Genomic DNA, 60,948 nt, shown 5'->3' on the forward strand with positions numbered 1-60,948 from the left:
ATGCAGACAGTAAAAAGATGAGTGGTTCCCAGGGCTTGGAGGTAGAAGGGATGAATTAGGTCACAGGAGATTTTTAGAGCGCTCAGCTTTCTTTATACTCCAACTCTCACATCCATACATGACCACTGGAAAAACCATAGCCTTGACTAGACGGACCTTTGTTGGCAAAGTTATGTCTCTGCTTTTTAATATGCTGTCTAGGTTGGTCATAACTTTCCTTCCAAGGAGTAAGTGTCTTTTAATTTCATGGCTGCAGTCACCATCTGCAGTGATTTTCGAGCCCAAAAAAATGAAGTCAGCCACTGTTTCCACTGTTTCCCCATCTATTTGCCATGAAGTGATGAGACCGGATGCCATGATCTTAGTTTTTTTGTAAGTGGAGTTTTAAGCCAGGTTTTTCACTCTCCTTTTTTTCATCAAGAGGCTCTTTAGTTCATCTTTGTTTTCTGCCCTTAGGGTGGTGTCGTCTGCATATCTGAGGTTATTGATATTTCTCCCTGCAACCTTGATTCCAGCTTGTGCTTCATCCAGCCCAGCATTTTGCATGATGTACTCTGGATATAAGTTAATTAAGCAGGATGACAATATACAGCCTTGATGTACTCCTTTCCCAATTTTTCCCTGGCAGCTCAGATGGTCAAGAATCTGCCTGCAATGCAGGAGACGTGGGTTTGATCCCTGGGTCAAGAAGATCCCCTGGAGAAGAGAATGGCAACCCACTACAGTGTTCTTGCCTAGAGAATTCCATGGACAGAGGAACCTGGCGGGCTACAGTCTATCTAGCAAAAAAAGACATACAGATGGGTAATAAAACACATGAAAAGATGTTCAACATTGCTCATTATTAGAGAAATGCAAATAAAAGTACAACAAGTATCACCTCAAACTGATCAGCATGACCATCATCAAAAAATCTACAAACAATAAATGTTGAAGAGAGTGTGGAGAAAAGGGAACCCTCTTGCACTGTTGGCGGTAATGTAAATTAATAGAGCCACTATGGAGATTCCTTAAAAATCTAGGAATAAAACTCCCAACAATTCCACTACTGGGCATATACTCTGAGAAAACCATAACTGAAAAAGATGCACATATCCCCAATGTTCATTTTGTCACTATTTCCAACAGCTAAAATATGGAAGCAAGCTGGATGTCCATCAACAGATGAATGGGTAAAGAAGCTGTGGTACATACACACAATGGAATATTACTCAGCCATAAAAAGGAACACACTTCAGTCATTTCTAAGGTGATGGATGAATCTAGAGCCTATTATACAGAGTGAAGTAAGTCAAAAATAGAAAAACAAATGTCATATATTAATTCATATATATGGAATCTAAAAGATGGTACTGATGAACTTGTAGCAAGGCAGCAGTGGAGACACAGACAGACATAGAGCTCAGACTTGTGGACACAGTTGGGTATGGAGAAGGTGGGACAAGTTGAGAGAGTAGCATGGAAACATGCGCGTTATCATATGTGAAATAGATAGCCAGGCAAAATTTGCTGACATGATTCAGGGAGCTCACACCAGCACTCTGTGACAACCCAGAGGGGTGATGGGATGCGAGGTGAGAGGGAACTTCAAGAGGGAGGAGACATATGCACACCTATGGCTGATCCATGTTGACGTATGGCAGAAACCAACACAGTATTATAAAGCAATTATCCTCCAATTAAAAATAAATAATTTTTTTTAAAAAGAAAGGATACCAAAACAAGTAGCTATATCTACCACAGTCACAAATGGCAAAACTTAATATTTTTGTTTTGTTTTGCTGGGGTTTTTTGTCTGGGCTGCATGGCTTGTGGGATCTTAGTTCTCTGACCAGGGATGGAACCCAGGCCCTCGGCAGTAAAAGCACCAAGTCTCAACCACTGAACCACCAGGGAATTCCTCAAAACTCAATATTTTGAATAAGTCAGTTCTCTCCAAATGTTTCAGACAAACAGTTTCAGACAAAACCCCAACAACTTTTTCCCCTGGAACTTGTCAAGTTCATTCTCAAAATATTAGCAAGTAACAAAAGGAATAGTACAGCTAAAAAAATTGAAGAAGGAGGAGGAAGAGCAGGAGATAGGGACTCACACTTCTGGATAATGTGACTTACTAAGAAGGCTGGAGCAGAGAAGGCAATGGCACCCCACTCCAGTACTCTTGCCTGGAAAATCCCATGGACAGAGGAGATTGGTAGGCTGCAGTCCATGGGATCGCAGATTCACTTTCACTTTTCACTTTCATGCCTTGGAGAAGGAAATGGCAACCCACTCCAGTATTCTTGCCTGGAGAATCCCAGGGACGGCGGAACCAGAATCCCTGGTGGACTGCCGTCTATGGGGTTGCACAGAGTTGGACATGACTGAAGTGACTTAGCAGCAGCCGCAGCAGCAAGAAGGCTGGAGACACTAACATAATGAGTGCCAGGTATTTATAAAATAACAAGCCCAGGTAGACAAATCAACTAAGGAACATATCCACGTGCATGTCCTTAAGTGAAAACTCCATTCACGGCAGAGGTGGTATTATAGTTTAGACCAGTGAATGTTGCTGGGACAACTGTCAATTGCTTTGGGGGAAAAAAATCACTTTTTTACGCACACACATACAAAATTATGGATGCTAAAGACCCGATGTGGAAAACAACATTTTAACACCTGTGGAAGAAAGTAAGAGCCATTGGAGTGACATTTTTTTTGACATTGGAGTAGGAAAGGAATTTCTTAAATAAGATATAAAAGCACAAACCTTGAAAGAAAAGCTAAATCTGACTATACGGAAGTGTAAAATATATGTAGAACAAAAGTCAACATACATGAAGTGAAAACAACATGCCATAGGCTGAGTGAAGAAAATTTCAGTATAAATACTTGACCACACCAACGGGCCTCCACCTCCTGCTTCCATTGGGTTTATCAGTGGAGACAGACGAGTGCTGCGAGGTCAGGGCACGCATCCTCCCTGTATCTGCGGATGCCCTGTGACTGACAGTGACCCCCGGCCAAAGACCATAGCTCCTGAAAGAGCCCTCTGCACAAAGCCTCCCCGTCCCCAGCTTCCTCCTCGCTACTGATGGGGGCACAAGTGCCCCGCTGTTGGTAGCCCCCATGGTTTCCCTAAGCCCTGTCCACACCTTATTTACACTCACTTCCAGTCGCCCAGGGTAAGTTTACCATCTGCTCTCTGCTGGGAGAACCGGTGTAAATGCTGCCGTTAACGTGGTGTAGCCCTGTTAGGTAAGTTACCTAACCTGTCTGACTCCAATTGCTTCATCCATAAATGGCGCAGCCATGGGAACTGATCAATATGATTTACATAAGCCCCTCAGCACAGCTTCCCGCACACAAGCAAACAGTAAACGGTCGCTACTGTTGCCGTGAGAGCGGTGGTTATTACTGACACCACTGCCAATGTTTCTTTGTTGCTGCCCAGTGATCTGAAAAGCACTTAACCATAAGAGGGCAAAAACACCAAAGCGGAACCCGAGGTAGGATTCCTAAAACATAATTTGCATCAGACTTAAAGAACGTTCCAGAGTTTTCCTGAGGTCACCATCATAATAAATGTGAACACTCCTTACAAGGCAGAATTTCAGAGAGTTTTCTTCTGTCCACTTAGGGTGAATGGGCCAGTTCACCTCTGGCAACAAACAAAAGCTTCATGATTTGCAAAGTCAGGCCCCACCACTCACTCATGTTGCCCCAACACATGCAGGCGTGTCAGTTGCAGCAGTCAGCAATGCACTTCAAATGTGAGTCTCCTTAAACATCAGCCAACACACACCGGCTGCAGGCCTCAAGGGTTAATTCAGCCAACCAGTGACCATGACATCAGTCCTTCCATACCCAATGACACTCATGTCCAGGCAGATTGTCCCCATTTAGCTTCAGTTTTATACAGGTGTTTGTTACATACCACACGTTACAACACAGAATAAAGGCTTTAATTGTTACGACATACGGAACTACTTGTTTTATGCAGTGGGAATTATGGGGACAAGATGTAGTAAACACTTGGTACCTTGCCGCCGGTAGAGGGAGGGGCATTCTAAACTGTAGGGACAGTTGAATGTAGTTGAATGTAGGAGGGACATTCAGATCATGTTTTCTGTAGGGTATTTATTCTACCCTAATTCTGTTAGAATGGTGCCTAAGATCTGTTGCAGTGGTAGGGCCTTAGAATGTGTGAAGGGTGAGGGAGGGGACCTGCCCGTGGTGATGGACAAGCTCTGTATCTTGACTGGGATGCTGGTAGTGCGGATCCATACATTTGTCAAAACTCATGGAACTGCACCTTGAAGACCTGGGCATTTATCTGTAGGCCTTAACTCAGTTGTAATTAAGGTCATAGGAATAGGTAGACGAACAGAAAAGTTAAAACACAAGTTCTAAAAGGATACCTGTGAAAGTGTATCCTACTGTACCAATGTCTTCATGTGACAGAATAAAACCTTGGAATAGTTAGCAAATCAACCTGAACTCCTCAGGAGTTTGCTAAATAATTGTTGGTGAGAGGAGTTGACACAGAGACCTTTGAGTGGCCAAAGGGAGTCAGTCAACCATTGGGGATTTGTGGGGAGTAAACCACCCACAAAATTACAGGGTCAGCGCTTCAGTTCTCTGTGCTTGTTAGAATGGCGTTGACCGGTAACACCCTATACTTTCTGGGAAAGGCTTCCGCCCCTCACGGATCTTTATTTTTCAGGAGTTTGTGCTCCAAATCGCTGTGATTACCCCCACAGGCCAAAGATGGATTCCTAGGTGGCTCAACAAGAAAATTGCGGATTATTGGCTGACAGCATATCCACCCAAATGGGTGTCTCGACGGTGTGCTTTGTCCGGAGCCCTGGATGAGAGTGTTGAAGAACTGCTTACCAGATGTTTAGAAGGCACACACGGGGCTGAGACCACCAGTAAGACAGGCTGTAGGCTCGCAATTCACATCACCTGCACAAGAATGATGCCTGGGCCCAAGCCAAAATGTTAAACTAGAATAAATGAAAAAACAAACTGCCGTCAGGTTGAAAAAGCCAACTGCCAAATGCAGGCTGTGACTGGGGAAACTGGACTTGAGAGACATAAGCCCTATGGTTTTCCTTAATCACACTCGCAGTTAGGAGCCCACGGTGGTACGGTTGGTTACAAACTGACGGCTTTGACAGACAAGCCCGCCAAACTCAACACTGGCTGCTGTCTTTGGTTCCAGGTGCTGATTTTACAAGCAACATTGACAAGCTGGAGAGTGTGCCAGAGAGGAGAGTCAGGATGCAGGGAGATGTAAACACCTCATTCTATTGCAAACATTTTAGGAAACACATTGCTTAGCCTGAAGAAGTGTAGACAGTTACAGGTTAAGGGATTAAACATGCTGATTTGCCCAGGTCTGAGATTTCCAGACAGAGCTTTCAGCTTTAAAACTGGGATAATCCCAGGCAAACCAGGACAAACTGTCAGTCTAGATCAAGGTAACAATGAGGGAAGAGGTACGAGGACATGTGACTACCGACTTCCAAATATTCGGAAGGGTTTATTCTCAGCTGCCCCTCGAGTGGACCAGATCACTGGTATGAGCTACCCAGAGTCAGAGCTGAGCTCAGGGTAAGGAAGGCCTTGAGGTTCCCAGGGGGCTTGCTCAGAGAAGGCCCTGCTGAGCGAGCGGTTTGTTTTCTCTCAGAAGAGGAAGTCTGGAGATCAGCAGCTGCAGGGAAGTCATCAAAGAGGCAGGTTCCTTCTCTCTTCCTGCTCCAGCTTCCTCAGGGTGCAGCTCTTGGAGCAAAGTGGCTGCTACAACTCCAAGCCTTGCATCTGCATTCTAGGAAGGAAAAAAAGGAAGAGGAAAAGGATAAGAGCACCCCAACTGAGCCAGACCCACTTAAAAAGCCATTCCCTGGAAGTCCCACACAGAAGCTGCTTGGATGTCATTGGTCAGTACTGGATCACACAGCTACTGTTGGCTGCAAGGGCATTGCTGTATTTAGGGGACACGTTGCCACCCCGAACAATCCTGGGGTCCAGTTAGTAAGGAAGAAAAGGACAACGGGTATTGGGTAGGCAGAGAGCAGGCCTGCCCAGCCACCTGCTCTGGGCATGTGCACTTGTGACCTCCCTGGCCGTCACCACTCCTTGGGGAACTAAAGCATCACCCTTCCTAATGGCAGGGCCGGAGTCTGCAGCCCAACCGGAGGGCAAGGATGTCAAGAAGAGAGTGAGTGTCGTGTCTTAGCAGGAAGTTCCATGATCCCCCAAAGCAGAACTGGTCACAGTTAACCCTGGGCCCAGGGAATCTTGTTTACGAAAATAGCACCCGTTGGAAATGGAAAAAGGTTTGGGTAAGTCTTTTTTTTTTTTTTTCCCCTCAAAACTGGTGGAATTGGCATAACTGTTACAAAGAATGTTCTACTAGAACCCTCTGTTCTAAAAACAAAAATAAAGTGACTGAAAAGTGAGCCAAGAGGAGGCAGGCCTGGTGCAGAGTGAGTAATAATAGTACATGGTTTATACAGAGACTAAGAATACAAAAGAGCTTGTCCTGGTCAGATGATTCGCAATTCTGACTCGCTTGCCTGCTCGTGCCTGGAAGGTGCCAGCTTGGGTACCTGAACGAGCCACACAGGCACCCAGATGAGGAAGCATGTGAAGATGGTGTTCACCATCCCAGCTGCAGATTTCTACACCAGCCTTCCTTGAAGTCTAGTCCCCGGACCTGGAACAGCACCACCTGGGCACTTGTTAGAAATGCAAACCCTCAGGCCCATCCCAGACCTCCTGGGATTCTGCTCTATGGGCAAGTTTGAGAATCACTAGCCTGGATCAATGGCTAATAGCAGGGAAATATTCAAAAACAGTTAACTGGTCTGTGATTTTCTACTGTATAGCTATCATGAGAGAATTACAGTAAAAAATTAAATCAGGACTTCCCTGGTAGTCCCGTGGTAAAGAATCCGCCTGCCAATGCAGAGGACACAGGTTCAATCCCTGGTCCAGGAAGATCCCACATGCTGTGAAGCAGCTAAGCCCGAGCACCATGACTGCTGAAGCCTGCGTGCCTAGAGCCCCTGCTCTGCAACAAGAGAAGCCACCGCAAGAAGCAGCCTGCGCACCGCAACTAGAGAGTAACCCATGGGCAGCAACAAAGATCCAGCACAGTCCAAAAAATAATAAAGGTACATTTAAAAAAAAAGGTATAGAACACTTTAAAAAATTAAATCAGTCTTCTGGACTCTGCACAATCTAAGTTCAGAAAAAATATAGGCTATGAGATGAATTAGGAAAGCTTTCTCTATAGGCCTGTCACTGAATTTACATTTCTTTAAACTTTTAAATCCTAATCACAGCATCTGTCTTAAAGGTCATAGCAAGTAATGACTTGTTTGCAGAAATTTATTTCATTAGAGTTTCAGCACCAAGTGTAGGAATAAGATGTACCCAAAAGTCTTGCTTCCCTGGTGGCTCAGTGGTAAAGAATCCGCCTGCCAATGCAGGAGACAGGGGTTCGATCCCTGTTCCGGGAAGATCCCACATGCCGCCCAGCCACTAAGCCTGTGCCCCAGGGCTGCTGAGTCTGTGCTCTAAAGCCCGAGAACCCAAAATACTGAGCCCCCATGCCACAACTACTGAAGTCCGTGTGCTCTAGAACCCACGCTCTGCAACGAGAGAAGCCCCTGCAGTGAGAAGCCCCTGCGCTGCAACAGAGAGCGGCCTCCGCTCACAGCAGTGACGACCCAGCACAGCCAAAAATAAAGAAAAGTTTTGCATGCTCCAAGTATTGTCATAGTCCCAATGCATGAGATAGGCCCCAGTTTTTACGTATCTGTTATGGGGTGAACTGTGCTCCCCCCAATAAATTCATATGTTTAAGTCCTAACTCCCAGACTTTAAAGAGGTAGTAAGGTAAAATGAAGTCATTGAGACTATATGACTGGTGTCCTTATAAGAAGAGGAGATTAGGACACAGACGTGCACAGACGGAAGACCACGTGAGGACAGTCATCCACAAACCAAGAAGAGAGGCATCAGAAGAAACCAGTGCTGCCAAACCTTGACCTCAGACTTCTAGCCTTCAGAAGTGGGAGAAAAAAATTTGTTGCTGTTTCATCCACCCAGCCTGTGGCACTTTGTTAGGGCAGCATAGCAGACTAATAACGTTACCAAAAGACTTGTGATCAAATTGGGCCACACCTGGCCCTTCTGTTGTGGCAGGCGTTTGTGCTGTTCCAAATACTTCAGGCTTCCCTGGTGGCTCAGATGGTAAAGAATCCACCTGCAATGCAGGATACCTGGGTTTGATCCCTGGGTTGGGAAGATCCCCTGGAGGAGGTGGGCATGGCGACCCTCTCCAGTATTCTTGCCTAGAGAATCCCCATGGACAGAGGAGCCTGGAGGGCTACAATCCATGGGGTTGCAAAGAGTCGGACACGACTGAGCGACAAAGCAGGCATGCAAATACTTCGAGCTCCCCACCTCCTGGGGAACATAATGGTATTGTACTTCCCACCCTCTGAAGAAGTTAGGCACAGTCATGGAATGTGCTTTGGCCCATACAAGGTGAGCAGAAGTGAATGTCACTTCCAGTAGGAACTTCAGGAGCCTGAGGACAGTTGTCCTTGCTCTCTTTCCCCCTCAGCCCCATCAAGGAGCCGGCGCCTGAGGAAGCAGATATGGCAGCCCACTCCTGAAACCAGTAACATGGGCCGGGCTCCCAGCTAACCAGTAATGGACTTATATAGTGGGAACAATAAATAAACCTTTGCTATTTTAAGCCCTGAGATTACAGCATATTCATTATTGCAGTGTATCCTAGCCTCTCCCGACTGCTACATCAGCTTACTGACCATTTCAAATCTGAGTCATCTCACCAAATTCCAAACATGCAATTGTTTTGTTTACTTCAGATGATAGCAGTAGCCATCAAATCATTGATTTGGGGGACATTTGGATTTTTTTAATACCTAAAATATGCATGCTAGTAAGAGGGCACGGAGCTTCTTGTAGAAGGTGGGGAGATGTCTCTGAGGTTACCCCTGGAAAGAGACAGTTGGCAAGTCTCCCCACACTGAGGGGGCACAGCCAGAGTACAGCCTCCTGTGTTCCAAACCGGCAGTCCCCTCTGACTGTCATCTCCCTCGTCCCACACCAGGCGTTTTACATAGAAGAGATTGAAGTCAGTCGGTGGTGGAGCTGCAACTAGACCTCCTCCCCCCTCCCTCTCAGACCAGAGCCCTGTGCACTAGACCGTACTTACTAGTCCTGTAAGAATGAAAAAATAAGAATCTCATGCTAGCCAGCAACAGGACCTCCTAATCCTAAAACCTGGTCATAGTTCTGTTACCAATGAAAACCATTTCTGAAGAACATCTGTTTCCAAAACAAATATCCATACGATCCAACTTGTATGCTTTTTTCAGCCTCGGTGTACAGAAGATCTGAGGAACCTCCAAGAACAAATCCATTTCCAGTCACCAGGTCTTCCAGCTGTTTGCTTTACCCCAGGTGGCCCTACTGCTGCCCCTCGTTTGCTGGCTCAGGCCTCCTCTTCTGCCTGGACAGCCTGCCCCTTGATGTTCTCCCAACCTGCCGACTCTTCTAAACCCACCATAGATCCAGCCTGTCTTGAATGGTTTCCTGCCTTGAAGATCCACAAACTGCTTCATCACATTCCAAAGAACACCAACCCCTGTATGTAGACAGACGGTCTAGGAGACTGTCCTCTATGTATTACTCTATTACACTATTACAAGGTGATTTACTTCTCGGCGCTTTGTTCTGTTAGACTCATGCCCTGTAATGAACCCATGGAAAGAATGGTAAGGAGGGAAAGAAAAGCAGAACGTGGGACTTCTAACACACTGTCCTGTTATCTAGACTGCCGTGGGTGGGCAGAGGCCTTCCTCCATGGTATGCAGAGTTGATTTCCCTGATAACATATTCTGTGCAAGTTTGATTGGTGAACAGTGGTGCCATAAACAGAGTTTCATAGGTCACTTGCTCCAGGAAGTTATGGTATACAAATATTAACAACAGCTGGGGATTTTTCTTGGAAAAACATAAAATTCCAAGTATTGCTACCAGGGGGAAAAAAAAAAAACCAACTTCTAAATCCTTTATTTCACTCTGTAATGAATACAGCATCATGTAAACTTTACAGTTTGAAGCTTTATATATTTTTTGCTTGGAACATCAAAGCAGTCACAATTCATAATTTATTTCACATCACAGTTTACAGATCACCAAAATAGAATTTTAATTCATTCTCAGAACGGCAGACATCCTGTTTTAAGTGAGTGATGGAAAAACAAAATGCCATGCCAAGTTCACCAGAATACATATAATTGGTCTACGATGATGCTGTTTTCTTAACTTGAGTGACATGCCAAAAATGACGGCTTACTTTGGAAAACTGCAACATCCAATACATGCAGTACTGACCATGTTCATTTCATTAAAAAAAAAATCCATCTTTTGTCAGTTACATGTCAAACTCTCTTGTCAAATCTTTGCAAGAGAAGTTTTTTTCTCAAAGCTATACAATCTAAATTACTTTTAGTTTCATGGTGGGATTTTTAAGGAATTGTTTCCTGCCCACAGGTGAGTGGGGCAGAGAGTTTCCTCACAGTTCTATTCATCTGCTGAAGCTTGGCAATAACTCCATATCAAGAGTGGTCCAGCAAAGAGGCTGTCCACGCTGTGTGCTTTTGCTAACATCACTTTTGAGATCTACAGATAACCTGAATACAGGCTTTTGCTTCAGAAGCCACCAGTTTCTGGTTAGTCTAAATGCTACTCACAGTGTCCCAAGGCTTGAGTTCCTCCTGGACCAGAGTTGGCCCATGGGGACCTGAAGTCCACTCAGGCTCACTGAGATGTGGAAAGAAGTGCCCCTGTTACAGAGGTAAGGCTTTAAAACCTTCTCCTATGTGCTCCCTGTAGCCAGAATTAACTGCCACTTTCAGTAGTGGTGAGAGAGGCAGCCTGTCATTCTCCTCCAAAAACTTAATCTTTTAATACTAAAGACTGATTGGTTCTTTCAGTATTCTTCTCTTAAGATAATCCCAACTTCCCTAACCACAAAGTTGTGTTTTCTGGCCTTAATTAGCTTTGTTGCTGTAAGATAACCCCCTCCAGTCCATCTTGAGTCTCTCTGGTTACAGAGCCTACAGGATGGTGCTTGGAGAAAGAATGGGCCAGGGTTGAATGCTTCCCTTGACCCCTCTAAGGATGCCACCTTGGGCCAGTCACCTCTTTCTGGCCCCCAGTTTATCCCTCTAAATAGTAGGGATTAAATGAGATAATTCTGTTACAGAAACCATCCACCATTATGTTTGAAATACAACTCTCAAAAATGCTACTTTCTTTCCCCAAATCATTACTGTAGTGAAAGTCAGTTGTCTATAACTATGTGTCTAAAGTGATCATCACCAGCCACCAGTGGCTATGCATATTTAAATGAATCAAAATTAAATATGCTTTAAAATTCAGTTCTTCAACTACACTAATCCCATTTCAAGCATTAAATAGTCACCTGTAGCTTGTGGCTACCATACTGGACTGTGTAAACATAGAACGTTTTCATCAGAAAATTCTATTGGATAGTGTCGGTTACCTTATTCATTTGGATTTCAAGGCTTCCAAACATCCACATCAGTCTTTACCTAAACTATGTCATGGGAAATCTTTCCTTTGGTAACAGGAATAAATGCAAACCCTTTGTTTCCTATCACATCTCTTTTAGAAGAAAACTAGTCTCCAGTTGTGTATCTCAAAGAACTCAGCCTCACTGGATTCAGGCTGGAAATGCCCTCTCCTTATCCTCAGAAATTCAGAAAACAATAATTAGCTGTCCCACCGTAGCCTAGACCTGTGTCTAGGGTCATGGGCACTGTAGCCTCTGCCTTGTCCTTGAGAGTCTGGTGGGGTGTGGGCACAACCTGGAAAGCTCCAACCCTGCTCTTGTTCCCAAAGCAAAGTGCCCTCTCTGGGGACTCACTGCAGCCAGTATGAACCTCAGGTAGCTTATGAGCGCCTGTGTAGGACATGGTGAGTCCCCCCACGAGTCCCTGGCACCCTCAAGGGAGAAATGAGGAAGCCACAAGTCTAGGACAGCAGATGGAGTGACCCAGGCCTCTTTTCTTTCCACCACCAGCAAAGCATCTCCCTCCAGGGGTCTCAAGAGAGACACTGTGGACCACCGACACAGCATGGAAAACGTGAAGGTTTGCAGGGTGAACCCAAACAGAAGTGAAGAGGTCACCTGGAGCATACAAGATGCGAACCCAAAGAACCAGGTAAACTGAATTTTAAGCATTCCTAGTTTCAGGGCTGCAGATAAGGAGCATCTCGGTCACACCTGAATTGAACTATGATGAAGCAGCTTTTCGTAGTCAAGGATTGATTACCCATATTCTTCTTCCAATTCCACCAGCATTCACTGATACCAGGGAGAAGAAGAAAAAAAGAATATAGACTCAATTCCTGACTTGCCAGTAGCTCCAATAAAAGATAAGAATAAGAAGGCTAAAAGTAATAGCTAAGATTTTATTTAATGACCCAGCAGTTTTTAGACCCTGCTATCTCTCTACATCATTTGTGAAAATTTCTCAGCTGATTGCATTAGTTTCAAGATTACACCTCAATTTTTAAAGTAAATAATAATCACAATCCTGGCCGTTACTGTGAAGTGCCTCACGTGTGTGTAGATATCAGTGCCCAGGAGCCTCACTGACAACCCTGTGAGGGAGATGGCACCCCCAAGGCCCGGGGCGGGGCTGAAACCACCGGCCTCAGCTCACGCTGGTGCAGCTACTCCTCACAGCGGGCAGCCTGGCACCAAGTCGGAGCTCGGAGCCTCTGTGCTGTCTGCAAATGGAATAGAAACAACCAAGGACGTACAGTTTGAATAAGCCCCTCTTCCCCCAGCTCCCTTCCACTATTAGCAGCTCCTGACTGTCCTTCTAGAGACGGTCTGGGCGAATGTCAGGATCCAGAAAGGAGCAGCTGGGGTTTTACCTCACGTGCGTGTGTGTGCTAAGTCGCTTCAGTCGTGTGCAACTCTTTGTGGCCCCATAGCTCCCCATAACCTGCCAGGCTCCTCAGTCCATGGGATTTCCTAGGCAAGAATACTGGAGTGGGTTGCCATTTCCTACTCCAGGGGATCTTCCCAACTCAGGGATCCAACCTGTGTATTTACATCTCCTGCATTGGCAGGCGGGTCACTCGTGTATAAACTGGGGGTTTTCATCTTTACTAATCCCTGACGTCAACTTTGCTCCCCAAGCCTCCACGGGGAAGAAAACATTGTCATTAAGGATACTCGAGATACTCCACCCGCCCCAGCAGTGCTCCCGTGGATGCTACTCTGAGCCACGGCCTGGATTCCAGTCTCTATCTTAGGGGTTCCTTCTCTTCCCCAGGGTCTTTCCTCCCTCCCATTCCTCCTGAGCCTGCTCTTCTTACAGAAGCGCCTGAGGCGGTGCAGCTGACTGCCATCCAGCCTGGGAACAGAAACTTCTCCTGCTGGCCCCCATGGCTGGAGAGGTAGGGAGCTGTTGGGGGCGGGGGGGGGGGTGGTCTCCCTTCACCACCTGGTTTAGCCCAGTGTTGGTGGAATCTGCCAATACTGTCTTCTCAGGTTGGAGGGAGCTGGGGTGTTCCCTGGCCCGGCATGAGCAGAACCCCACGGGGCAGCCTTAGAGCTCCTTGGTTCCTGCCAGTAGTACCTGCCTCAGCAGTCCGTTAGGAATTTTTCAGCTGGGACAGCAAAATCATGCTTCAGTTGGCTTAAACAATAAAGTTGACTCACTGGTTCCTGTAACTGAAAGGTCTGGATAGGGCAGGCCTCAGGAAGATCATGAGCCAGCAGGTCAGTAATGTCTCAAGGACCTGGCTTCTTTCTCTGTCTCCTCTCTGCCTTCATCCCGACACCCACTTTCCTGTGGACGGCAAGATGGTGCCAACAGCTTCCAGGGTCATGGCTTCCTCCCAAAGTCACAGCAAGAGAGGGAAGAACATGGTGTCTTAGAAGAGCTTAGGAGCTCCTCTCCAAGACCCTTGTCAGCAGCTCCTCACGATTGATTCACTCTCTGTGCAGTCAGTTCGTTCAAGATGGCTGCTCTCCTGCTCTCCGTCCATCCCCTGCTTGACCAGTACCTGCTTCTCTCACATCACTATCTGGTCCCCTTAATCATAAGGCCCAACCAAGAACTGCCTGCGTGCTTGCCCCCTGTCCCAGCTGCTGGTGTCCCTGGTAACTGATGAGCCAACTTGATGTTCACTCCCCATGTAAACGTCAACCTCTTTTTTTCCCTCTTCCCCATAGCAAAGACTGCAGCCGTGTCCTGTCTGCCTTACGGGGTAGGGGTTGTCTCTCCAGGGCCTTTGGCTTCAGACTTCTAAGCTCTGCTATTTGATAAACCCTGACGTCTTGCTCTCTGTATTTAGGCTCTTCCTTCCATCTGATGGCTGGGCAGCTCCAAGGCTTGCAGGTCTGTAGGGTGCAGCCCAGCACATGCCCAAATAGGTCCCCGGGTCTATGCCGAAGCCCCCACAATGCCCAGGGGTGTGAGAGTGGAGTGAAGTGTGTTCAGCAGCACTGGGGAGGGGCAGAAAATGATGAAGATCAGAGAAGCATCACCCAGAGGAAGAGCCGTCCCTGCTGGGAGACCCCAGCCTTTTTTGTCCTTTTGCTTTTCTTCGATAGAAAAGGCGCTTTCCTCCGTTTCATTTGATAACGCATGGTTATGTTTATATAGTTTTTTTTAAACAAACAGTAGCATACAATTTGCCCTACCCTACACCTTGCTGTCTGTTAACCTTATACTTTGGAGATGGCTCAGTATCTACACGCTTGGATCTCATTCCTTAATGGTGGTAGAGTATCCCACTAGATGAGGTACCATAATTATCCAGCCATGGGACTTAAGATTTTTCCAGCTTTTACTCTTCATTGTTTCCTGAAATTTGTACTGATGCCTATGGTATGCCAGACACTGTTCTGGGGTGGAGAGCAGAAAATGAGACACTTGTAAAATGAATTTACAACCTACATAAGAGAGAAACATTCTCATACATCTCTGTGTACAAGTGTGGATGTATCATTTCTATAAGCTATAGAAGTAGAATTGCTGGGTCAGTGGGTACATGAATTGATAATTTTGATAGACATTACAGATAGCCTGGAAAAATATTATATCAATTTTTCTTCTGAATCTTTTCACTCAAATATATCAAAGTACATATATAATGATTTATACCATTATATTCACAAACCAAATTCTCCATTTATAAAAATGCTCACAATCACCCGAGCAATGATTAAGGAACTAGAAGAAGGGAATAGCAACCCACTCCAATATTCTTGCCTGGAGAATTCCATGGACAGAGAAGCCTGGAGGGCTACCATCCTTGGGGTTGCAAAGAGTTGGCCACGAATGAGCTAACACACACACACAAACATGACATGCGGGACACTCTTGGCTGGGGCGGGGTGGGGGGGGGGGGCACAGTCCCGCTGGCTGAGACTTTCCTCCCTGCCTGCAGGGAACCCTCCCACAACGCCAGGGAGACCAGGGCGGGATCAGCCCTGTGTCACAAGTTCAGGCCCTTTGGCGCACACAGTGTGCAGTTAACAACATCACCCACGCACACGGCATCTGGCAAGAAGGAACACCACACACACAGTGTAGGAACTTAGCGGAAAAAATATTAGTGATTCTTGTGACAGATCTCGGCCTGCAAGTGAAAACTGCTCAATCGTGTCTGACTCTTTGCGATCCTGTGGACCGTAGCCCACCAGGCTCCTCTGTCCATGGAATTTTCTAGACAAGACTACTGGAGTGGGTAGCCATTCCCTTCTCCAGGAGATATTCCCAACCCAGGGGTCAAACCTGAGTCTCCTGCATTTCAAGCAGATTCTTTACCATCTGAGCCACCAGAAGCCCCATTCCGTAGTATTTAAAGAACTTCTATAAATCAATTAGAAATTCATCAATCTCACAGATAAATGGACAAAGGACAAACACACAGTTCTCAATCAAAGGAATCCTCTCCTGTTCCAGAAAATCTGTTAATAAAGTGAATGCTGTAATTAACTTTTGAAACGTGTATTCCTGACCAACAATCTGGCCCAGGTGTAGTTACTACCACTGTTATAAACAGCTGACCTGGGAAGAGTTCTCCGTACTCAGGCAGCTACGCCTGTTCCCTTGTGTGACTATTTCTTCTCAGGCAAGAATACTAGAGTGGGTTGCCGTTCCCTTCTCCAGGGGATCTTCCCAGTGCAGGGATCAAGCCTGGAGCTGTGTCTGGAGCTGTGACAGCCATTCTGTAATCATGGAGCTACAGGTGAGTCTATGGACAAAAAGCCAAACAGCTGAGGAGAGCTGTGCAGAAGGCTGGAGAAAGGCTGAATCCTTCAAACCATCTGGGAGACCTCCCACTCCACACCACTGCAGAGTCACAACGTTGATGAGTTTTCCTGTTACTGTGGTTGAAAGCCGCCCAGCACCCACGGGGGGTGAAGCACTGAAATAAAATAAGGAGAATTTAGTCTTTATAAAACCTAGAAGTGATAACTTCTCAAGAAACCTACCATGATAACCCCTTGGAGAAGAAGATGCCTGGGTTCTAGGAAGATAATTATTTGTGTTAGGCTGCCTCTGAAGGCAAGAAACAGAACCTCCAGCTTCAATGAACATTAGAAACGAGCTCCAGGATCAGCTGATTTGGGTGCTCAAGGTCATCAGGAAGCTGGGCTCCTCCTGTCTCCTCTGCTCAGCCATTCTTCAGATGGGCTTCATCGCGAGACCTGGCAAGATGGGGGCGCCCTTACACCGGGCACACCCAGACACAATACACATGCTCTGCCCGGCTCCCCACTGTCCTGCAGACTCGGCATCGCTGTCTTCTCCTTGTCCTCTCCCTCCAGCCGCACCTGCTCGCTCTTCTTCACACATGCCGGAGGACCCCTGCCTCGGGGCCTCGCTCCTGCGGTCCCCTCTTCCTGCAGTGCTCTGGACATGTCCACCTGGCTCCCTCATCTCTCCTTCGGGTCCTTACTTGAATATCACTTTCTCAGCGAGGTCTGCTTTGACTGCGCTATTTAAAATGATAACCAACTACCTTTCAGGTCTACTCTTCCTCCACAGCATGTAACTGCCTCCAACAAAGGGTTCATTCCCTCGCCTCTCGGTCCCCCCTGCCTAGAAGATGTGCTGCAGGAGCATGGAGAATTATCAGATTGCCCCCTCCTCACTTCCCGCAGGGCCTAGCAGGGTGAGTGTTCGATGAATACCTTGGAGAAAAGACGGGCACGAGATGGACAATATCCAAACAAAGGAGTGGGGGAGGGAAGATGTTTCTACCCCTAACCCCACCAGGCTTCCCCCACGCATATCTTATCCAGATTCGTTTTATGTGGGGCGTCAACCAGTAACCAGCAAGGAGAAGGGGCTTTCTTTGGCTCCTCGGTGGGGATGGGGTCAGCGAGTGTTGGGGAGGAGTAGACCCCTGAACAGGTGGGAAAAAGGATGCTGGGAGTGCCTCTAATTCCGAGTTCGTCTCCTGGGCTTTCTGTCTGGGCTTAAGAACAAGGGCCATCTCGTTCCTTCACTGCCACGTGTCTAAAAAGAGTCGTCAACCCTTGCTGCCGCCACAGGGCTACAGCCCAATCCATGCCTCACTTCCCGGACTCTGGTTTCCACGCCCACCTGCACTCCACCACGGTTATCAACGTTTCCAAGTCCAGTGGGGCCTCTAGGTTCTTATCAGCTTACCACCGCAGCCCCCTCTCTGGCCCCAATTCTCTGGGTATCTGGCTCACGTCAAAGGCATTGGGCTGTAAGGACCCCCATCAATGCCAGCGTCACGGCCTGTTCTCCACCCGTTTCCAATTTCTTCTTCTGGGAAATAAGCTCCAAACCTTGAACAACTGAAGCAGGTTTGCTCTGAAACCCTGAGGGCTTCGAAATCACAGCAACCGCAGCCAGGAACCAGGTCCCCGAGCTAGGTTGTGGGCGCGGAGTGGCGCCGACCTGGCCGCGCTCCCTGGAGAGATGCTCCTTGTCCCCCTGCCCGCGCGGCCCCGGCCAGACATCCCCGCCCCGCGCCGCGGAGGCGCCGCCGCGTCCGGGTACCGAGCCGGGGCAGCTGGGGCTCGGGCGGAGCGGGGCGGGGCGGAGGGGCCCAAGGGTTGCGGGAAACGCCGAGAGGGACCCGGACGCCCTCCCGCGGGCCGCCCTGGGGGCGGAGGGGAGGGGCCCGCCCGGCCTTATTTCCTCAAGCGCCGCCGCCGCCCACCCGAAGCTCGGACCGGTCGAGCGGCGCGCCAACCCGCGTCCATGCAGCTCCGCAGGCAACCGCTTTCCGCTCCCCGGCCGGGGGACACGCGCCCCGCGGCCCAGCGGCTCGCGGGACCGCTGCTCTTGCTGCTCGCCCTCCAGGGGGCGGCGGCGTCCGGGGGGCCCGAGGACGCCGGCTGGCTCCAGGACGCGGAGCCCTCGAGCCGGCTCCTCTCGCAGGCGGCGCGCGCGGCGCTGCACTTCTTCAACTTCCGCGCCGCCTCGCCCAGCGCCCTTCAGGTGCTGGCGAACGTGCTGGACGGCCGCGCGTGGGTGAGTACGCGGGCGCGCGCGCCTGTGCTGGGGCTCTGCGGGCGGGAGCGCGAGGCGCCAGGTGCCGAGACGGCCCGGGACGGTTCCCGCGCGCCGCAGGGCCCGTCGGGGCGCAGAGTCCGCGGAAAGCTGACTTGTTCCTTCTGGCATTCACAAGGCCATAAAGAATGTTCACAGGGTAGCTCCCATGCCTGGAAACACGTACAAGGGGAAACTGAGGAGCAGGCCCCAAAGGCCAGGCTTGATCTTTCCAGAGTTGGTTGCTATGACGCGGTCACCGAATGCACGACCCACCAGTGGCTTGAGCGTCAGTTCTGGACAGGGTTTTTCAAAATCCAAGCCAGTTCCCACGCCGAACCGTGGACGTTCCCTTGTCAAATGCAGGCCGTCTTGCAAGGGTTTAAGATAATATTGCAGTTTACGCGTTGGCCTGGCCAGGAACCTTCGTAACCCTGGCGTCTGCTTTAACCTAATAAGAGTGAATGACCCAGGGCTGTTGTGTTTGTAAACCGAATGAATGAGAATTTGGCAGCTCGTTGTTCCGTTGCTGATTTCAAGGCTGTAGGTACCGTTCTGTGTCCGTGGAGCTACGTGGCTTTTTCCTGTAGAAGATGACGACGAAAGTTACAGAACTACAGTTTGTCCCCAAAGTAACGATGCTCTTTCCAGCAACCCCCCCCCCCCCAATATTCCAGAAAGCCTGTAGACTCAGCATCGAAGAATCTAGAGTTTAATGAAGAGGATAAAGAGAGAATTTTAAGGAGTGGCAGTAGAAGTTTTAAGATAGTTCTAGATGTGTTGGGGGTGTGAGAACGCCATTTGGAAGAGAACGCCTTGGTTCTTCAAAGACTTAACCCTGTACCTAGTTTGGCTAGATTTATTGACTGGTGAAAGCATTTCCCCCCTCCCCCCTAGAAAAAGGCAACCTGCGCTTGTCACTTGTAGCAGACCTTGCTGTCTCAAGGAGGTTCAGTTTAAGTACCCCCCCTACTTCCCCACAGAGAAGTGAGGGAACAGAGCTTGAGAACTTTCTATCAAACTGGAGAGTAGCCACGTCCCAGAGCCGAAACAGCACACCCCCCACCCGGAGATTTGCTCCCTGCTTATCAGTGGGAAGGATTCTCTACAGAAAGCCAACCTCAGATTTCTAAAGTGCACCAGGAATTTTTCAGTCCCAGAAATGTTTTTCTTCCTTCTAACCATTAAAGAATTAAATAATAAAATAATTTGCATTTTCATGCATTTAGCTATCCCCTTATTTTTATTTATATAATTTTAATTTTTAAAACCTTTTTATTTTATATTGGAGTGCTGCTTAATAGAGCTATGATAGTTTCAGATGAACAGCAGAGGGACTAAACCACACGTGTACATTTATCTGTTCTCCCCAAACTCTCCTCCCATCCAGGATGCCATATAACATTGAGCAGAGGTCCCTGTGCTATACAGTAGGACCTTGCTGGATACTCCCTTTAAAAAAAAATTTGTGTCATCTTTCACAAAATAAACTAGCTCTCAAAATCCGAGTGAAGGAAATTTTTCCTTTCTTATCCATAGAGCTCAGTTACTCTTTTCATCTGTCATAATATAATCCTGAATTTTAAAGGGATGCTCCTCTTTGGCCTAAAAAATCCCAGGGGTGTGGGGATAATCAATAAATTAGAGACAGATATGCATGAAAGGGAGTTAAATAGAAGAACCCAGAGCATTGACCCTAAGAAAGGATACATTCCTGTGATCTTCTGGTTTACCTTTACATTTCCTCCCAAAATGATTATAAATGTGTCAACACCAGGGAGCCAAGGAAGAGAACTTGGTGACTTTCAGGGCCACGACTCTCAAGAGACTAAAGTGGTTTCAGTTTCTATGGAAATTCAATGAAATTGCTTGATTGAAACTACTTGAATGAGAAGAGACCTGTAATGCAAGGAATTTCTGCTTCGATTACATGAGCAGTTGTATCATTGACAAGAGGTGGAAAATGATAGACTGTCAACTACTTTATCCAATCAGTGCATTAGTAGAGTAAGTGCTGAGTTGCTGCACGATGTCTTTCATTCCTTCAGGACTGACTCTGGGTTTAGCAGGTGGCTGGGTGGGTAAGAGAAGGGTAGCTGGTAGCATCCTTCTCCATCCTCTGGGTTATTGTGTCCCTTAGTAGATGAGAGACTGGGACCAACTCAGGGTTTTTCAAGCTAATGGCACACTGGTGAGTTATGACATCTATTTAGTGGTTGCAGTTGCTTTTTGTTTGTTTGTAATGAAACAGTTTGGAATACAAATTGTTTAGCGTGCATTACAGAGTAAAGGTAAGTAGTGCCTCAAAATATTTGCGAACATGTAGGAAATGGTTCATTACGAAGCATGCAGTTCTTGTGCATTTCAGTTGAAAAAAATTTGAAAGCCTGTGAGCCAGATGATTTTTAAGACCTCTTCCAGCTCTGAAATTTCTTTTTTTTTTTTTCATTTATTTTTATTAGTTGGAGGCTAATTACTTTACAATATTGTAGTGGTTTTTGTCATACATTGACATGAATCAGCCATGGATTTACATGTATTCCCTGTCCCGATCCCCCCTCCCACCTCCCTCTCTATCCGATCCCTCTGGGTCTTCCCAGTGCACCAGGCCCGAGCACTTGTCTCATGCATCCAACCTGGGCTGGTGATCTGTTTCACCCTAGATAATATACATGTTTCGATGCTGTTCTCTCGAAACATCCCACCCTCGCCTTCTCCCACAGAGTCCCAGAGTCTGTTCTGTACATCTGTGTCTCTTTTTCTGTTTTGCATATAGGGTTATCATTACCATCTTTCTAAATTCCATATATATGTGTTAGTATACTGTAGTGGTCTTTATCTTTCTGGCTTACTTCCCTCAATTCTAAGTGATTTTTTGGTTCTGGATGAATGCCTTATTTTAGGAACACTCTTGCCCTCTAGTGGTAAAATGCAGTAACAGCTATGGTAGTGAAAGTGTTAAGTCACCCAGTCCTGTCCCACTCTTTGCCTCCACATGGCTGTCTGTGGAATTCTCCAGGTAAGACTACTGGAGTGGGTTGACATTCCCTTCTCCACGGGATATTCCTGACCCAGGGATCAAACCTGGGTCTCCTGCATTGCAGGCAGATTCTTTACCGTCTGGCCACCCACTATGGTAGTAAATGCAAGGAAGTATTGAGATTCTCAAGTCAGAACTAGCTGGTGAAACCACTTGTGAGTATTCTGTTTTGTTTACTGCACAAGGAGAGATCGTAAGGGGAGAGTCATAGTGAGGGACACAGGCTTCCCTCACTGCTCCTGTCTGATGACCTCTTTTTCCCAACCATCCACCACCCTTCCATGACCAGAAGGCTACTGTTTCTCTGATGCCGCAGGCCCCAGAGCATGGAAGGTTGTGGTGTTGAGAGCTCCAGGGTACATAAGCCTGGATAAGCCTGCTCCCGACCACCTGGGGCTGTCCTTACAGTGAGGCAACTACGCTCAGGACACTTGTAAGACCTATGACCACTATCCCTGCCCCAAGCAGCTGGTGAGAAGCCAGCCTTTCCTTGCATTTAGAAAGACTGGTGAGATCTTTGTGTGCACAGACTTAAAAACAAAGGCAACCCATTTGAAATCAGCCCGTGTTTGGGGATTGCTCGGAGGACCAAGTCACAACCTGGTTGGAAACATTAATCAAAACAGTTGACCAAAGGTAAGGTAGGGGGGGTTTATGCCCAAACCTTAACTGCTTCAATTTAAACGAAAATCAGCAAATATAAAACTGCCATCTGTCTTTTGGTGTAGCGTGAAGGACATTAATTGGCACTCCTTGCTATCTTTCCAGCAAGAAGATCCACCCATAGTGGGCATCTGTGATTTTCGCTTTTGTTTACTTACAATGGCAGAAGCACTTGCAAAGAATACAGTTCACAATCCTCTCCTTTTACTTCTGACTTTTCTTGCCTAACCCTGACTCACTCATACCCAGTTAACCAGCAAGAGTTTTTGGAGACTTCATCAGTTCTTTTTACAGTATTTAACTTGGATTTTGTGGACTTATGTTTTTTTCTGCCTAGTCTTCACCAGTTTACTTAATTTTGCAGCTAGGTAATGGGGACACCTGAGACAGGCAAGTTTCAGAGCAAAACAGCTGACTTCTGTTGAGCATCCCTCCCCCTCCCCACAGGTGGGCTGGCCGCTGTGCCCCCCGCCCGCCGCAGGGTCTGTGGGCAGAACAAAGCCTGTCCACGGAGCCCACAGGCAGCTGGGAGAGCGCCTGGTATACCAAGAAAAAGCTTCTTCCTCTATCCCTTTTCGATCTATAAAGCACTTTAATACAACATAATTCATCTAATTACTGCTGTCCTTGAAATCTTCTCTCCATTAATGTCAATAATTCAGAGGTGATGGTTCACAAGAATAGAAAAGCAATGCATCAAGCAGACCATAGAAAAGAAAAACTGGAGAATGAAGAAGAAGGCTGCGGTGAATATGGAGGGAAAGGATATGTAATAAAACCCTAAAGTGAAAGAATCTCCACTTTCACACAAGGAGGGCTTCTCAGCGCTTTCATAGCCCTCAAGAAAGAACCACAGGGGGATAGCTATTGGCAGGATGACGGTGGTGCTCCTCAGCGCCCTCTGCTGTACTGATGAAACATAACAATCCAGAAACAGAGAAGAACAGTGATCTTCCAGGGCACTGCGCCTGCTGAAATGGCACGGGTGCCCCCCATGTCTCTGCCCACCTTCCCGCCCCCCCCACCAGTGCCCACCTGGCCTGCAGCCTCTGACTGCAGAGTTTGGGTCCAGCACCGAAGTGGAAAAGGCCCTGAGGTTGAACCTAGGCTTGGCCTTCCCGGCCTCGTCCTTGAGTCACCCGAGCCAGCTACAAGTGAGCTGGCAAGTAGGAATGCTTTTAAGCAGCTTGTAAGAAGTTGCTTTTGAATCACACACATTTTTTTTTTTTTTTTACCAGCCCAGAGCATTTTCACTCGTCTTGCCACACGGGGTGTCAGAGCCAAGGATGTGTGTGATCACAGAGGGTTAGTCTTGGCCCCAAATAAAGACCACTGCTGGCGGGTCATGAATTTAACCATGAGGAGTCTGGCTTGGTGGCATGATCTTTCTTGAATAACCTAGGTGGTTCTGCTGGAGACAGAATGTAAATAGCCCTAAAATGACTGATCTTAAAGAGACGCAGAATGTTAAATACACACACACACACACACACACACACACACACACACACATGTCTCCCAAATCCCACCCAACCCTTGATCTCAGAGCATCAGCATGAATCACCTAGAGATTCATTCACACTTCTGCAGGCTTGGTGTTTATTCGCCTTTGTGATGGTCCCCAGTTTAAGAGGTTTGCCCAGAGTTAGTCCCATAGTAGCAGGAGCACTTCTCCACCCTGGGTTATGTCTCTGGCCAGTAAAGTCGAGTTAGGAAAGAGTCTTGTTGTGTAGGAGATGATGTGTCTGAATCCAGACTGCCCCAAGGGAGGTGCCCACGCAGAACACTAGGAAGGATCACAAGTAATTTTGTATCTGTATGGATTTCACTGCTGTGACAAATGGTCACAATCTTTGTAGGAAAAAACAACTCCCACAAATTCATTCTCTGACCATTCTGGAGGTCAGAAGACTGAAATCAGTCTCACTGGGCTCAGATCTAGGTGTTGAAAGGGCTGTGTTTGCTCTGGGAATTTTAGGGGAGAATCCATTTCCTTGCCTTTTCCAGCTTCTAAAGGCTGCCTTCTCTCCTTGGCTCGCGCTCCATCCTCCATTTTCGTAGCCAGCAGGCAGCATCTGATGGTGACGCTGCCGTCTCCTTGTAAGGACCCATGTGAGCACACTGCCCCGCCTGGTTGAGCCAGGACACCCTGTCCAGCTCAGGGTCCTTAACCTGCTCGTACTGGCCACGTCCCCTCTGCCTTGTAACATGTTCAGAGGTTCAAGAGATTAGGATGTGGACCTCTTTGGGGGCCACTCCTCAGCCCAGCACACCCAGCTTCTGGGTGACTGTGAGCTGATGCAAGTCCTTGCCACCCTGCCAGACACGTGACCCTGCTGAAGAAAGGGCAGCTCTGGCCGACCTGTAGCCCCAGGAACCTCCTCACCCCCAGCACACCTGCCCGTCATGCTCTGTCTTGACTGGCACTTGACGGCAGGCCGCTTAGTGCTCTGGCCCTGCACGTGTCAGCTTGTACAGGGTGGGGGGCATCCCCTCTCTCTTTCCTCCGCTGCACTGGTGAAGGGACCTGCTGAAGACAGGAGGAAGAAGCGCCTTAGGGGGTGCTGATTTCCCCATCTTCAACCAAATGCTGAATAATCAAGTGTCGCTCAGTTCTATGTTGGCAAGAAGTTGAAAGTCTCCAAGTCTGATATTCTATGATTCTATACCCTTGAACTTTTCTGACTACAAACCCCAAAAGAAAGCTATTTTAATATGTAAAGCATAGTGATTAAGATATTAAAATTAGATGAAAACAAAGGCAGCTAGAAGGGTGTTGGGCCACTGGGTACCTAGAACAGGAGGCTGGGCCAGGTCCCCATTCCCAACCTGCCTACAACACCTCGAATCCCTCTCACAACCAGCCTTTCCTGAGGCCCACCTGGGCCAGAGGGGAAGCAGAGGGGAACACTGCCTCTGACCCCTCCCACTCCAGCTCTTTGGGGAGGGTCAAGAACCCATCCCCAGAGTTGGCCAAACAGATTAACACACAGTAGTCTGCCTGTCTCTGTCCACTACTCCTTAGCCTGATAGTGTCCAAGGCAGAGATCTCCTTCATCCCCACGGGATAGGGCCTGATCTGAAGGTCACTGACTTTTCGCCATACATTGCATTCGCCTTATCTGGCATTGCCCGAGAGAAGGAAAATGCAATGAAATAACTCCAGGGTGTAATGTAATATACTAATGTTCTCCCTGTCCGGAACAGAAGTGCAGCTCAGCAGTTTTTATCCACAGATGAGCTGTTTGTCTCCAACTAAGCCTGACTCATAAAACTAACTTTATAAAATGGAGAAGTTTGCTTTTCCTGGAATGGCATGACATTTATGTTTTCTTACCAAACGTGAAGGCTGGAGGGGACATTTAGAAGCCGAGTCTGTTAGGTCAGTGAAGCTCACTGTGCTTCCGAGGGGAGATCAGCATCAGCTTTGAGCTCTTGACAACTGGCCTGTCCCCATCACCCACCCCCTCGGTGTGGGAACATGAAGTTCAAGGCTATCACCGCCGACTCTAAGGCCACATGAGGGGACTGTGCCTAGAAACCAACGGCAGAGAGGAAAAACATGAGACAGTCTTTCCCTAAAACGTAGAGTTTTCTTTTTCTTTCTTTTTTTTTTTTGGCCACACTGCATGGCATGTAGGATCTTAGTTCCCCAACCAGGGGTCGAACCCACACCCCTTTCAGTGGAAGTGGGGATTCCTAACCATTGGACCGCCAGGGAATTTCCAAGGGTTTTCTTTGTAGCTATGAGTCTTGGGCAGAATCGTGTCTTTGGAGACTCCCAGAGTCACGGCATTTTCGCATTCCCTACAGCAGCTGGCAGCATTCTCTGGGTACCTGCCCTACTCCTCCATTTACCCACATTTTTGTTGGATTTGATTGAGTTTAAAGGGGATGTTAGGTTTTTAAAATGTGCTCTTAGAATAATAAATACCTATTTTCCATCCCTTATTAGGGTCCTCAGTTACACATTCAATACTCACACTCCACATTTCAGTGACTTTTAAACAAGCAAGCAGGCATTGTATAGTATCTAATATAATGATAGTCTGGACATGTGCTGGAGGAAACATCTTTGATCCCACTGACATGAAAACGAAAGCTTTGTATTTTACAGAAAACAGTTTTTTACTGAAAAATGAGACACAACTTAGTGGAGTCACTATTGGAACGTGTGATTTTTAACTTCTGGATATAAATTGTATTACATGGCCAAGTTGCTACCCATGGAGCAGGATGCAAAGGAGTGAATTTTCTTCAAAAACAATTTTAGGGACTTGCCTGGTGGTCTAGGGACTCCCCAGGTGGTGCTAGTGATAAGGAACCCACCTGCCAATGCAGGAGATGTAAGAGACTTGGGTTTGATCCTGTGTTAGAAAGATCCCCTGGAGAAGGAAATGGCAACCCACTCCAGTATTCTTGCCTGGAGAATCCCATAGAGGAGAATCCCATAGACAGAGGAGCCTGGCGGGCTACCGTCCTTAGGGTGGTAAAGAGTCAGACACGACTGAAGTGACTTAGCACACATGCATGCCCTGGTGGTCCAATGGAAAGACTCTGAGTTCCCAGTGCAGGGGACCCAGATTCAATCCTTGGTCAGGGAACTAGACTCTACATACAACAATAAAGATTGAAGATCCTACATGCTGCGACTAAAACCCAGTGCAGCCTAAATAAATAAATATATAAATAATAAAATAAACGTAGCTCCTTTAACCCTTAAGATAACCACAATCCATTAATTTCTTTTTAATCCAGACTACCTACTCCAAATATCCCTGCTTGAAAAACAGCACATCCCCTGAAAGAGAGGGTATACCTGTCCCCTGAACTTCATAAGGCATCGTGACCTGATTTGCCAGAGACCCCAGGTGGACCAGAATTTACGATAACACTCCTCCATTTCATTCAGTCTAATGATAGGAGACTCCTCAGGCCTTTGGAGAGAATTAATGGTCATGTCCTTCATCCCCTGCTCATCTGTCTTCTGGTGACCACCTCTAGTGTTTACTTCCTGTCCCTCCCTCTGAACTTCAGTGCCAGAGAGGAGTTCTCAAAGTGTGGTCCCTGGACCAGCAGCCACAGCATCCCCTGGAACTGGTGAAAATGCAGGGGCTTAGGCCCCACCCCCAGTTTACTGAATCAGAGCTGGAGTGGGGCCAGTGTCTTCATTAGCACGCCCTCCAGGAGATTCTGTTCCAGCTCAAGTTTGAGACCCATTGCTCTAGAATAAAGTCCCTGAAGACACCTTCTCTAATCTGGCCCCATCCATCATGGTAACCTGCACTCCAAGTATCCCCGTCACTAACTTGCTAGTCGCCCCAGCCTGGCTGCTCACCTCTCTTCCTTGTCCCGAGTGCCCTCACCCTCTCTCCCCCAGGTTGTCTCCATTCCCTCGTCCTCCTGGAGATTCCTGTTCATGTGCTGCTCTGGCTCAAGCTCCCACTTCAGCCTTGCCTGATGGGGTGCATCCAGGGCCTCCTTCCAGAGTCTTGGATGATCCTCACTTCGATACTTCCGTGGGTTATTGTGCCCACAAAAAAGCTGTGTTGAAGTCCTAACCCCTGCACCTGTGATTACAACCTTACTTGGAAATAACAGTCTTTGCAGATGTAATCAGGTTAAGATAAGGCTATATTGGGTTAGCATGGGCCCTAAATCCAGTGACTGATGACCTTATCAGAAGGTCATGTGAAGATACAGAGAGAACAATACCATTTAAAGACAGAGGCAGAGGCTGGAGTGATACAGCTGCAAGCCAAGAGCACCACGGTTTGCCTGCCACCACCAGAAACTCAGAGAGGCAAGAAGGGATTCTTTCCAGAGCCTCAGAGGGACTCGACAACACCTTGATTTTGGACTTCTAGCCTTCAGAGCTGTGGAAGAATTCATGTCTGTCCTGGGAAGGCACACAGTGTGTGGTACTGCACACAGCAGCCTTAGGAAACAACACACCCTGCCTGGCCGCCTGCCTTCCAGAAGGTCTTCAGCGCCTTGTCTCCAGGAAGCTCGGTTATGAGCACAGTCCAGCTGTCAGTCTCCCTGTCCCTCCCTCCCTTTCTCACACCTCACACGCACACACTTCCCACACACGCCCCAGGCAGCGTTCCTTCTGCCCTCTCTTGGAGGGCGTGACTGGGTCTGTCTGTGTGACCTCTGTGCTCTGCAAGCGAAGAACAGGGGTCTGGAGCCAGGCTTCACTGCTCCGTCCCTCTGGGACTTGGTGTAATTCCTTACCTTTGGGCAAGTGCCTCAGTTTCTTCATCCTTAAATGTGGATAAGGTCAGCATTCCCCGGAAAGGACTCTTGTGCTGGGATAAGTACTTCCCGGGCACTGTGTCAAGCCACGTGAAGCATGTAGTGAGAGTTCAATATATTTGACATGAATATTGTAGCTTTTATCATGATGCTGCCCAGTGGCTAGCAGGATGCTTTATACACAAGCCCTGAATAAATGCTCGACCTTGATTTGATAGGGATTTGAGGAGCATTTTTTTGTTTATAAAAAAATATCTAGTGAGCTGAGGGGCACTGTGAAGGTGTTCTCTGGTACACTATTAAACAGGACTTTTAGAGCGGCCTGTTTTTCCCAAGTGACTGCAAGTGAAGAGAAGTGTTGGGCTCTCAGTCCTGTCTCGTGTCCGACTCTTTGCCACCCCACGGACGGCAGGCCCCCAGGCTCCTCCGTCCATGGAATTCTCCAGGCCAGAATCCTGCAGTGGGTTGCCATGCCCTTCTTCAGGGGATCTTCCCAACCCAGGGATCAAATCCGCATCTCCCGCATTGCAGGCAGATACTTTACCATCTGAGCCACCAGGGAAGCCCCAAAGTGCTGGTCACTTTTCCAAAGAGCCTGTCCTCAGAGAGGGCGGCTGCAGGGGGCTACCCTTGTTCATGGCCTTTGGGGACAAACACCAAGAAACCTATAAAATCGACAGAACGCACAAAAAACAGGTTAGAACATGAACCACATCATTGGTGGTCCATGACTGTAATGCATTTACTTCTAGGCTGTAGTACGTACCTTCAGGTTATACAGTCATGCGGTCAATTGCTCTGTTTGCTGACTTGTTTATATTAAAAGCCTCATTCTGGAAAAGATTAGAATGAGGTGCTGTGCCCCGGGCCATGCTTTAAGAGAGGGATGTGGAGCTTCCTAATCTGTTTGCAGATGGGCAGTTTTGGAAGCATGAGGATGGGAGGGACAGAGCCCTGTGATCCTCTCTGTGGGAACACGCCTCACATCAGGGAAGCCAGACCTGCCTGTCCCCTTCCCGACAGACCTGGCTCTTTAAAAAGGTTCAGCTTTAAAAAAAAACATCTTTTAATGAATGGATTAGCTTTGTACCACATGCTTTGTATCATGTACCATATGTAGCAACACATGTTCTAAGTGCAGGGGGGGACCACCTGAACTTGAGACCTTGGCTTCATCCAGGTGCAGAGCTTCTAGATTCAAAATCACTACAGTAAGCAGTTTATTGCACTCACAGGTCTGATCACACCAATATGCAGGTCAAAAACAGAAGTTTAAGATCCAGGGTGGAGACATCCATACCAAGTTACTTTGGACTTGACTTCTTGCACTTGTTGGTCCCGGGTACAAAGCTGAGGGAGTAATACCCTCATCACCTTTGTTCCCTGGAGACCCCTCTCTGATGATTGGTTATTCTCTTTTATCCCCTTTCCCATTGTCAACTGAAAAAACAAACAAAAGCAGAACCTGGAAGTTGAGAAGTTTGTTTTATTCGGTGGACCTAACTGAGGACTGTAGCCCAGGTACAGCTTCTCAGATTGCTCTGAGGGACTGTTCCAAAAAGGTGAGGGAAGAGCTAGGGGATGCAGGAGTTTTTGCTGGGGAAAAAGCCCGTGTAGCTGAAGATCCAAAGATTACTGCTGATCACTGAAACAGACACCTCAAGGTAATGATTTTAGTGCTTCTCTGTGTATGGGAAGATGCAGGAATCTGGGCTCCTTGAAATCATTCCTTTGATAAACATCTTAACTATCTAGGAGCAATATCCTGTTTTCTCCCTCCTGGTTTCCTCTCAGGGTCCACTGTTGGGGTTTTAAGGCTGCAGTATCCTTTGTTTACTGAAATGGTAGGCAGCATTCTTTGTCCACGGTGCTTCTTCTTGGTCATAAATTTGACCAAAAGTTGGGAGGCATTTCATAACCAGTTTTGTCCCACGGCTCTAGGAAAGCTCATTCCTAGATCAGGTGAGGATTCTGTTGATAGGCTACTCAATGTGCTACATTTTTTGGATGAGGCCCTGTTGATTATCTAAAATCCTCTGAATTGCCTGTTTTACTAGTCAGTTATCATCCAGGAAATGTTTTCCCTTGTTGCTTCTTCCCACATCTAGAATTTTACTGTTACAGTTATTTTATATAGAGTTATATATGTGATCGATTGCCTCAAGACATTTAGCCATCATTACTTTTTTCAGTGGTCTGGTTATGCACTGGGTAATGAAAGAGACAATAGTCTTATGAAATAGAATATAGATAATACAGCTAGTAACATTAATAAAATACAGCAGAGAAAGGCACAAGGCATAAATAATTTGAAAACAACAAGAGAAACGATTAAAACAATGGTTAGTGTAACTAGTTGTAATCTGGTCGCAATAAACCATCAAGTTCACAGGAGAGCCAGATGGATAAGCCAAATTTTGGAAGGATCATGTAGAGAGAAAAAGATAAATGTTTCATCTTTGTTTACAAAGGTATATTTTGTCAGCTTGTTATAGATCAACATTTGATCTATCTATATATATATATATAAGAGGAAAGATTTTCTGGAAAACAAACATTACAAATCAGAATAGTTCAGAAGTCATAAAATTGTAAATCATATTTATCAATTCGTTCAGTTCTGTGTAATTCCAGTTGGTCTGTATGAAGGCATCAGGTTTTCTATTAGAGTTTTGTAATTTCTTACTGAGTTCAGTGGTATGATCTCAAAGTTATCAGAAACAAATTTGTCAAAAAGCTCTTTTTATGAATCCTCTCGAAAATCCTCATTTTGTAAAAGCATGAGAGTAAAACAATGATTGTCTATAAACGACAAAAGACTTAAAATGGCATGGTTAAAGATCTGTTTACAATATAATTGACAAGAAGCTTGGTTATTTTTGTGGCTTACAACCTTTTAAAGATAATGACTAGAATGATAACTGATAACAGTGTATTAGGACATATCAGATTTTTAGGAATTCTGTATAACTTTTGGAATGACTACATTATTGACATTTGCCCATAAAATAAGAAGCTTTTGTTACACTTAGTTGATAGTGCTACCCATGTAATTTAATGTGCCAGATAAACCTAATTAGTTTAATCTAATGTCTCTTCGGGACATTTCAGGGGTCCTTTGAGGCATCCCAAAGTTAGCTGGGGGTCAAAAGAATCTTAAATAGAATTTGATATTTGGGAAGTTTGTTCTTTTTTAAAAAAAAGTCAAGTTCTTGAAATACTTGGTCAAATAGGATCATAGATCACTGAAGCAATGCTTATTCACTCAACCAAAGAGACAATAAGAGATATTTAAGGCAAATGACAGATCATGTAGAAGGCAGAGCAACTCACAATCTGTTACCAAAAATAGTTCATAAGAAAACTCTGTTCTCATAAAAGAGAGAGAAAACCAAACTCCAGTCTTGCACCAGCCCATCCTCAACAACAAAATTTACTTACCTAATTAAATTCAATCCAAACGGAACCATGTGCAGAACAACTTTGTCAGAGCAGCCTTTCTACAAATCTTCTACAACTTTCTATATCCATTTTAGTTTGTCCCTATAGACTACCTGGATCAGGAAGCTCCCCCTGGAGAAGGGAATGGCAACCCACTCCAGTATTGTCTGGAGAATTCCCCAGACAGAGGAGCCTGGTGGGCTAAGTCCATGGATGGCAAAGAGTCAGACACAACCGAATGATTAACACACTCCCCAAAATAGTCTAAGATAGTAAAGATCCTTGTTGTACAGTTAGATGCAACAAAGGTTAAGGTGACAAATGCCCCTGAGAGTTGCCTCAGCCTTTACAAAGTCTTCTCAGAATCCCAGTCTATTCCATGGGCTGCCAGTTGTGCACCAGATGGTAGAGACCAAACTGTTAAAACGCGCGCACACACACACACTTGCGCGTAAGAAAATCAGGTAGATCATTTACATCTTAAAGAAACAGGGAGAGAAATGCAAGTTCCCCCTAGAAGGGCTTTTGTTTCTGAATTCTGAAAAGATATTTTATGGAGTAGGCTCTTTCTAGCTGCATACACACTTAAAAATGAGTTTCAGAATGTTAGAAGAGCCCCAATTTGACCATTTTAGGTTGAGAGCTCCTAGTATAGTTCTTCCAGTCAAGTGAGTATTTGCAAGTATAAATTTCCACATGAACCTGGCTGGGGTGTTGGTTGGAGGCCGGCAATCTATTGCTGTTTTGTTTTGAAAGCTTTGTTCCCCATTGTAAAGTCGGTGTGTCGAGATAAAAATGCTAGTGACAATCCTGTCGTGGATCTGTGTGCTGTTTGTAAACTGGACTCCGCTAGAGGTCACCCTAGAGTCGATCCACCTTTCTCCTGTGTCTCAGTTTCTCCTCCTGGTGGTCTAAGACCACCCTGAGTGCTCCGGTCAGAGTGGCCAGCTGGGAGGCGCATCCCTGCAGAGCAAGTTTTTAGTTAAAATGTGTGGGTTTCCTGATAGGGACAGCTGCGTGGTATGAGGACGTGCTTCTAGCACTCCCACGAGTTTCTCAATTGCCTGAGAAAGCCCACTGGGAGATCTCCTTCCTTGGAGCTGAAAGCTCTCATGAGATAGCTTCAGTTTTATTCTGAAAAACTCTATTAAAATAGCCAATCCAAGTTAAAACAAAAGGCCAGCTTCCCACCTAATTACACAGTCCAACCCTATTCAGTGTCTTTCAGCTGAGGATAACCCAGGTACCTCTTCTTGAAACTAAGTTTTCGGGATAATCTTGGAGGCAAGAGGAGGTTAACATCACCGAGTAAAACTTAGGACCCTCAGCCCCTGATGGGAGAGCTACAAGCCAGGAGACTCACCCACATTTGTCTGTACTCTTGTTGCTGGCCAAATCTTGGTTTTCTCTGCCCACTGAAGCCAAACAAAAGATACGGAGACAGAGCTTCAAGGAAATAGAAAGGTGGCTTTAATTCTCAGCTGGTGGAGAGGGGAACGCAGTAGGCTTATGCCTCAAGATCTGTGGGCCCCTGTCCCCCACCCTGCGCTGTGAGGAGTCTCGGGGCTTATATAAGATGAGGGCTCACAGTCAGGAGTTGGGAATGAGGAACAAAAGGGTTAGCATCTTGATTTTTCCCTCTTGCATCTTTTCAAAGACAGTCAGAGGCTGCGTCAGTAACCCAGTCACTGAGTCTGGCAGTTGGCTGGCTCTGTGGCCTTCTTACTGATCTGTAAAAAGAAGAACTATAAGGCGTGTTGTAAGGGTAACCACCAGGTTCAGGATGCATTTAGCATAGAGCCAAAGGAAAATAGGTGTGAAGTATATGGCTTCTGCAGGGGCTTCCCTGGTAGCTCAGCTTGTAAAGAATCCACCTGCAATGAGGGAGACCTTGGTTCGATTCCTGGGTCAGAAAGACCTGCTGGAGAAGGGATAGGCTACCCACTCCAGTATTCTTGGGCTTCCCTGGTGGTTCAGATGGTAAAGAATTTGCCAGCAGTGCAGAAGACCCGAGTTTGATCCCTGGGTCGGGAAGATCCCTTGGAGGAGGTATGGCAACCCACTCCAGTATTCTTGCCTTGTTCAAAATCCCCATGGACAGAGGAGCCTGGAGGTCTGCAGCCCCTGGGGTCACAGAGGGTTGGACATGACTGAGTGACTTAAGCAGAGTTGACACAGCCCAACACAGCTGCAGAGTTAGAAGTCAGAAAAGCAAACTTATTTACAGACCTGCGGAGTTAGGAGCAGTTAAAGTAAAAAAAACAAAAAACAACTAGGGAATGTTCAGGCCTGCTCACTGTTGTGTTTAATCTTCTTTGTTGTCAGGAAAGGGAAAGAAAAAAAACTCACTCCTCTTTTTATCATTTTCACCGCAACACTCTCTGAGGAGACAGGCTGGGCTAAGAGGCCACTGCTGGTACCGCGGCTTCGGATCCCGGTGAAGCAGAGAAGCCTGCCCTGGGTCCCTTCACTGGCCACCAGATCTGTCAGCTGAAGAAATGTATAACCTAAGAGTTGAGAAGTTTGTTTTCTTTGGTGGACTCACGGAGGACTATAGCCCAGATACAGCCCCTCAGATTGTGCTGAGGGGCTGTTTCAAAGAGGTGAGGGAGAAGCCAGGAGATGTAGGGGTTTTTTCTGGGGGGAAAAAATGTCAAATATCCAAAGATTACAAGATTACTGTTGTTCACAAATACAGACGTTTCAAGTTAGAGTTTAGAGCTTGTGTATGTATGGGAAGATGCAGGAGTCTGGGCTCATGGAAATCATTCCTTTGATTGACACCTCAACTATTTAGGGCCAGTGTCCTGCTTTTCTCCTTCCTGAATCCCGCTCAGGGCACACTGTAGGGGCTTTATGGCTGCAGTATTTTTTGTTTACTGATATGGCAGGCGACATTCTTTGTCTACACCATGCATCCCACCTCCCTTGGGGGACCACTGAGAAGGGCTGATGTAGCTTCTTCTGTCTGTGTTTTCTTCTTTTTAATTTGACTGCGCCGGGTCTTGGTTGCAGCCTGTGGGATCTAGTTCCCTGACCAGGGATCAAACCCCATGCCCCCTGCATTGGGAACACTGAGTCTTAGTCACTGGACCACCAGGGAAGTCCCTGTAAGTTTTCTTATGAGAGATATGGCTGCTGTGTGTGTCAATTTTTGTTTAAAACATCGTTGTAAGTGGTATGCTGTGCATCTTCTTGTGTCTGCTGTTTTCACTTCCTGCCTTGAGGGTCTCTCTTAGTTGCTCTAAGTATGGCTAGTTGGCTGCCTGTCCCCGCTGTGATCTGTGGTTGTTGTTCAGTTGCTAAGTTATGTCCCAATTTTTTGTGACCCCATGGACTGCAGCATGCCAGGCTTCCCCATCCTTCACTGTCTCCTGGAGTTTGCGCAAACTCATGTCCATTGAGTCGGTGATGCCATCCAACCAGCTCATCCTCTGTCTCCCCCTTCTCCTCCTGCCCTTCTGTGTAGCACTCCCATTCTACCTGCCTACCCCCCAGGGAGGCACAGCAGATTGTCTCCAACTTCCCACCACACACAGATGCCTCGAGGAACATCCTCCCATCAGTCCCATGTTACAGTATCACCGTTTCTCTGGGATACACGCCTGGAAGTAGTTATTGGATCATAAAAGTATGTGTAATCTTGATTTGACTGAATCACCCAGACTGCCCCCCAGCCAGACTGCACCGGGCTACTTCCCACCAGCCATGAACCCCCAGCCCTGGCCAACAGGTTGGCCTTATGCACTTTCTCATTTTTTGCCAATGTAACAGTTGTGCAGTGGTCCCTCCCCGATTCTTTAGCTGCATCTCATAATTACTCACTTGTGTACAGGCCTTCAGAGCTCTTGTTAACCCAGGTAAGACATGTGATATGTTTAGAACCACACCCAGCACAGAGGGTATATGTTATTGTTCTATAAATGTAAGCATCCTTAAATGATGGTAGATTTAATAATGTCCTAACACAAAATGTGAATTCTAGTGATTATTTCTGATCTTGAATAATAGAAGCTGACCATAATATTTAGCTGACCATGTTGACCTGCTAGATCACATCCACATCTGTCCACCATACACTTCCCTCCGTTTCTGCCATGCCCACATTGGTTCATCCCACATCCTTCCATGTGGAATATTTGCCAGCCACTCACAGTCATCCTGCTTCCCAGATGGCACAGATGGTAAAGAATCTGCTTTACAATGTGGCAGGTTTGATCCCTGGGTCAGGAAGATCCCCTGGGGAAGGGAATGGCTATCCAGTATTCTTGCCTGGGAAATCTCATGGACAGAGGAGCCTGGTGAGCTACAACCCATGGGGTCTGAAAGAGTCAGACACGAGTGAACATGTGCACACATAGCATCATCCTGACATGCCCAGAGTTAATTCCTTCTTAACTTCAGAGGTCAGCTCAAATGTCACTTTTCTGGTCCCCAGACTAGATCACGTCTCCAGTTATCCTTTCATAGCTCCTGAGTCATCCATGATCAAACAGTCAGCTGTACCATGAACTGTTTGAAGTCCTTCTCCTGACTGCCCTGAGGGTGGCCGTGACAGTCTCTTCTCTGTCCTTCTGCTGCCAGCCCTGATTCACGTTCAGAACTCCTGGGCTGCATGTTGAACTACAGAGACCTCTTCACCACAGGATAGTTTAATTAGAGCCAAGGGAACACACAGCCCTAAAGCGGCCTGAGGAGCGTGAGACACTCATCCCAGATGGCCCTGACTGGTCTTCCAAGGCTGCCACCTTATATCTGGAGACCCAGCAACGTGGCCTCAGAGGAACTCGTGACTCAGAGGAAGGGAGCCGGGAGAGGCCTTTAGGGGAGATATAGAGACTGAGTCTTGATAATCATGATAAATTGCAACCACAAATATAAAAATCCTATTTGGGACAAAATGTAGATGTTTTTAAGAGTGCCTGATTAATACAAAAGAAGCAGAGCAAATCGGGAAGGAAAATTACTCTTCATAACGACAGCTCCATCCTGACTCGGCTCACAGCCTTGGTTACTCCGGGTGTTTCGTTCCCTGCAAAGAGGAGGTACTGGTGCTGTAACCGGGAAGGGTTAATTTTGAATTTACTCTGGATCTGCTTGTGCAACTTTAACCTTTATTTTGCAGCTTTGATTGTTATAAGCTTACATGGTGGTCTGCCCCAGGGAGATAACCTGATTGAAGTGAAACAAAAACATGGCCCTGCCTGAGGCTTGCCATTCTAGGGGACATTACAAGGATTGAATAGCTTTTTACTTTGTTTCCTCACCTCCCCTCCCATCTCTGATCCATTAAAGAACCTGGCAACCAGGCCCCAACAAGATGGTTATTTTGAGATGCTAGCCTGCCATCTTCTCAGTCAGCTGGCTCTGGAATAAAGTCCCTTCCTGATCCCAACACTTCGTCTTGGATTCATTGACTCATCTTATGGCGAGCAGAGCGAGCTTGGACTTGGTAACAGCTCCTCATTTAGCCTCCATGTGTTTTCAAAAAAATACAGAGTCAAATAATATCTTAAGCACTTTATTTGAAATATGCACAATTATATCAAGATTAAAGCAAGCTTTTGTGAATTTCTGTGGATAGCAAATAAGTGTGCCCAGTTTATTAGTTATGGAAAGGTGGGTAGTCCTTAAGATTATTCTCAGTATTGCCTTCCCGGGGGCATGACAGGAAATGCCATAGCTTCAACCACCACCTCCACTGAATCTCTTTTTATGACATCCAGCTGCTTCCTGGCCTTCTCCCTTGTCCTGGAGCATGAAGGTGGTACCACCAACTCTGCTGACCTCTCCTCTTCTTAGCACCGGTGGTGCTCACCCCCAGATAGCAGCCTGAGGGGCGTCCTGACTCCTGTGAAGGAGGCTGACCCCAGGCCCCTAAGTGGAGGTGAAGGGCAGACTCCTAGGTCATGCGTGGAGCAGGTGGGAGGGCCACAGGGCTGGTGCAGCAAGCAGTTCAAGCCTTAGGCCTGCCAGCACACAGAACCAGCCTCTCTGAGTCTCAGCTGTTGGTGTCCGCGTGGCTCAGGGGAGTGTGCTGTGTGTTCTTCTAACTCGGGTGGGGTGTCGAGGAGACTTGGAGACAGATGTATGGGGCACCTTGTTCAGCTACTTTCATGCAGGTCTCACTTACACCCTTTAACGGTTCTCTGCGAGCTCCAGGCAGGAGAAAACCAAAGTAAAAATGAGCTGTGATTTTCAGTCGCTCAGTTGTGTCTGACTCTGTGACCCTGTGAACTGCAGCACTCCAGGCTTCCCTGTCCTTCACTATCTCCCAGAGTTTGCTCAAACTACTGTCCATTGAGTTGATGATGCCATCCAACCATCTCATCCTCTGTAGTCCCGTTTTCTTCCTGCCCATAATCTTTCCCGGCATCAAGATATTTTCCAGTGAGTCAGCTCTTCGCATCAGGTGGCCAAAGTATTGTAGCATCAGCTTCAGCATCAGTCCTGCCAATGAATATTCAGGACTGCTTTCCTTTAGGATGGACTGGTTGGATCTCCTTGCAGTCCAAGGGACTCTCAAGAGTCTTCTCCAACACCACAGTGCAAAAGGATCAATTCTTTACCACTCAGCCTTCTTTATGGGCCAACTTTTCCATTCATGACTTCTGGAAAAACCATAGCTTTGACTATATAGACCTTTGTCGGCAAAGTAATGTCTATGCTTTTTAATACACTGTCTAGGTTTGTCATAGCTTTTCTTCCAAGGAGCCAGTGTCTTAGTTTCATGGCTGCAGTCACTATCTGCAGTGATTTTGGAGTCCAAGAAAATAAAGTCTTGTCACTGTTTCCATTTTTTCCCCCCTATTTGTCACAAAGTGATGGGACTGGATGCTAGAATCTTAGTTTTTTGAATGTTGAGTTTTAAGCCATCTTTTTCACTCTCCTCTTTCACTTTCATCAAGAAGCTCTTTAGATCCTCTTTGCTTTCTGCCATAAGTGTGGTGTCATCTGCATATCTCAGGTTATTGATATTTCTCCTGGCAATCTTGATTCCAGCTTGTGCTTCATCCAGCCCAGCATTTCACATGATGTACTCTGCATATAAGACTTCCCTGGTGGCTCAGACGATAAAGCATCTGCCTACAATGCGGGAGACTTGGGTTCAATCCCTGGGTCAGGAAGATCTCCTGGAGAAGGAAATGGCAACCCACTCCAGTAATCTTGCCTGGAAAATCCCATGGATGGAGAAGCCTGATAGGCTACAGTCCATGGGGTCACAAAGAGTCGGACACAACTGAGCGACTTCACATTCACTTTCATTCTGCATATAAGTTAAATAAGCAGGGTGACAATATACAGCCCTGCTGGTTCTTTGCAAGCTCCAGACAGGAGAAAACCAAAGTAAAAACAAGCTGTTGTTTTTCAGTAGCTCAGTCATGTCTGACTCTTTGCGACCCCATGAACTGCAGCACGCCAGGCCTCCCTGTCCATCACCAACTCCTGGAGTTCACCCAAATGCATGTCCATTGAGTCGGTGATGCCATCTGACCATCTCATCCTCTGTCGTCCCCTTCTCCTCCTGCCCTCAATCTTTCCCAGCATCAGGGTCTTTTCAAATGAGTCAGCTCTTTGCATCAGGTGGCCAAAGTATTGGAGTTTCAGCTTCAGCATCAGTCCTTCCAATGAACACCCAGGACTGATCTTCTTTAGGATGGACTGGTTGGATCTCCTTGCAGTCCAAGGGACTCTCAAGAGCATTCTCCAACACCACAGTTCAAAGCATCAATTCTTCGGTGCTCAGCTTTTTTATAGTCCACCTCTCACATCCGTACATGACCACTGGAAAAACCATAGCCTTGGCTAGATGGACCTTTGTTGACAAAGTAATGTCTCTGCTTTTCAATATGCTGTCTAGGTTGGTCATAACTTTCCTTCCAAGGAGTAAGCGTCTTTTAATTTCATAGCTGCAGTCACCATCTGCAGTGATTTTGGAGCCCCCCAAAATAAAGTCTGACACCGTTTCCACTGTTTCCCCATCTATTTGCCATGAAGTGATGGGACTGGATGCCATGATCTTAGTTTTCTGAATGTTGAGCTTTAAGCCAACTTTTTCACTCTCCTCTTTCACTTTCATCAAGAGGCTCTTTAGTTCTTCACTTTCTGCCATAAGGGTGATGTCATCATAGTGAATAAAGCAGAAGTAGATGTTTTTCTGGAATTCCCTTGCCTTTTCTATGATCCAGTGGATGTTGGCAATTTGATCTCTGGTTCCTCTGCCTCGTCTAAACCCAGCTTGTACATCTGGATGTTCTCGGTTCACATATTGTTGAAGACTAGCTTGAAGGATTTTCAGCATTACCTTGTGATGCTGATTACCTTCAGCATTCACATTAGCATGTGAAATGAGTGAAGCTGTGAAGTAGTTTGAACATTCTTTGGGATTGGAATGAAAACTGACCTTTCCCAGTCCTGTGGCCAATGCTGAGTTTTCCAAATTTGCTGGCATATTGAGTGCAGCAGGAGCTAGATGGAGTCTGGATCTCAGCCTTCCATAGTCTCATCTTTGGGCCAGACCCTGCTTCCCAACACAGTTCTTTCTCTCCCTGAAGTGATATTTTTCAGTTAATTTTTATTGGAGTATAGTTGATCTACAATGTTGTGTTAGCTTCTGCCATATAGCACAGTAAATCAGTTATACATATGCACATATCCACTCTTTAAAATTCCTTTCTCATGGAGGTCATTGTAGAGTTTTGAGGAAAGTTCCGTGTGCTGCATGGCAGGTTCTTATTAGTTATATATAGTAGTATGAATATGTCCATCTCAGGCTCCCAGTTTATCCCTCTCCCGTCATTTCCCCTTTGGTGACCATAAGCTTGTTTTCTACATCTGTGACTCTCTTTCTGTTTTGTAAATAGGTTCATTTTTTATCATTTTTTTAAGATTCCACATATAAGCAGTATCATATGATGTTTGTTTTTCTCTGCCTTACTTATGGCAATTTCTAGGTCCATGCATGTTGCTGTAAATGACATTCTTGCATTCTTTTTATGGCTGAGTAGTATTCTGTTGTATGTATGTACCACATCGTCTTCATTCCTCTGTTGATGGACTTCCAGGTTCCTTCCATGTCTTGGCTATTGTAAATACTGCTGCAGGGAACACTGGGATGCAGGTATCTTTTCTAATTATGGTTTCCTCTGGGTATATATGCCCAGGAGTGGGATTGCTGGGTCACATGGTAGTTCTGTTTTTGGTTTTTAAAGGAATCCCTGTACTGCTCTCCATAGTGGCTGCACCCGTTTATATTCCCACCAACATTTATAGGAGGGTTTCCTTTTCTCTGTACCCTCTCCAGCATTTATTGTTTGTAGACTTTTTGATGATGGCCATTTTGACCAGTGTGGGGTGAAAACTCACTTGCATGTCTCTACTAATGAGCAACATTGAGCATCTTTTCATGTGCTTTTTGGCCGTCTGTATGTCTTCTTTGGAGAAATGTCCATTTAGGTCTTCTGCCCAGTCTTTGATTGAGTTGTTTGTGTTTTTGATGTTGAGCTATATGAGCTGCTTGTATATTTTGAAGATTAATTCTTTGAATCCTTTGTGGGCTTTTCTAGTGGTGGCATGTGGGCTTGGTAGTTGCAGCGCGTAGGCTTAGGTGCTCCACAGCCTGTGGGATCCCAGTTGCCCGACCAGCACTGGAACCCTTGTCCCCTGCCCTGGAAGGTGGATCCCTAACCCCTGGCCCACCAGGGAAGGTACCTGTGGTGTAGTTTCAGGTCAGGGAGCCTGATTCCTCCAGCTCCACTTTTCTTCCTCAGGATTGCTTTGCTATTCAAGGTCATTTGTGTTTCCATACAAATTACAAAAAATTTTTGTTCTATGAAAAACGCCATTGGTAATTGATAGGGATTGCATTGATGCAGTGGTGAGTAGGCTAGTTTCCTTATTTGTTCTGACCTTTCGTTGTGAATGTGTAGAAATGCAACAGATTTCTGTGTATTGTATGCGGCAACTTTGCGGGGAGGGGTGGTGTGCCACCGTGTGACTTGTGGGATCTTAGTTCCCCAGCCGGGGACTGAACCTGGGCCCTCTGCAGCGAAAGCACCAAGTCCTCACCCCTGGGCCGTCAGAGAATTTCCATGTATCCTGCATCTTTACCAAATTCATTGATGAGCTCTCGTCATTTTCTGGTAGCATTTTTGGGGATTTTCTGTGTATAGTATCATGTCCTCCACAAACAGTGACAGTCTTACTTCTTTTCCAATTTGGATTCCTCTAATTTTTCTCTTCTCAGATTGCTGTGGCTAGGACTTCCAAAACTATGTTGAATAAAAGTGGCGAGAGTGGATAGCTTTGTCTTGTTCCTGATCTTAGAGGAAATGCTTTTAGCTTTTCACTATTGAGGATGATGTTAGCTGTGGGTTTGAATGGGTTTTAATAACAATGCAAAAGTGAGCACTGCACTTCTACCCCAACCAAGGCTCCATCTAAACTCTTTTTGTGCCGCGCTTTACTCTGCACAACAGCCTGAGTGCTGCAATATGTTTACTTTACTGGGGTTCCCACAGACTTTGGGATCATGTTCCAAGTCCTTGTTGCAAAAAATGCTTTCATGACCTTGCACCAGCTTCCCCAGACAGCCTTTTCCCTCACTTCACAGCCTTCCCTGAAATGCCAGCCCCTGCCTCCATTCCCATGTCTCTGCCTGGCTCCCCTTTGCTCTAGAAAGCCTCCCTGGAGTAGGTGCCCAGCACGCCTGCCGCTCTGGCCGCGCAGGAGAGCCGTGATTCACCCTTTCCACGCAGGGTGCGGGTCTGCGGTCAGGCTGGACAGGGTGTTTCATTTCCGTGTATCTCCCTGGTGCCGGGTATACTAGGTGGCAAACAGTGAATGGCTGAGAAGACAGACACGTGTGTCTGAATTGTGTAATTCGTATGAATATGTAATTGAAATCAGTGTTTCAGCGTACACCAGCACTTGTTTCGAGATTGAAAATGAGCCCTAAGCAAACAGTTCTCACGCATGGGCTTTGGGTGCCCCTTGACCCCCAGCAATATCTGTACATCTACACATTTAAATATTCCTTATATAAGCAATCGCCATAGAATCCTCACTCGCCGTTCTCCAGTTTCCCAGCATTAATTTTTTTAAAGTCTGTGATAGGAATGGATGATATCTGGTCTACTTAAAATAACCATGCTTGGCTGTGTTCCTGGGCTAAACTTCACGGGAAACGGAGGGAATTCCCTGGTGGTCTGTGTTTCCACTGCAGGGGGACGTGAGTTCGATCCCTGGTTGAGGAACTAAGATCCCGTGCGGCTGTGTTTCCACCTCACCCCTGCCTCCCACAAAAGGGAAATGGCTCTTTCCAGAATAATTTAACACTGTGTGGAATAACTTCAGCTCCGGGTGGCAGAAGCTCCCTTTCTTCTCTAGAAAACATTCCTTTTACTGAATGATCATTGTGCTCTTTAAAAAAAAATGATGGCCAGTAACAAAGTTCTTCTGAACAGTCTAATGGGCTTCAGTGTATTCCCTAAAGCTCTGCATTGGAATCAGTTCAAAGGTTTAAAAAGGCTAAGCATGCATTTGCAAAGTTTAGAAGCATGCCTACTGGTCTCTGTGGTAACTCACCCTGCCCCCGGCTCGGCCCCTCACAGAGCGGCCCCCGCCTCAGGCCTCCCCTCTGCCCACCTTGCACCTTGGTGCGCTGCTTCCGCACCTCCCTCTGACCTCAGCCGAGGGCTCCTCCCCCAGACGCCTTCCTTGACCACTGTAGCGTACGTAGCCGTGTTGTCCCACCACTCTTTCTTCACGTCCCACCATCTGAAAACCCATCATTTGTGACGGGGTGCATCTTCGTGGCCGGATCCTGTTTTCAGCTGTGAGCGGCAGTGGGGGCAGCTGCTGAGGCCCGGTGCCCAGCACAGGGCATGGAGGGGCACCGCCTCCCCCTTTGTGAGCAGAGTGGCCTGATCCGACCACAGTTTGAGATCTTTTCTCCTGCTTATAAAAAAAAAATCGATTTTATTCAGGTATAAGTGTTAGAGCTGCCATTTGCATGTCATGTCATCCCAGGAGAGTAAGCGGTTGCTGTGGTTCAGTTGCTAAGTCTTGTCTGACCCTTGGTGATCCCAGGGACTGCAGCACGCCAGGCCTCCCTGTCCTTCACCATCTCCCGGAGCTTGCTCAAACTCATGTCCATTGCGTTGGTGATGCTATCCAACCATCTCATCCTCTGTCGTCCCCTTCTCCTCCTGCCTTCAGTCTTTCCCAGCCTCAGGGGCTTTTTCGATGAGTTGACTCTTTGCATCATGTGACCAAAGTATTGGAGCTTCAACTTCAAAATCAGTCCTTCCAATGAATATTCAGGTTTGATTTCCGTTAACAGAACTTCCACTTGGCTAAAGTTCCATTTCTGTGTTTCAGGTTAATCAGAAGAAGGAATATAAATTTGACCTGGTGTTTACCACAGAATTCTACAGCACAGAGGTAAGCTGCCATGGTTCGGGAAGTGTCCCATTAACAATTTTCATGGATTTTTTTTTTTTTTTTTTAAGTGAGAATCTCAGTATTGGGTTGGCCAAGAAGTTCATCTGGAGTTTCCCATAATATAATACAGGAAAACCCGAACAAACTTCTTGATCAAACCTGTACATTGTGACCTGTAGGTTTACTTTTGTGTGTGTGTGTTTTCCCCTCCTGCTTTGCTTTCTATTCGCTCTCAAGAATCGAAGACTAGAGCTTGACAGGACAACTTCATGACCTTAAACAGGCTTGCTTTTAAAAACAGTCCACACGGCCATCTTTGTCGCTAGGAGGGTGTTTCACACTCTAGCAGCTGCTGCCCCTCCCTCCCGTCTCAGAATCCCTGGAGTGACTCACTTCTAAATGCCAGCCTGCTCTTTCCTGTCCGCTGGTGACATTTCTCGTTAGTGGGCTGGCGTAGCAGGAGACCACCTCCAGGAGCTTCCTTGAACAGAGGGATTCTGTAACCCAGAGCAGCCTGTCACGCCGCAGGCACCTTCAGCCTCTCCAGTTGTGACCCAGCAGGCTGTGATTCTCCAAATGTCCTTTCCCCTGCTCTCAAGAAGAGAGTAAAAAGGAGATTCAGACAGAAATCAGAGCCGGGTGAACTTTGCAGTGCTGGGCCGGGCTGGAGGCATCAGTAGAACCTGGGTGGAGGGACCAGCCCAAACCCCGCTATGAGGCCCTGGGTCAGGGCCGCAGGGGTGGACAGGCAGCATCAAGGTGTCTCAGGGAGGCAGAGCTTCAGAGAAGGCAGGACCCCTCCAGTGGATGCTTCTGGAGGAAAGTTGACCGGACAAGCCAACGTGGCTTATTAACCTAAGAAATAACGTTTTCTTAGAGCATAGGAAGGTGCTTTTGGTTTCTGCGTTGCCAGTGGAGGTGTTCTTTAAAGCAAAAGGGAAAGTGACCACTAGATTATTTTGACCTACTGTGCTTCTCTGAAGGGCATGGTGAGCTAATTGACAGGGTAAGGAGAGTTCTTTCATCTTCAGGCAACTGCTTTGATTCTGTGGGGCCAACTGGGTTGGCGGGGCGGGGGGAGGAAAAAACAAAAGGGGACAACACCCATTTCCTTTCCTCTGCCTTGGAAATAGCTTTGACATCAAAAGAGCCACGTGCCAGCCCTGTCTTTTGCCCTTGATAAGCCTCTTCCAGAATGCTGCCTTCACCGTTTCCCTGTGTGGCCCTGATGATTAGGAAAGCCTATTGCAGTTTTTGTGGGGTTTTTGGCTTTAGTTCCAGGAGGAGGCTTCTTAGGTAGATCCAGTCTTGATTACAGTTTGTTTGTGGGCTTTTATTTATTTATTTATTTTTGGTTGTTTTAACTGGGACTCCACACAGTTCAAATGACTGTAAAAGGGAAAAGAATTTAGTTGGTCAAGCGACCAAGTTGTTACAGGAGTTAATTCGGGCCATGAACTTCCTCAAATCATAGGCCCAGTGGATGGTTTGAGCGAACATGCATTTTTCTGGGAAGTGGTTCCTTGGCTTTTATTGTTAGATTAAGGAATCAGTGACCTAAAAGGGTAAAGAACTGTCCCAGAAATGAGTCGTGCACTTGATGTCTACTTAAAGCATCCAGCCACCCAGCTCCATGTGTCTCTGGGTTGGAAAGTAAGTGAGGGAGATCCCAGAACACTCAGCGTGTCTCGGTTTCCATGTGAGTATAAGCCGACAGCCCTCGGTCACGTGGATACTTGGAGCAGCCCCACTGGGGTGGTTTGTGCCTCTGCTTCTTGCAGATTATATCTCGGGGCTCTCACAGAGCTAGGGCCCCGGCATCACAGACACAGCTCAGGTCCTGGCTGACCACTTATTAGCTGTGACACATGGAGGAGGTTCCTCTTTAAACGTCACTCTTAATCTGTAAAATTGGAGTAAGAGGACCAAATTCATCAGGCAGCATGATGGTATTGTCGCTTGTGTCATGGAGATCGGCTTCCTCTTGGTCAGAGTTTGCAAGCGTGAGTTCCAGTTGGGCATTACATTGGTCCCAGAGAGGAGAGTACCCATCCTAGAGTTTTGAGTTGAGCAGCACTCACAGCTGTCAGTGAGTATTTCTTTGGGAAAAGGCCCAGCCTGCTTTCCTAAGGGCACCATCAGAAAGCAGGAATTTAAAAGACAGCAAAGGCTGAAGATTGTTGTGTTCAGTGTGAGCCCCAAAATCACACTCTACAAAGCAGACCACTGCATGTGCATGCCAGGGCATGCCTGCCGGGTACGGGACGCTCCCCAGTCTTGTGTTTGTACGTTGGGCTGGGTGGGAAGTGATGAGGAACCATCTCTTGTAATTTCAAAATTTTTATTTCAGGAAGATGAGAAACGTCTGGGAAAATGTTCTGCTCAAGTATTTTTCAGGAATGAGAAGCCCAGACCGGCCGTTAATGTGACGTGTACTCAGCTCATTAAGAAGGAGAGGAGACAGGAAGAGGATTACCATCTCTACAAGCTCATGAAGCAACTTAAAAGCCCCTTGAACACAGTCAGCATTCCTGGTATGTACCCGTCTCTGGAATTTCTATATTCAGGAGTGTGTGTCATTACTAAGTCTCAAGAAGAATGCTCATGTAAAAATTTATTTCCCAAATGGCACTTGAACGACAGAAGGTGGTTTGCCTCATTATTTAAACAAAATTCAGAAGTATCCTTTTCCGGTTCTCCTCCTCCAGTACGAGATAGTGACTCCATCCCAGACGCGGGCAGGGCAAGAGCTCGACTCCAAAAGAGGTGGAGGTCTTTGTAACAGGACCCACACACAGAGGTGCAGTTTTCAGGGTTGAGTCCAGGAGCCGAGGAGATATTCCTAGAGGTTTCTGGTGGTGGCTTTGGGAACTTAAAGTGATGAGACCCCATCCAGGGCCTTGGCTGTGCCCAGCATCGTGTTCTGCACCAGGGCTGGGCGAGCCGACTGTCTTGGGGCCTTGCTGGGAGGCTGTAGTGGAGTCGAGCTGATCTCATTTTAGGTCCAGAGCTAATGGGCAGTGGTGCCGTCTCTTCTAAGAAATGAACCTTGCTTCTCAAGTGACTCAGCTGAAGTGAAGCAGAGCCCATTTGCTCTGGCACTAAGAGACCCAGCACTTACTGGCAAATCCAATTTCCAAAACCACAAAGTCATCCCTGCACCTGCACTTAGGCATTAGACTTGACATCTGACCACGGTGCTCCCTGTCTCTCTCTCAGCTTGCTCACTTGCCGGGAGGCTGTGAGAGGCCCCGTTTCAGCATGGAGGCCCTGCGGTCTCCATTCATTACTGCATCTGTGTCCCTCCATTACGGGGTCGAGTGTTCTGACAGACCTGGAGGTCGGATCCTGCTCTTTGCGCTTCTCAAATGCAGAGCTTGGATCGGTCTCATTATAGGTCTCTGACAACTTGGATTAAATCCTGTTCCAAAGAATCAGAATCTCATACTGTAGTAGAATTTGCTTATATTTAACTGCCTGAAATAAGGGGGCCACTGACAAATACTTACAATCTAGTTACTTAGGGATTGATCCCCTCCTTAGCTAAATGCAAGTGGGAAGAAAGGGGGGCTTCCCAAGTGGCGCTAGTGGTAAAGAACCCACCTGCCAGTGCAGGAGACATAAGAGACGCAGGTTCGACCCCTGGGTCAGGAAGATCCCCTGGAGAAGGAAATGGCAACCCACTCCAGTCTTCTTGCCTGGAGAATCCCATGGACAGAGGAGCCTGGCGGGCTGCAGTCCCTAGGGTCGCAGAGAGTCGTACACGGCTTAGCGACTTAGCACACACCCCTCCTTAGCATTAGCTGGGGAAATGTGGTTTTATATATTCCTCTTAAAACACAAATTTTTAGAAATCATTTTGGACCTTCTCTTTTAAATATTTATTTACCACAGGATTTCTAGATTTTGGACACTTTTTAATAGTACAGATTAAAAGTCCTATATGCCCATAAGGATCATTCTATAATAATACAACAACATGTTGCTATGAAGATTCAAATAATTTAATGGAGTGTATGTTTTTATCAATGAAACCTACACGTTCTCTTGTCACTTTAAATTCAGCAGAGACATTTAATGGTGTATTTATAGCCTGTATATATAAAATTATCTACTTACAACTGAAAAGGTTTGGTTTTGGATAAAGTGAATTAAAATCCATTTTGGAAGCGCCGCCTTAGCGCAGTGGGCAGCGCGTCAGTCTCATAATCTGAAAATCCATTTTGGAGTAGGCAATGCAACTCTCAGCCGATCCCATTATTTAATCAACCCAGGGTTTTTGACTGTTGAGCAGTTTTCTCTACAATTGGTGAGTGAGAAGAGCTAATCCATTTTATGATATCTTTGCTCTGCACTGTTTTTCCCCTAAAAAGTAACTGTCTAGTTTTCATTATGAGTAAAAAATTTCACCTTTTCTAATAAGTTCATAAACTTCCTATAGATGAGCCCAATATGTTACATATAAAAGACTGGGGAATAACCAGCCAAAGTCCAGAGTGACTGCGTCAGTGCTACTGAATGCATGATGGACACAAATTCAGCTGTCCTCACTATTCGCAGTATTTTGTGTAACTGATTTTTCTTCTGTGGTTAATTTGTTTTGATCTCAAGATGTAAACTCAGAGTGGCACTGTAAGATGAAGGAACTCTGTCACTCTTTCTCACATGCGTGTGCGCACACACACACACGACAGGAATTCAAGGCTCAGCTCAAGTCTCATCTCTGTGACATTTCCCCCAACTTCTTCAGCCCAGAGAAACCTCCCCGTTCCCTGTGCCCTCCTCTCCTCTCTAATCTTCCTTCTCCTAAGAAAGGTATGTCAGCTGCCTTTCTACACTGTCAAGAAGAGGAGGGTAGGGTCTCTCTTTGTGTTGCCCACAGCACCCAAGCAATCAATGAATGCCTTCTGAACTGATACCGTTATAAATCAACCCAGTCAAGTTCTACCAACACAGAGCAGAATTTATGCGAAAGGATTATTTTACCAAGAAGGGTTCATTTCCTAAGTAAGCTGTTAGTATTCCTCACATATTAAACTATTATTGGGCTGCAATACAGCCCAGGAATATCTCTTTCAAACTACATAAATGATGGTTCATGGACAGCTCATAAATAACTTGCTAAAATTAGAGTTCCAAAAAGTCACAAAAGATAATTAGTCATTGTTTCCCTACCCATCCCAGTATCTGACATTAAGTAATTTTTTTTAAATAAATGCTGAATTAAAAAGATTACAGTTCCAAAGACAAAACCCACTTGATTTTTTTCATTTGGTCAAAAAAAAAAAAAAAAAAAAAAAGGTGACAGATGCTGCCACTGATTGGCTTTAACGCCTAGGATCAGAGAAGGACAAAGACATTTGCTAGATTGGTGAAGACCAGCACGTTCACTGTAGAACGAAAGTAGAAAGGGATGTGGAGAATATAACTGATAGATATTTCCATCTAATTAAAAGATGGAAGATTTTTAGGTTAATCATTACCACTCTTAGTTTGCATTTATGTAATACAGCAAATAGTCCTTAAACGGTTTTATAGTAGCTTTTTACCTACCAGGCAAGTTGAAGCATGTAAACCTCTAGACAATGAAGACACAGATGAGTCCTGTTTGACTACTGAAAATTCTAACATTTTGTCCTATAAATGTCTTGACATGCATGTGCTTTCTTGCCCCTTCAGACAGTCATGGATACATTGCTCCGTCTCTGAGGCCCATCTGGGACCTAGCTTTTCTGGGCAGCTCCTATGTGATGTGGCAAAAGACAACACCGTTTCTCCACTACTACATGTCCCAGATTAGCGGTGTCAAGCAGTGGGTAAGAAAGACAAAAACTAACTGGCTACCCGAGGGATGCAACCAGTGCAATGTTCTTAGACAGAATTAATATGAGTTTCTAGATTTGTGGCAAGAGTTTTAACTGCATTTCATTCACTCGATAAATATGTCAATGTCAGATACTCTCTTGGGGACTGAGGATAATAGCAGTGAACAAAAGACTCACATGTAGCTGTCTGTATTGGGACTCATTCTAGTGAGAGAGGACGGTGAACCGATAAACAAGAAAATGTGCCTCAGATGGTGATAAGGGCTCTGGAGAAAAATAAAGTAGGGAGAAGGGAATGTGGGGTGTTGGGAGAATTATACTTTAGTCTAAAGTCAGGCCCCTCTAATTTGAGCAGAGGTCCAGGAGAAGTGAGAGCCAGCCATGCCTCCAGAAGAGAAGGGGTTTCAGGCAGAGGGACCCGAGGCCGCAGTGTGGCTGACGGGTTGGATGAGTCCACACGAGGCCTGGAGGCCACCAGAAGGACCTTGTCATTTACTTAGCACAGGATTTTTTTAGCAGAAGAGTGGCAATCTGACTTCCAGATTGGATCGTTTTGGCTGCTATGTTGAGAACAGGCTAAACAGACAAGGGTGGAAGCAGGCAGAACAAGAGAGTATTGCAGTGACCTCGGCAAAGTCTGCTGGTGACTTGGACCAGGGTGTCAGCTGTGGAGGTGGTGAGAAGCATTTGGATTCTGAAGACAGACTAACAGTATTTGTTGATGGGCTGAATGTGGAATGTCCGACAATGAGAAAAGTTGAGGATGAGTCTTAGGATTTGGCATGAATAACCGGAAAGCTACTTTTCATTTACAGAAGAACAGATTTGGGTAGAAATTAGCTTGATTTGGGGCATTCTAAATTCCAAGTAGAGCATTTGGATAGTCCTCTGAATGTAAGAGTCTGAAGTTCAGGGGCGAGGTCCGGGTTGGTGTCAACAATACGTTGCTGCTTAGTCGCTCAGTTGTGTCTGATTCTGCAACCCCACGGACTGCAGCACACCAGGTTTCCCTGTCTTTCATCGTCTCCTGGAGCTTGCTCAAACTCAAGTCCATTGAGTCAGTGATGCCATCAAACTATCTTGTCCTCTGTCGTCCCCTTCTCCTCCTGCCTTCAGTCTTTCACAGCATCAGGGTCTTTTCTACTGAGTCATCTCTTTGCATCAGTCCTTCCAATGAATATTCAGGACTGATCTCCTTTAGACTGACTGGTTTGATCTCCCTGCAGTCCAAAGGATTCTCAAGACTCTTCTCCAACACCACAGTTCAAAAGCATCAATTCTTTGGCGCTCAGCTCTCTTTATAGTCCAACTCTCACATCCATACATGGCTCCTGGAAAAACCATAGCTTTGACTAGATGGAACAATGTTGGCAAAGTAATGTCTCCGCCTTTTAATATGCTGTCTAGGTTGGTCATAGCTTTTCTTCCAAGGAGCCAGTGTCTTTTAGTTTTGTGGCTGCAGTCACCATCTGCAGTGATTTTCGAGCCCTAGAAAATAAAAGTCGGTCACTGGTTCCATTGTTTCTCCGTCTATTTGCAAGAAGTGATGGGACCAAACGCCATGATTTTCGTTTTTTGAATGTTGATCTTTAAGTCAACTTTTTCACTCTCCTCTTTCACCTTCATCAAGAGGCTCTTTAGTTCCTCTTCACTTTCTGCCATAAGGGTGGTGTCATTTGTGTATCTGAGGTTGTTGATATTTCTCCCAGCAGTTTTGATTCCAGTTTGTGCTTCCTCCAGCCCAGCGTTTCTCATGATGTACTCTGCGTATAAGTTACACAAGCAGGGTGACAAGATACAGCCTTGACATACTCCTTTCCCAATTCGGAACCAGTCCATTGTTCCATCTCTGGTTCTAACTGTTGCTTCTTGGCCTGCATACAGATTTCTGAGGAGGCAGGTAAGGTGGCCTGGTATTTCCATCTTGTTAAGAATTTTCCAGTTTGTTGTTGTGATCCACATAAAGGCTTCAGTGTAGTCATTGAAGCAGTAGTAGATGTTTTTTTTGAAATCCTCTTGCTTTTTCTATGATGCAATGAATGTTGGTGATTTGATTTTTTGTTCTTCTGCCTTTTCTAAATCCAGCTTGAACATCTGGAAGTTCTCGGTTCATGTACTATTGAAGCCTGGCTTGGAGAATTTTGAGCATTACTTTGCTAGCCTGTGAAGTGAGTGCAATTGTGTGGTAGTCTGAACATTCTTTTGCATGGTCCTTCTTTGGGATTGGAATGAAAACTGACCTTTTCCAGTCCTGTGGCCACTGCTGAGTTTTCCAAATTTGCTGGCATATTGAGGGCAGCACTTTCACAGCATCATCTTTCAGGATTTGAAATAGCTCAACTGGAATTCCATCACCTCCACTAGCTTTGTTCGTAGTGATACTTCCTAAGGTCCACCTGACTTCACATCCCAGGATGTCTGGCTCTAGGTGAGTGATCACACCATCGTTATTATCTGGGTCATGAAGATCTTTTTTTGGTATACTTCTGTGTATTCTTGCCACCTCTTCTTAATATCTGTTTCTGTTAGGACCATACCATTTCATTCCTTTATTGTGCCCATCTTTGCATGAAATGTTCCCTTGGTATCTCTTGTTTTCTTAAAGAGATCTCTAGTTTCCTATTCTATTGTTTTCCTCTATTTCTTTGCATTGATCACTTAAGAAGCCTTTCTTATCTCTCCTTGCTATTATTTGTAACTCTGCATTCAGATGGATGAATCTTCCCTTTTCTTCTTTGTCTTTTGCTTCTCTTCTTTTCTCAGCTATTTGTAAGGCTTCCTCAGACAACCCTTTTGCCTTTTTGCATTTTTTTGGGGGATGGTTTTGATCACTGCCTCCTGTAGTGTTATGAACCTCTGTCCATAGTTCATCAGGCACTCTGTCTAGCAGATCTAATCCCTTTAATCTGTTTGTCACTTGCACTGTATTATCATAAGGATTTGATGTAGGTCATATCTGAATGGCCTAGTAGTTTTCCCTACTTTCTTCAGTTTAAGTCTGAATTTTGCAATAAGGAGTTCATGATCTGAGCCACAGTCAGCTCCCGGTCTTGTTTCTGCTGACTGTATAGAGCTTCTTCATCTTTGGCTGCAAAGAATATAAGCAGTCTGATTTCGGTGTTGACCATCTGGTGACGTCCATGTGTAGAGTTCTCTCGTGTTGTTGGAAGAGGGTGTTTGCTATGACCGGTGCATTCTCTTGGCAATACTGTTAACTTTTGCCCTGCTTCATTTTATACTCCAAGGCCAAACACAAAATAGATGGCTTTTAAAGCCACAAGAGTGGATGAGATCAGAAAATGAATGTAGACAGAGAAAGGTCATGAAAGGATTGAGTCCTGGAACACTTCTAAGTTTAAAAGTTGGAGATAGTAGAAAAGAAAGCCTTTCAAGGATGAGGGCTGATTGTTTCAAATGTTCCTGGGAAGTCAAGGAAGATGAGGACCAAGAATTGGCCATTTGATATAGTCAGTTGGCAAGCTTATCAAGAGTTGTCTCACTGGCACAGGGTGGGTGAAATGCTGACTGGAGCAGGGTAAGGAAAGAATGGGAATGGAATGGACAGTCCCTGTCTCAAGGGATTTAGCTGTAAAGGGGAATTTTAAAAAAGAGAGTAGCACTGTAGGGTGGGTCACGCGGGTTTTCTGTTGTATTTTCAGGCCGGGAGATTTAGCAACACATCTGTATGTTGATGAGAAAAACCCAGTAGAGAGGGGTGAAGTAGGACTTGTAGGGAAGAGAAGGAAGACTTGATGGAGTTAGTGTCTTTGCAGAGATACAGATCACTGTGGATTGCTGTCAGTGAGTATCTTCTGAGGACAAGGATTTGCCCAGCATCCAGTCAGCATTACTGCCAGTAAGAGCTTGGTGTGCCTATCAAAGGTCACTTGTAAAGCGGACAACTGTTTGAAATGTATTTTACTTATTGAAATGAACACATTTCTTTCCCCTGTAGAGCACTTTTTAATAGAGATGACCGTTTAATTGAGAGTTGTTCCATTAGGGGTCTGGATACAGCACTAAATCTTTTGTCAGGTCAGTTTCTCTCATCTACCAAGTCAGTCATATCCTCAACACAAGACTTTAACTGAGACATCAGGGGAAATTTTTTGTTTAGTGTAGAAAATGGTGTCAAAGTAATAGAAATAATTTTAATGAGTGTCAGAGGAAAACACAACAGGAATAGAATAACAGAGACAAAATAGAAAAAAATAGTATCTTTTAATGGCAGTGTTTTCCATTTTTTGCATTTGTACATCTCACATCACCAAAGTCATCACCAGTTTTTGCTGTGGTTCAAAAACAGCAGCTCCATTTCTGGCTCATTCTAGCCAGTCTTAATGTCTATCATCTGTCCATCAGTATCCCTCAACTAGCCTGCAAAGTGGGAAAGTGGGGACAAATGTAACTGTAGAGTTAGGAAAATCAAATGCAGAGGGAGAATGGTCACTGAGTAGTTTTAGATTTTTACTCTGTGGTATTTGGGTTTTAGATAAATAATAATTGAATGTGCAACTGCTTGCTGGGTCACCTAAGGCAAATCACTTCCCTTAGGAGTATGAAATGAAGATCAGTAATCTTACTGAAGCTGACATAAATCTAAATGCTGAAGCAACTGGGAAATTTGGTTTAAGGTTGATAGCATTTCAGATTGTTGTTGCTTCGCTGAGTTATATCTGACTCTTTTGTGACTCTGGACTGTAGCCTGCCAGGTGCCTCTGTCCATGGAATTCTCCAGGGAAGAATACTGGAGTGGGTTGCCATTAATTTCTCTAGGGGAATCTTCCTGACCCAGGGATCGAACCCTTGTCTCTTGCATTGACAGGTGGATTGTTTACCACTGAGCCCCCTGGGAAGCCCACATTTCAGATCAGAGTTATCTTATTTCTACAGGCATCTCCCATCCAAGTACTAACTGGGCCTGACCCTTGTTAGCTTGGCTTCCAAGATTAGAGTTCTCTTAAAAGAAGTATGCACAAACCCTCATAGATTTTCAAATTCTGCTATTTGGTAGCCAGTAAAGATTTTTTTGATCTTTCAGAAAAAGAAAAAAAAAAAAAACCCAGCAAGAAGCAAAACAAGCAACAATTTTTTTAAAAAGGTCACCAAGATCAGAAAGTCTCGGGACTGTCCCTAGGAGACTAGAGCCAGGAAGGCAGGGCTGACAAAGCCAAGACAGGGAAGCAAGGAGTGACGGAGGGGCCCCGTGGCCCAAGGTAGCTCAGGAAACGATAAGGGTTATAGTTTTTCTGAAAGCTCTCTGGGTGGGAACTACTATCTGTACACGCAGGGATAAGCTCACCTTTTAATCCAGTTGTGTAAGGAAGTGCAGCTTTAGAAACTCACAGCCTCAAACGAACACAGCCTGGGAGAAGAGTGGGCTAAGAAAGCCGAACTACAAATCTAAGACCCATCTTACTGGCAGCTGCTGCCTTACAATTGGAGAATAGACGTCATTCTCAGACCGTGAGGGCTAAACCAAGGGCATGGGAAATACCTGTTGACTAGGGAGAAAAAAAGATACAGACCTTACTGACATCCTTAGCCTTTGATGTGAACTGAGAAAAGTAAAGCTGTTACTTTTCTAGCATTGTTCCAAATGGTATTAATACTAGCTGCCATCAGCACCTCAAACTACCTAACCAGTAGCCGTCAGTCCGTCAGTCCAGGTCTTCACCCTAACCAGAGGCCCCCGTTGGCCAACAACAGTATATTACAGAAACCATCTTACCTGCCTTATTTATTCCGCTAAGAAAACCACCACTGACTTAAAGACACCATAAAACTCCTTGAAAAGAAAGCAGGCAAAACATCCTCTGATAAAAGTTGTAGCAGAAACTTCTTCAGTCAGTCTCCCAAGGCAACAGAAATAAAAGCAAAAGTAAATAATTGGGACCTAATCAACCTGAAAAGCTTTTGCATAGCAAAGGAAACCATAAACAAAATGACAACCTATGGAATGGGAGAAAATATTTGCAAATAATGCAACTGACGAGGGCTTCATTTCTAAAATGTACAAACAGTTCATATTACTCAATATAAAAAAACATCCCAAGCAAAAAATAAGCAAAGGAGCTAAATAGACATTTCTCCAAGGAGGACACACAGATGGCCAACAGGCACCTGAAAAGATGCTCAATACTGCTAACTGATTATAGAAATGCAAATTAAAACTACAGTGAGGTACCACCTCACAACCTGGTCAGAATGGCCATCATATTTTAAATGTCTACAAATAGAAATTCTGGAGACTTGGAGATAAAGGAAACCTCCTAAAACTGCTGGTGGGAAGGTAAGTTGATTCAGCCACCGTGGAAAACAGTATGGAGGTTCCTTAGAAAACTAAGGAATAGAAAACTAAAAATAGAATTACCATATGGTCCAGCAGTTCCACTCCTGGAACTGGACATATATCCTGAGAAAACCATCATCCGAAAAGATACTCATGTTCACAGCAGCATTATTTACAATATAGCCAAGACATGGAAGCAACCTAAAATGTCCATTAACAGATGAATAGATAAGAGGATGTAGTATAGATACACAGTATTACTCAGCCATAAAAAAGAAGTTGTGCCATTGGTAGCTTCATGGATGGACCTAGAGATTATCATACTAAGTGAAGTCACGCAAATACCATGCAATATCACTTATATGCCGAATCTAAAATATACAAATGAACTTATTTATGAAACAGAAACAGACTCACAAACATAGAAAACAAACTTACAGTTAGGGGAAAAGGGGTAGGGGAGGGATAAATTAGCAGATACAAACTGCTATATGTAAAATAACCAAAGACCTACTGTAACCTAGGAAAAAGAATATGTGTGTGTATAACTGAGTCACCACTGTACACAGAAACTAGCAACACTGTAAATCAACTACACTTCAATTAAAAAAAACAACTTATGATAGCATATACTAATAACCTAAGCCTACTTATTCTCAAAACCACACTGGTTCTGCTAGGGATCATTCCTTTTTTAGAGGGGAGTGGAGCAATAGCTGGTAGCGTGGGTCATGAGTAAGGAAACCAAACACTTCAGGTCTGTCTCTAGGAAGATCACAGTGCCGAGTTATCTGAAGAATGTGACAGCAGATCATCAGTTTGGACTAAGGTTTTGACATATGTCATGATTTGAACAAAACTAAGGGATTATTTCTCATTAAGAATAATGGCTTTCTGGCAGGCAGAGCCTTACTTGGTGTGGGCAGTGCACCCTGGATACTTGGCCAGGTTCATGGACGTGCCATGTCTGGGCTGCGGTTCTTTAATGAGCCTAGTTTTCAGTTTGGTCTAAGGTTGCTTCCTCCTGAAGGAGGAAGCATCTATAAAAACATGTGTTTCAATAACTTAATTAAGGAAAGTCTTAATTAAATGTAGAGAGTGTCCAAGCATTACAATAACCCAAATTTTTGTTTGGATTAATTGGAATGCCATCATTTACTTCAGGCCTTTTCCTGTTTTGCCTTAAATCTGGAGAGTGCCACGGTTTCCTTCAGAAATGCTATTTTCAAAAACAAAGAGGCACTGCCCTGAAAACATACATATAAGACCAATTTTTTTCTTTTTTTAATTATTTAAATTGGAGGCTAATTACTTTACAATATTGTAGTGGTTTTTGCCATACACTGACATGAATCAGCCATGGGTGTACATGTGTTCCCCATCCTGAACCCCCAGACCAATTTTTTTAACTGTAGAAATACATGGTAAGAAGATCTTGAGAAATCATGCAGGCAGAACAGAAGTCTGAGACAAGAATTACACAGCAGAGCAGCCGGCTGTGTCAACAGAGCCCAAGGTCAAGATCGCCACCAAACGAGTCAAACAGGCTAAATCCACCCCCAGAGCCAGCAACGCCCAGCTGACAGCTGGAGCCTCCAGAAGCTGTTCTTTATAGAAAAGACACTACATGTTCTCTTAGGGATTCTCTGACTCTGCAGTCTGTCTTTGGATACGTGCGTTCACCATTCATGGGTACGCTGCTCGGCAGAAGGCAAACCTACCCAGTGATGAAAAGCACCACAGAAAAGCAGTCAATTTGTGATCGATCCAGGTCCACTCTTTTCACCTTATCCCTCCCTCCCTTTCTCCACCTGATGGACATTTCATGGCTTGTAAAAAATCTTCATCAGTGTAAGCAAAGGGAAGACAGAATGCAGTATCAAGTCCTTTTTGTTTGTTTTTGCTTTTTCATATTCTTAAATAGTCTCAACGAAAACCTGGTGGATTAAAATCACAATCCAAATTAAATATTTCTTCCATTTTTTTTTTTTTAACTAAAGGGATAAGCTCTTTTGCAGCCCAAGCAGTTACTGTCAAAAAAACAGGAAATTGATTTAGTCACTCATAACATTTATAAAAATCAAATGAATAAAAGAGATGTGGGAGACTGCCTGCTTTACCTGGAAAATGTGCTGGTTTTAGAAGCAGTGTGGTACAACATGAAGAATGTGGGTGGTGGAGTCCATAGATTTATCTGGGTTTGAATCCCCATTTATCACCTACTAGCTGTAACCTCCGGAGAAGGCAATGGCACCCCACTCCAGTACTCTTGCCTGGAAAATCCCATGAGTGGAGGAGGCTGGTAGGCTGTGGTCCATGGGGTGGCAAAGAGTCGGACACGACTGAGCAACTTCTCTCACTTTTCACTTTCACGCATTGGAAAAGGAAATGGCAACCCACTCCAGTGTTTTTGCCTGGAGAATCCCAGGGACGGGGGAGCCTGGTGGGCTGCTGTCTATGGGGTCGCACAGTCGGATACGACTGAAGTAACGCAGCAGCAGCAGCAGCAGCTGTAACCTCAAGTTACCTTCCCTATAAAACAAGGGCTTACCTGGTTGCTCAGGTGGTAAAGAATCTGCCTGCAATGCAGGAGATCCAGGTTTGATCCCTGGGTTGGGAAGATCCTCTGGAGAAAGGAATGGCAACCCACTCCAGCACTCTTACCTGGAAAACCCCATGGACAGAGCAGCCTGGTGGGCTACAGTCCATGGGATTGCAAAGAGTTGGACACAACTGAGTGACTACCATTACCATAATACATATTCTTGCAAGACAGGAGAATTCCATGAGAAAATGTATGAAATGCCTAGCACAGGACTTGGCCACAGTGGCCTTCTAGAAATCCTGGTTGCCCGGCCCTTGTCTTAACTGCCTGGCATAGCAGGTCTACATATCAGCTTGAGGTGCATATATGAGTATCAATAGATTCTCCCTATCTCATAGACCTTAGTCTCCATCAAAACCTGTAAGTATTAAAGAGAAAAAGTGATAGAAAGATCTTACTAGATTTTCCTGACTTGGTGGCAAAACAGTACGAATCCATGACTTATACATCTTGATGTAGGATAGCACCAAAGGGGATGAGGCTAGACTCTAAGAGGCGGCAGGTGATTCAAGGGACCCACTGAAGAAGTTACATAAGATGAGCCTTCCAAATTCTGAGCTAATATAAACCTATCCTATCTATTGCACTAATTCTTTTTTCTTCTTCTAGAAAACAAATGATGATGCAATTGATTTTGATTATACTGTTCTACTCCATGAATTCTCAACACAGGTAAAACATAATGGTACATAGAATTGCTTAAACCAGAAGTTTTGGCAGATCATAATCTTTTAGAACTCTTGTTCCCCAGGAAATTATTCCCTGCCGTATTCACTTGGTCTGGTACCCCAGCAAACCACTGAAAGTGAAGTACCACTGTCAAGAGCGACAGACACCAGAAGAAGCCTCTGGAACTGAAGACGGATCAGCTATGGCACTGACGGAGCTTAGTAATTTCTGAAAAGCAAGAAAAATCTGTCTACACCACATTCTAAACAAAATGACTGTACTCTGCATTAAATAGCCTAAATCATTATTCTAGTAAAACAGCGAAGTATAAGGCAATATAATAATTTAGGAAAGCCTGTGATTACAAATAAATATTCAAACATTAAAAGATATTGGGATTTTCGTTTCTTGATGGGCATGGTTTAGTTTTAGCTCTGGGAACAGGTGCATACTGAACTCTGCCCAGTGACCCCACGGGTTCCTCAGGGTTTCAGCCCCAAAGTATAAAATCTAGTTAATTAGTATATACCACAGTTGGACTGATAAGTATTTATAACAAAACTGATGGTCGCATCTCTAAATCTGCATTTCTCAGTAGTTTTAACATATTGTAGGTAACTAATTTGTATTGTTAAATTGCTTCTATCTAGTATGTGAAAAAGATAATATATTTCAATGGAAGCAAATCATAAGGAAAATATTACCCATTTAAAAAGAATTACTATTTTTTATGATTTCAAGCAAGTATTCTTTTTAAATTTTAAAATAAATGTTTGTTCCTAAATGTGTCTATATAAGCAAACTTTGTGCTAAGCTGGGATTCAGTCAGTTCAGTCACTCAGTCGTGTCCAACTCTCCATGACCCCATTGACTGCAGCACGCCAGGCCTCCCTGTCCATCACCAACTCCCAGAGTTTACTCAAACTCATGTCCATTGAGTCGGTGATGCCATCCATCCATTTCATCCTCTATTGTCCCCTGCTCCTCCTGCCTTCAATCTTTCCCAGCATCAAGCTGGGATTAAAGGGTATTTAAATATTAGTTCAGATTTTACAAATAAAACTACAGAGGCTCAAAGATAAAGCTGTGTC

General features: G+C 45.6%; 1 protein-coding gene across 1 annotated transcript; it reads left to right on the forward strand.

The window, feature by feature from the left end:
• The first annotated feature begins 18,029 nt into the window (after nucleotides 1-18,029).
• RARRES1 (retinoic acid receptor responder 1) lies at nucleotides 18,030-60,249 on the forward strand. The gene is made up of 6 exons (XM_043473899.1): nucleotides 18,030-18,602; nucleotides 44,404-44,466; nucleotides 46,817-47,000; nucleotides 50,146-50,282; nucleotides 59,798-59,860; nucleotides 59,940-60,249. The coding sequence occupies exons 1-6, from the start codon at nucleotides 18,045-18,047 to the stop codon at nucleotides 60,087-60,089; spliced, it is 1,155 nt and encodes a 384-aa protein (XP_043329834.1). The 5' UTR covers nucleotides 18,030-18,044; the 3' UTR covers nucleotides 60,090-60,249.
• The last annotated feature ends 699 nt before the right edge of the window (nucleotides 60,250-60,948 follow it).

Source organism: Cervus canadensis, chromosome 7 (assembly GCF_019320065.1).
Source record: "Cervus canadensis isolate Bull #8, Minnesota chromosome 7, ASM1932006v1, whole genome shotgun sequence".
Lineage (NCBI taxonomy): Eukaryota > Metazoa > Chordata > Mammalia > Artiodactyla > Cervidae > Cervus > Cervus canadensis.

What these genes read in the sequence shown, in the direction of transcription:
- RARRES1 (XM_043473899.1), top strand. Translation starts at nt 18,045, where the DNA reads ATGCTCCTTGTCCCCCTGCCCGCGCGGCCCCGGCCAGACATCCCCGCC. An exon ending in CAGAATTCTACAGCACAGAG is followed by an intron (nt 44,467 to 46,816) that starts GTAAGCTGCCAT and finishes TTTTTATTTCAG; the next exon opens with GAAGATGAGAAACGTCTGGG. An exon ending in TTAGCGGTGTCAAGCAGTGG is followed by an intron (nt 50,283 to 59,797) that starts GTAAGAAAGACA and finishes TTCTTCTTCTAG; the next exon opens with AAAACAAATGATGATGCAAT.